The sequence below is a fragment of the Macaca thibetana genome, chromosome 11, assembly GCF_024542745.1.
Source record: "Macaca thibetana thibetana isolate TM-01 chromosome 11, ASM2454274v1, whole genome shotgun sequence".
In the NCBI taxonomy this organism is placed as follows: Eukaryota; Metazoa; Chordata; class Mammalia; order Primates; family Cercopithecidae; genus Macaca; species Macaca thibetana.
Window position 1 is genome coordinate 123287666 of NC_065588.1, and position 72089 is coordinate 123359754.

Here is a 72089-nt window from a genome sequence, read left to right on the forward strand (position 1 = left end):
TCACAACACTGGTGAGAGTTGGGAGCTCAACATCTCAGGCTGTTCAGGACAAAGACTTTTATGTCCATGGATTCCAAATAGCTTTCCCCATGGTAGAATGAATTCAAAGTCCAATAAAGGAGTGGATTCTGTTGAATCATCCTATAATATTTAAGGGATTACTCTGCACCAGCTTGCCTCCATGAACCATGTGAGCCTGGCTCGATGATCAATTGCCTGGCTTCTCTTTGGAGGTATTCACTAGAGTGTAAGTTTTAAAATTCAACTTTTCTTGGCTGTGGGCAGCATTAGCATGCTTCTGCCAAGTGTTTTCAATGTAGTTCTTTACACAAATATTCTTCAACAAAACTTTGGAAACTGTGAATCCTATAGACCTTTTCTTTCTCTTTTTCCTTTGAAGAATTTCCTGTGCAAACCCTGAACACTTAAGCTTGTTATTTCAGTGTTTGTGTCAATGGCACATAATTAAAAATGCTTCTATGAGCAGCAGGCTCTGTGTTAGCAGTGATCCAAAGGATCCAAAGGATGCAAGAAGCACATTGGCACCATATGTCAGGCTTTACCAAGGCAAACAGGTCTTGATCCCTTTTGTGGCAACCATTTAATGAATTAGGAGTGCCTAGATCGTTTTCTAAGCTAACATGTGCATGTGCTGATGATGTCTTTTAATCTCCAGAAGTCAGGGACAAAATGATAAAAAATAAAGAAGCTCATGAGATGTGTCAGTAGCTGGTCAAGATGGAATAACATGGACTAAATGTAACCATTTACTTGCAATAACTAAAAAAAAGGCTAAAATAAAATAAAACAACTGCTTTTAGTCGTTGGGCATTAGATGGTGCAGTATATTAATGCCTATGATAAGGAAAGCAAATTAATTGAGTCCTATCATTAATCCAGCTTATTTCCTGGAGAACATTACCAAGGCACACCACAGAGAGGGGAATCCAAGCAGCGCTCAGTAGTTTTCAGATTTGAGAAGACAGACATGGAAATCCAAAGAGACCAAGGCCGCTGGAGCTCATAGGATACCGTAGACAAAAGAGGTGGGTTTTGTTTGTTTGTTTCTGTTTTTGTTTTACAGGGAGAGAAGAGACATTTCTCATTCCCACAGAGAGTTCTTTTCAAGTCTTCAGCTAAGTGCTAATCAATGAATGAATACAGAGAAACGGTCCGAGCTGTGGGAAGGACGGAAGGGTGAGAGGGAAAGAGTGGATGAAGAAGAGGTTGGTCAATAAGTACAAATATACAATTAGAAATAATATGATCTGGTATTTAGTACAGTACGGTGACTATAGTTTACAATAATTTCTTGTGTAGTTCAAAATAGCTAGAAAAATTTGAATATTCCTAAAGTAAGGAAAGAAATTGTTAGAGGTAATAGACATCCTAATTATCCTGACTGGATCATTACACATTGTATGCATATATCAAAATATCACATGTACCCCCCAAATATGCTCAGCTATTATGTATCAATTGAAAACTGGGAATGACAGTTCATATCTTACAGAGTTAGTATAAGAACTTAAATAAAATAACGGTGACTAGTATATTAAAAATGAGAGAGATACAGGGGAAAATATTATTCTCACACAGTGTCAGAAATGGTTTGTGTTTCCACCATGAAAATGGAGAAACTGAATACTACGTGGGGCATCAGGTTGAGTATTAAGAAGGATAGTGCATTCGTAGTGGGGCCAAATTGACACTAAGCTAAAGTAAGCCTAGGTCCTTAATAACAAAGCTTAAAAACAAGTATTAAAAAGGCCAAATTGTCTCATAGAAAAGTGCATGAATATTTATGCAATAAGAAAATCCCACAACATCAATGTGACCTTTACACGGTCTGGCAGAAAGAATGACACCAATGATGGAACAAGCAGGAAAAGGTACTAAAACAGTTATCATTAATAGAGCTCATATGTTTGAGAAGGTAATGGTTCAGCAGATACATGAAAGGAATTTTTAAAAGACACAAAACAAACCTTTAGAGAAGAATATTACAATGACTAACAAGAAAATGACATGGGCTGGGCTTAACAGCACAATAGCTATTACAAAATCAAAGATTAGTAAACTTGAGGACATAGCAATAAGAAGTATCTCAAATGAAGCACAAAAAAAAATAGCTGTGAAAAATAAAGAAGCAGAGAATAAAATCAACAATATTAGATTAACAATTCATCCCATGCTGAAAAGTCCTAAAAAGGGGAATAATATTGCTACATTCAGGGCAGTGGTCACGCTGAAGAAACATTCTTTGAAAAAAATAAACCCTACTTGAAAGATCTTCATAATCAACAAATGGACCAACAACAGCTTTGGTGATTCTGAAACCCTGGAAAAAAACCCTCATTACTACATCTAACTCAAATACTGCCCTAAATTTTTGGTAAATTCTACAATGTTATTCACTTTAGGGAATAACCATTTGCTGCTGAAAAGATAAGGAAAGTAATGAGGTTAAGAAGTGGCATGCAGGAGTCTTTCATGTATCTGTGACATTGTTTCTTTACCTTGATAGGCTATACGTAGACCTGCTTTTATATTCTCTCACCCCTTTTCATTCTGGCTCATTGAATTCTGATTTTGTATTTTGTAGGCACTAAACTCTTGCCCTCAAGGAAGTAAGCCTCCCTCCTTTGTCCAATCCTCAAATTTAAACTGGTCATGATTATATCTTTCTAATTGGTTAAGAGACTGGCAGGTCACCCAGTTCCAGCAAACGAGATGCAAGGGAAAGCTTGCGGGGGCTTCTGGGCAATATTTTATTTCTGGATAACATGTGCCTTGGTAGCAAAGAGTCCTTTATCCATCTGCTTAGATCAGTATCCTGTAGCCACGAGGCAACAAGTTCAACCTCACAAAGGAAAAATTCTTAATATGGCAGAATGCAAAGACAGGAAGTGACATCACTGAGCTACTGAACCATTTGGGAGCCACCAATCTCCGGACTTCCTGTTGTATGAGACAATGGGATGCCATCCTTCCATATTCCACAGTCAGTCAGACTACCGAGGGAAAGCTGACAGAGAAATTTGTTAGTAGAAAATGGCAGCTATCTTAATGATCCTTGATGGTCAAGTGTAGAATTGCATGATAGGGAAGAATCCCTAAGCACCACAGACGCAAGGGAAGTTTGTGTATACTGACCATCTCCTTCTTGCTGGTCTCCATCTAGTGCTTTGAAAAAGATTGGATGCAGAGCAGGACACTTGAGAGATCCCCATCACAACCCTACTTGATGGTTCAAGTAACAAGGTTTGAATGTGGGACACTAGAGTAGGTACCTGGAATAGATAATCTGGTCTTCAAGACTTGCATAGGGGCAGATAGTAATGAGATGCTGCGAGTAACAGACACACAACACACACCAAGCTTTTAATCTTCTTTTATATAAAGCAAAATTCACTTGCCACGAGAAGAGGGGCCAGAAACTTGCCCATGAATGGTTTCTAATGCTGCTTTGACGGGAAGGCTGGAATGGTACATAACTTCCCGTGGCTACATATATTAGTGATTCTCACACTGTTACCAAGACATACCTAAGACTGGGTAATTTATAAAGAAAAGAAGTTTAATTAGCTCACAGTTTTGTGGACTACACAGGCCTCTGCTTCTGGGGAGGCCTCAGGAAACTTACAATCACAGTGGAATGCAAAGCAGAAGCAGGCATGTTTCCACATGACCGATAGAAAAGAAAGAGAGGCAGAAGGGGAAGGTGCCACATCCTTTTTTTTTTTTTTTTTTTGAGGCAGAGTCTCGCTCTGTCACCAAGGCTGGAGTGCAGTGGTGCGATCTCGGTTCACTGCAAGCTCCACCTCCTGGGTTCACACCATTCTCCTGCCTCAGCCTCCCAAGCAGCTGGGACTACGAGAGTCCACCACCAGGCCCAGCTAATTTTTTGTATTTTTTAGTAGAGATGGGGTTTCACCATGTTAGCCAGGATGGTCTCAATCCCCTGACCTCATGATCTGCCCACCTTGGCCTCTCAAAGTGCTGGGATTACAGGCGTGAGTCACCGCGCCCAGCTGTCACTCACTTTTTTCCCACCAGATCTTCTGAGAACTGTATCACAGACAGCACTAGGGGAATGGTGCTAAATGATTAGAAATCACCTCCATGATTGAATCACCTCCTACCAGGACCCTCCTCCAACATTGAGGATTGCAATTCGATGTGAAATATGGGTGTGGACACAGAGCCAAACCGTATCACTACCGATTAAACTTCAACACAGCACAGCTGCCTATAGAGCAGGGTTTGCTTGTTGCTCTGAAGGCCATTTGGGATGTGCATATGCAACTTCTTGCCTTCTAATTTTGTCATAAAATTCTTTTCAGCAACAGCAGTTTACTTTTTTATAATAGTATTTCCATAACTGTTATTTCAGAGAGACTATTAAAAACAGGTATACTGTAAACACAATAGAGGAGAAAAATAAAAATAAAAATAAAATTTCCCTAAGCACCATAAAGAAAAAAGTGATTAGTGTTTTTTTCCCCTTGGCATTACTAATAATTATTGGCTCAAGAAATGGAGTGTTTTAAGTCAATGGATTCCCCAGCATGTGGGTATAATGAGAGAAATGAAAAACGATGACAACCTGGGACTAAGTATCTGATTTCCAAGGCAGAATAAAAGCTCAACAAAGGCATGTGCCTGTCTATCCGGTTGTGTAAAGAGAGAATGAATGAGAAGCTAAGGAGCTTATGTCAAATAAAGTCTTTAGCTTCTGATGTGGATGTTGGATTCTCTGAACACCTGGCTTGTGGCTGATGACTGCTCTACTCATCTACCTGATTGGGTAGCTTGTCAAATGAAAAATAGCAATAATAATAACAAGGGTAGAAGAGAGCAGAGTCATGCTTGGGAATCAATCTAGTAAAAATTGGGATTGTGTAGATAATAATAGTGATGATTAAAAACCAATGCATTACGGAGTGCCCAAAATGTGCCAACTCTAAGATGGTTGTTCTAAGCAATATTTTGGGGGAATTAACTCTCATTGCTCCCCAACAATTTTGTAAATTATTTTTTGACATTATCATCATTTTGCAGGTGTGGAAATGAGTGAACTAAGAGTTTAGGTGCACAGTTTACATCATACAGTGATGATGGGAGTGGTTGGAACTCAAACCCACCTCCTGTGGCCCAGTTCTCATACTGTAAGCATTTTCATTTCTCTGCCAGTAAATATCTTTTCCAGCAGAGCAGAGACTTATTTCTGAGCTCATGAACTTGCATTGTCTTGTGTCCCCTGCTAGATCTAGGTGTTTTTTTGTTTTGTTTTGTTTTTTGAGACAGAGTCTTGCTTGGTCACTCAGGCTGGAGTGCAGTGGCACAATCTCAGCTGACTGCAACCTCTGCCTCCTGGTTTCAAGGGACTCTTGTGCCTCGGTCTCCTGAGTAGCTGGGACCACGGGTGCGTACCACTACACCTGGCAAATTTTTAAATTTTTAGTAGAGATGGGATTTTGCCATGTTGATCAGGCTGGTCTCAAATTCCTGGCCTCAAGTGATCCACCTGCCTCTGCCTCCCAAAATCCTGGGATTATAGGCAAGAGTCACTGCATCCAGCCAAGGTCTAGTTCTAATGCCAATGCTTTGCCTGTGACATTGATTCCCAAAACCAAGGTAGAAAATAAGCATTTGATTATTTTATCTAAACTATTTCTCAAGAGTTTGAGTGAGGATTTAATCCCTGCTTCCCTAGTCTTAGAAGACAATGAAATCCTCCCTTGAGATTGTTCTTTTTTTTTTTTTTTCATCATGCCCCAGAACAGTATTTCTCTAGCTTTTCCTGGCAACTCTGATGTTCCGCAACAAATAAACTTGATATTCTGTTTGGATTTCTCAGGACTGTGGTTGAAAATCAGGAAAGCTCACTCTAATCTAGTTTAAGCCATACTGGGCAATTTATTTTGTCATGAAGCCATGCTATGCACAAATTGATCTGCCAAGAGAACAGACTCCCTTGGATTCTGGGACTTCAACATCACCAGACAGCATTCTTCTTATTTCTCCTGATCTTTCTTCCCTCTTTGTTTCTATAATTTGATTCCATTCTCTGCACTGCAGACATGTTCTTTCTAAGCCACATGAAAGGTGAGTACAGGAAGTCCTGAACTCATACTGTAGCAGTACAGTCTATCAGGGAGGAAGAAGGGGTCATTCCTATCAGCCCTAGATGGGAAAATCCCAAGGAAGAACTCAGGAACCTCTGCCTAGACTATGTGTTCATCCTTCCACAAACACTGCAGCTAGGAGGATGGCTGCATGACCACCCCCGTCTTGGGCCTGAGACTGGTCAATGCACAGGGCTTGTCACTGAGGGACAGAGCACAGGAGTGGCCCTGAATCAAATGAGCCATGCTCCACTGCCAAGCAGCAAAATGAAATGACTAACAGGAAGGTTTAGTTATCTCCTGTGGTAAACAAAGTAAGAACCGACTCCCCTAAAGACGTATGTATCCCAATACCCAAAACTTGTGAATGTGTTACATTACATGGCAAAGAGATATCAAGGTTGAAGATGGGATTCATGTTGCTAATCAGTTGACTTTAAAATCAGGGGATTATCCTGGATTCCGGGCTGACCTGACCTGATGTGGTCAAAGGGTCTTTAAGAGTGAGGAGCAGCTACTCAGGGGGCTGAGGTGGGAGAATACCTTGAGCCCAGGGAGTGCAGCTGTCTGCGTAATAAGATATTGGCTGCACTTGGCTACTCATAAAGTGTGGACTGGGACATTTAGACACATTCACAGTTCACGCATGTCTGACTTCAAGGAATCTAGTGGCCTTGTTGAAGAAGGCAGCTCTAAGGAGCAAAATTCGTATCACGGCCATGTGATGCCTCTGCAGACTTAAGGCTTGGGCCCAAGAGATTTTGGGAATCAGGTTTTTCCAAGGTCATTTGTGAGATGGGTGAGTAGGCAAACCTTCTAAATTCTCTGAGCCTTTACTTATCAGTGAAATGAGAGTAAACATACAAGCCAGTTTCACATCACAGGATTGTAGTGAACGAAAACAAACTAACGTCGTCAATGTGACCTAAGTTGACAGGAAAAGCTCAGTGAAAACATAAATAAAAACAATATTTTTCTTCAAACATAACCCTCACTTTCTGTATATTACCCATGGAAGATAAGGAACCTTACTGTCTAATTTTGGAGTCGAACCATTGGCTGTACTTGGTGTTGGACAGTGAATAAAAATATTTAAAAATATTTAAAATTCCGTTTTTGGCACAACATGTAAAATTACTAGAGTCTTGTGTTCTATTATTTCTTATACAACTATGGAAAATATTTTCTAGCTAATGTATACAGAGTAATATTTTGGAGATTGATCAATAGATACTCTTAATGAAACTAAATTGTTAATATAAAGTGTTAGTCCAACAAGTTAGTTGCCTAACATTCATTTTCTCCATAGCTGCTTTAATGATGGTACATTTCTCTCTAGAACTAAATTTCAAGTGAATATTGAATTGGTTAGACTGATGCCTTTAGGCCATTAAAATTTTAAAATTCCTTTTTCCATTGTGCTTTCCTAGGGTACCTAGGAAAGTTTTCAGAGTCTACTCGTTATCATTCCATAAATATCTATGTCAAACTCGAAGGTAATGAAGTAGGGAGAGACAGCTAAGCACCAGCATTTAAACTGTTTTATTACACTTGCTCCATTCCTTTTTTTTTTTTCTTTTGAGACAGAATCTCACTCTGTCACCCAGGTGCGATCTTGGCTCACTACAGCCTCCACCTCCCAGGTTCAAGCAATTATCCTGCCTCAGCCCCCCAAGTAGCTGGGATTACAGGAGCCTGCCACCACATCTGGCTAATTTTTGTATTTTAGGTAGAGATGGGATTTCACCATGTTGTCCAGGCTAGTCTCGATCTCCTGATCTCAGGTGATCGACCTGCCTTGGCCTCCCAAAGTGCTGGTATTACAGGAATGAGCCACCACACCCGTCTTACACTTACTCCATTTTATCAGCATATATATTAATTTTTTAATGTGATGATTCATGCACTTTGAATGCTCAGCAACAAGATGTGCATTCTTATTGAAATTTTAAATTATTACTAATAAGCTAATTCATGCCCTTTTATAAATGTATGAAATTATTACAGTTTGAATCAAAGAAATAAAATGCAGTAAGCTGTTCTCCTTAGAAATCTTTCTATTGGCAGGTGAAATCAAACAATTACGAAATGCTTTAATAAACCATTTCAGCAAATCCTACTTTTGGCAGTAAATTAGGAACATATTTTGGTATAAACATCAATGGTGTTATAAAGTTGTTATTAAAAATAAAACATCCTTGCCATTAAAATGATTTGTTTTCCTATACAGTATATATACACATATATATGTGTATACATATATACATATTTCCTATACATATTTCAAAGTTGGTTGTTTTTGTTTGGTTATACCGTATGGAGCAGAGACACAGGTTTTCACTTTTGTTTTTGAATATCCTCTTTCCCTCTCTTAGCTCCCTCTTGGATAAGGGACGGGGATTTTCCTGGGTGACTGGTCATCAACACAGAGCTGGGCGTGTGGCTCTTGGCTGACTTACCTAAAGATACAAGAGAGTGGTTTCCTAGGATATCCTTCAAGTTCCTAAAGATGAGTGACTCCCAGAAACTCTTGAGATTTAGGTTGGTGAGGGTGTGTTAGTCCGATTTTATGCTACTACTGATAAAGACATACTCAAGACTGTGTAATTGTTTTTTTCTTTTTGAGATGGAGTCTCACTCTGTCAGCCAGGCTGGAGGGCATTGACACAATCTCAGCTCACTGCAACCTCTGCCTCCCGAGTTCAAGCGATTCTCCTGCCTTAGCCTCCGGAAGAGCTGGGACTACAGGCGCCCGCCACCACACCTGGCTAATTTTTGTATTTTTAGTAGAGAGAGGGTTTCACCATATTGGCCAGGCTGGTCTGAAACTCCTAACCTTGTGATCTGCCCACCTCGGCCCCCCAAAGTGCTGGGATTATAGGCGTGAGCCACCGCACCCAGCCAAGACTGGCTAATTTATAAAGAAAAAGAGGTTTAATGGATTCACAGTTCCATGTGTCTGGGGAGGCCTCACAATCATGGTCAAGTCAAAAGGCACTTCTTACATGGCAGCAGACAAGAGAAAATAAGAACTAAGCAAAAGGAGTTACAAAAAGCCATCAGATCTCATGAGACTTATTTACTACCAGGAGAACAGTGTGGGGGAGACCACCCCCATGTTTCAATTATCTCCCACCAGCTCCCTCCCACAACACATGGGAATTATGGGAGCTACAGGTCAAGATGAGATTTGGGTGGGGACACAGTCAAACCATATCAGAGGATAACTTGTCCCTCTCAGTTTTCATATCCCGCAAGGAAGATCAGCATCAAGTACTTGCAGCTGAGATGGAAATTCTTGAAGCTTCTCTCTGCTTTTTGTTCAGTCTGTCCTGTGCTTTACAGCAATGCCCCATGACATGGAAAAAGTTTCTTCTCAGATGTTTTTTATATACCCATCACAGGTCCAAATGCCATTTCCTTGCAGCAAGTTTATCTGTGCAGTTGACAGGCTTCTGTTAGACCATGGCAAAAGGATTCTATTTTTCCACTTTTACCAAAGCAGGCAGTTTTTGACACTTAGAAATTCCATTTCAGGTACTACAAGTAAGTACCAAATTGCTACCTATTCACTATAATTATTGCCAGTTCTAAAATGCTCCCACATCTTTAGAGTTTTAGCAGATCATTTAAAAAGAGTATCAGCAGCATTATGTCTTTGAAGCAGAATGGAATTATAATGCATCCTTTTGCCAAATACCTCAGGCTAGGAGTGTATTGCCTTATCTGCCTTTTTTTCTATCTGTTCTGGTATAAATAATATTATTGTGAGTGGTGGTCTAATTAGTTGCCCTTTAAAATAATTTGGATGTATTTCCTAATCTTCAAAATATTTTAAGAAGGGACAAAATAAAATTCAGTCATAGAATGTGAAATAAGTCAATGTGTACTTCCTAATTCCATGTACTTATTAATATGTATTGTTCTTCACATCAGTGGGATAGAGATCATCACTAATGACCGTCTGATGCATGTCAAGAACTGTTTAAGTTTACAGAGCACTAGAGGTTATTTTTCTAATTCTGTATATTGAAATAATTTTTGGCATCAACATTTATGTGAATAAATTTTTCAAGTATGAAATATATTTATCATAACACAAACTTTTGGTTCTTTTTGAATTTTTGTATGTTGATGTTTCAATGTCACCTTTAAGGTTCAATGAGATGGTTACTGTCTCATTATTACATGAAGTGGTTGGTCTGTCTTGAGTTCAGATGATGCTTTGTGGTTGTGGAGGGTGAAAGCCAAGGGCTTTTGATTAAGTTAAACATGATGATTAGTGACCTTGTTTGAAGACCAAGAGGAAGAGTGTCCTTGCCATGAGTAAAGGAAATGCTGAGGTCAAATTTGAACCAAGTAGCAATGAATACCAAAGACACGGCAATGATATCAAGGGCATAAATTGATACTGTAAAGACCACTTCAGTGATTCCATAGCGAGTGAAGGAAACCAGGAGAGAGCGGTTCAGGAATGATTTCAACAGGGTCACCTGTTGGTCATGTTGAAAGAGGAAAGTACCAACAAAAGCATAAGCCCCCAGTCTCCCATGGAAGAAAATAATAAATGACTCAAAAATGGTGGTCCAGACAGCTTCACAAGCTTCCCCACTCAAGAGAAGTCACTGGAGCCCAGTAATCCTAGTGACCTCAAGGGGGCTAACGGAGTTCGAGATAGGCATGTATGCCCTGCTCTGCGTCTCCTTCTTGGCCATTCTGGTCTTCTTGATCAACTGCATGGCGTTTTCCTGGAAACACAGACACAAAAGGTTTGCTGTGAGTGAGCAGGGCAATGTCCCCCATTCTCACGACTGGGTCTGGCTTGGGAATGAAGTGAGACTTTTGGAGAACCCTGTTGGCATTACACTCCCATCGGAGGAGTGCACAACCATGATAGACAGGGGCCTGCAGTTCAAGGAGAGAAATTTCCTTCTGAACAGCAGTTCCCAGAAGACTTCTCATAGCCAACTATTTAGACTTTCTGACTACGTCTATGAGAAAGAAATTAAAAATGAACCTATGAATTCTTCAGGCCCAAAGAGGAAGAGAGTCAAGTTCACTTCCTACACCACCATCCTGCCAGAGGACAGCGGACCATACACAAATTCCATCCTGTTTGACAGCGATAACATCAAGTGGGTCTGCGAAGATATGGGGCTGGGGTACTTGCAGATTTAAAATGTTTTCATATGGGCCTGGTATGGTGGTTCATGCCTGTAATCCCAACACTTTGGGAGACCGAGGTGGGAGGATCCTTTGAGCCCAGGAGTTTGAGACCAGCCTGGGCAATATAGTAAGACTCCGTTTCTACAAAAAACTAAAACAATTTTTTAATTTTTTGAATCACCAAGTCAGGTGTGGTGGCCTAAACCTGTATTCCAAGCTACTCAGGAGGTTAAGACGGGAGAATTGCTTGAGCCTGGGAAGCAGAAATTGCAGTGAGTTATGATCACACCAGTGCACTCCAGCCTGGGTGACAGAGGGAGACCCTGTCTCAAAACCAAACAAACAAACGAACAAAACTTTCTTATGTTTGAATTCTACTACACGCTTTCTGTTTTTCAGAGAGTTGGAGCTGTGAGTTTGGTCACCAATAGAGGGTAATCTAGCACAGAATAATTTGTCAGGGGATTATTAATTAGATCTCTGGTGTCAGAGGCCTGCAAATCAAATGCAAATATGTAATAAGCCAGGGTGTGCTTTTAACACAGCCCACATAGGCATTGCTGAAGTATTAGGAATGGTTTTATATATGACCTGGTACTGGCTCAGTGCTAATTCATAGAAATAAATTCAGCCAAAGGCCTTGATACCCATCTCATGACAAACAGCTGTTTGCAATGAGAAAGAATTTGACAGATGTTTAATTCTTTGATACCGGTAAGGTACAGTGGACAGTTATTGCCCTTGGTGTGAGACTAGGCTTGTGTGAAATTGATGCCCTTATACTGAAAGAATACACTGAGACTATAAAGACCACCTCCGTGATCCCACAGAGCATTAAGGAAACTAGGAGAGAGTGGTTCAGGAATGATTCCAACATGGCGCACCTGTTGGCCAAGAGGAACGTACCACAAATAGCACAACCCCCAGTCTCCCGTGGAAGGAAATAAGAATGTAGCTGCCTTATTTGTAACAAACACTGCTCATTGTTTTCACAGACATTTATAACAACATCTGCTTGTTGTGGGTTTTACTGTTGTTCGCTTTTTTTGTTTTTTGTTCTTGTGGTTTTTTTCTGTTGTTTTTGACTTCTAGAGGTCTTTTTAAAACATGTAAAAATATTTTTTATTTGTAAAAATATTATGTTTTATTTGAGACATACTTTGTTTACACAGAAGTTTAATTCATTGAGATTAGCCATGGCTTTTTTAATTTTATTTTTTACTTATTTTTTAAATTTTAAAATTTTATTGTTTTATTTTTGTTTAACTTTTGTCTTAGGTTTTGGGATACTTGTGAAGGTTTTTTACATAGGTAAACATAGGTCATGGGGTTTGATGTACATATTATTTCATCACCCAGGTATTAAGCCCAGTACCCAATAGTTATTTTTTCTTGTATTTTTTCTTCAGACAGAGTCTCACTGTGTTGCACAGGTTGGACTGTAGTGGCACATCTCAGTTCCTTGCAACCTCCGCCTCCCGAGTTCAAGCTTCTCCTGCCTCAGGCTCCTGAATAACTTGGATTACAGGTGTGTGCCACCACACCCAGCTAATTTTTTTGTATTTTTAGTAGAAATGAGGTTTCACCATGTTGGCCAGGCTGGTCTTGAACTTCTGAACTCGGGTGATCCACCTACGTTAGCCTCCCAATGTGTGGGATTACAGGCCTCAGCCAGCGTGCTGGCCCCAATATTTACCTTTTCTACTCCTCTCCTTCCTCCTATTATCGTCCCTGAAGTAGACCCCAGTGTCTGTTATTTCCTTCTTTGTGTTCATAAATTCTTATGATTTAGCTCCCACTTATAAGTGAGCACATGTGATATTTAGTTTTCTGTTCCTGCCTTAGTTTGCTAAGAATGATAGTCTCTAGCTCCAAGAGATTAGCCATTTTATTTTAATTAATGGAATCCATATTGAATTTCAGGTTTTCTCTACTTTTCCATACTGTACTGCCTATTAATAGAAACTAATCAACTTATCCTCACTTTGTTTCCTTCCTTTTCTCATTGACATCTTATGTTGGCAATGCATGAGAGATCTTACTTACCAATATTAACAACCAGTGAGAAAGGGTCAATTTTCAACATGAATTTTGCAAAGGTGGGGGAATATCTGTGAATCACATGCAATTCTTGTATTTTGTTATCTGGTGGCTGAACATTCATTGGAAAAGTATGAAAATAAAAAATCTAAAAGAAAACACCTGTTTTCATATGAGTATTTTCTGAAAAACATATTTTGCCACCCAGGCTCAAATATAAAACCAGCATTAATAAGTACAAAAAGAAAACCCCTAGGAAACAGCTGCAGATTAAAACTGTCATTTAAAAAAATAAAAAGAAAAATAAGAAATGAACAAAATTCTGTTTCAACTTAGCAGTGAGAAAATCCATCTTTTCAGTGACTAGAAAAGCATTCACATCCATAATCCTAGCAAAGTTGAAACTTTCATGGGATGTGTACTGAGATTGAAAATCAACAAGTATGCTCAATCAAGTCATGAAAATGAGTGGATCAGGAAAAATATGAATGAGCTCTGAAGCTCAAGCTCAAGAGGCAGTTGTCAAGAACACAGGGACTGGAAAAATAATTGTCAAAGAAAAAAGAAATTACTCAAATCTCAAATAGCTTTTAAAATAGAAATTATTGTTGAAATAATAGTATTATATTGTTGATATTAAGCAAATACAATACTAAGCAAATCAAGATTTTTAGAATAAGAAAATGAGACAGTATTTTAATTTATTAAGACGAGATGGCTAAAAGAGCAGATATTGGGCTAGTAAGACCTCAGTGTGGGCTCTATCAAGCCATTGGCATATTTAATAAATAGACCTGGAAGGACATAGAGGAATTACCTTGGACATTTTCATGACCACAAAGGGCTGATGATTGAGCTATTCAAAACAGAAATGTTCAGGTCATCTATTGTATTGTTATTTTTAAAATATAACTTTTATTTCAAGTTCAGAGGTACATGTGCAGGTTTGTTACTAGGTAACCTTGTGTCATGGGAGTTCGTTGTGCAGATTATTTTGTCAGTCAGGTATTAAACCTACTGTAACCCATTAGTTATTTTTCCTAATCCTCTCCCTCCTCCCACCCTCCAGCCTCCGACAGGACCCAGTGTGATTGTTCCCTTCTATGGGTCCATGTGTTCTCAGCATTTAGCTCCCACTTACAAATGAGACAGCGGAAGTTGCTTATCAGCTTATTGAGCTTTTGGGTCTCGACTGTAGGGTTTTGGAGATATAGGATCATGTCATCTGCAAATAAGGATTGTTTGACTTGCTCTCTTCTTATTTGGATGCCCTTTCTTTCTTTCTCTTGCCTGATTGCTCTGGCCCGGACTTCCAATACTATGTTGAATAGGAGTCATCCATCCTCAATGATGCTGAGAAATCCCTGCCTCACTTTTACCCAGTGGTTCATGTGACCTTGTTTTTCCAAACACAGCCCCAGGCAGAGACTTGGGAAGATCCCCTGGATTGTCAGAAGTTAAGAAGGGAGACAGCCTGTGCAGGATGGATCTCTGAGCAACAAAATGAGATTTGCTTCCCACCTTTGTGCCCCAAATCACTAGAATTTATTACCTTGTCAAGAGGTCTTTGTATAATATATACATTATATTTTACACATTCTGTCTTTATTTTCAGTAGAGCAAGGAAAACTAGAGGACTCTTAGGTACATGTGTTCAGCCAGATGTCTATGTATATGAACGCCACAACCTAAACCCACATTCCCCTCGGAACTCATCAAATTGATGACCAAGAAGTTCTCCTAGCATCTCTTGCTAATAGGAATAAAGAGTGTGAGCAACGTACAAATCACAGGTTTAATGGGCTTGACTGTTAAACACAGGCATTCAGCTGATTCTTTGTTAAAATGGAGGTGAAGAATTGAGTCTGCTGATGCTTGAAAATTCTTGAAATTTGTCTAGAGAATGAAGCATTTGCTGAAAAAAAAAAAAAAAAGTTTGCAAAGCAATTGCTAACGCCTAGTAGAAAGTTCCTCAGCTAGCCAAAGAAAACCACTGCTTTCTTCTTTATCTTTTCTTTTTTTATTGTTGCTATTATTGTTTTTAATTGGGTTATTTGTTTCTGCCACTGCTGCTTTTCAAAGGATTTGGTGGAGAAGTAGCTGAAAACCCACCTCAATACCAAGCCACACAGGTAAGCTCACCGGCATGTTCACCGAAACATAATTAGAAAACTAGGCTTGTGGCCGGGCGCGGTGGCTCAAGCCTGTAATCCCAGCACTCTGGGAGGCCGAGGCGGGCGGATCACGAGGTCAGGAGATCGAGACCATCCTGGCGAACACGGTGAAACCCCGTCTCTACTAAAAATACAAAAAACTAGCCGGGCGTGGTGGCGGCGCCTGTAGTCCCAGCTACTCGGGAGGCTGGGGCAGGAGAATGGCGGGAACCCGGGAGGCGGAGCTTGCAGTGAGCTGAGATCGCACCACTGCACTCCAGCCCGGGCGACAGAGCGAGACTCCGTCTCAAAAAAAAAAAAAAAAAAAAAAGAAAACTAGGCTTGTGCATTTTGAAAGGCATTTTCCATTTTCTTCGCATCTGTATCCTCAACAGAAAAGGGTTTTTGTTTTCTTTTTTACTTTGTGCGACCTGAATTGCATCAGGGAATGAGTCTCCTTCACCACTCGGTATCTCCGTTCACAGATCCTGGGTGTGACTTCGTTTTGTGGGAGTATTTTCATGGACGAGAGACAGGACATGTCCTTCCTCATGAGCACTGGGATTAAAACAACCTGGAAAGCAGGGTGTTTCCCAGGGTGTGGAGCTTGGCGTGCTGAAGCCAACTCAGGGTACTGCATGCAAAGGTGGTTTCTCAATGAAGTGGTTAAGGCACTTCTGCCCTGAAAAATGGCTTCAGGAAGAAAACAGGGGTCACCTCTATTTGTCTGCTCCTACTAAGCTCAAAGTAAAAACACAAATAGAAGAGTTGAATGCCCACTGACAAATTAAACTGTTAAACAAACCCATAACTTTACATTTCAATGTACTATACAGCAAGTGAAGGAACATTTTGGTGGGAAGCGATAAGGCCTTCAACTAATCTTACATTTGGCGTGGATATTCATCAGACTAACAGAAAGTCATCGAAGTTTCATCCGCTCTCTTTCCCTGATCACTGGGCAGCACAGGTTATAGCCACTCTTATTTTCTAGCTGACTGCTTTTCAACAAACACGCCTGCGATATGTAAACTGAAGCGGGGGTTGGGAAAGAACATAGATGATTAACTTCTGGAAATTCAGTTCCCTGGACATCTGTGGAAGTCTGTGCAGCATGCTGATACTCACATTTCTACCCCACGGTTTTGGGAAGTAAGAGAGGAATCCGTGCATCCAGGCTTTCAGAGATCATTATGCTGGGCTTCTGCTCCTAGATTTCCAGCTGCTGAAAACAAGAAAAAGTAAATATCTGTGTAATTTGACATTTAGATTTATAAACATGCATTAACTTTTTTCCACACATGCTCTTTTTGCAGAAATTGAAAGTAATGTAAACAATTTTAAAAGGTATTTAATCGGCCGGGTGCAGTGGCTCACACCTGTAATCCCAGCACTTTGCGAGGCTGAGGAGGGCCGATTGCCTGAGGTTGGGAGTTCGAGACCAGCCTGGCCAGCATGGTGAAATCCTATCTCTACTAAAAATGCAAAAATTATCTGGGCGTGGTGGCACACCCCTGTAATCCCAGCTACTCGGGAAGCTGAGGCAGGAGAATCGCTTGAACCTGGGAGGGGGAGGTTACAGTGAGCTGAGATTGTGCCAATGTACTACAGTTCTAAAAGACCAAGACTCCGTCTCAAAAAAAAAAGTTTAATCTGAAAAGGCATAAAGAAGTTGAATCTCTAAAAAATTAACTTTCCTTTTTCCTACAAACCTGAGTAAAAGTTTTTTTCCAGATGTCCCCATTTGATGATAAGAGAAGCAGGACAAATATTTCTTACTTTCTAATCAGCAGAGCAAACTACCTAAAAACTTAGCATTTTAGTAGCTGAGGCCTTGGCTCCCATTTTGCTCTTTTGCATTAATAGCTTGATTATGTATATGTGTAAGGGCAAGAGTTTTGTATGGGGCCAAGAGTGAAAGATGCTACTGGGCCAGACATGCAGAGTTCTGGAGACATAAGAAAGACTCAAGACAACTGAGGAGTTGCTTGGATCCCTGAAGATTGCTGCAGATGTTTCAGGATTAGGGGGCGAGTTATTTACTAAACTTTTTACAAGCCATCCTGTTGGCTACCACGCACTTCACGAAACTGTCAGCTTTGCCATTTTGGCAAATGCCATCCTTTGTCATTGGTATGGAAAGGGAAGTCTTAGTTGGATGTGTCTTAATGATCAATGGCTCCCCCTTTTCCAAACATCACAATCATCATATAATAATAGACATACAACTTAAAAATTGTCTTTGTGAAACTCATCTGTGAAACTGCATGCTTTTATGAATCTAAAAAGCTGGCAGAAAATGATCCTGAAAGGCTGGGCATGGTGGCTCACTCCTGTAATCCCAGCACTTTGGGAGGCCGAGGTGGGCAGACCACGAGGTCAGGAGTTCGAGACCAGCCTGGCCAATATGATGAAACCCCGTCTCTTCTAAAAATACAAAAATCAGCCTGGTGTGGTGGCGGGCCCCTGTAATCCCAGGTACTCGGGAGGCTGAGCAGAAGAATCACTTGAACCTGGGAGGCGGAGGTTGCAGTGAGCTGAGATTGCACCACTGCACTCCTGCCTGGGTGACAGAATGAAACTCTGTCTCAAATATATATATATTAATTAAATATATATATTATTTATTATTATAAATAATTATAAAAATAAATTATTTTATTAATAATTATTTCTTAATATAAATAATCATATATATTTAAATATATATATATACACACACACACACACACACACACACACACACAAAGTTATGGCTGGGGGTGGTGGCTCATGTCTGTAATCTCAGCACTTTGGGAGGCCAAAGTGGGCACATCACTTGAGGTCAGGAGTTCGAGACCAGCCTGGCTAGCATGGTGAAATACGATCTCTACTAAAAAAAAAAAAATACAAAAATTAGCAGGTGTGGTGGCACACACCTGTAGTCCCTGCTACTTGAGAGGCTGAGGCACGAAGATCTCTCGAACCCAGGAAGCAGAGGTTGCAGTGAGCTAAGATCACACCACTGTACTCCAGCCTGGGTGACAGAGTGAGACCCTGTCTCCTAAAAACAAACAATCTAAATTTACATAATTATTTATGTAAACATAATTTAGGTAATTTAGGGGAAACTTGTTCCCCCTAGAATATAGAAAACCTGAGCCACAGATCCCAGCATTTTCTCTCCAGATCTCACTATGCATGTATGCCGTGTAGTAAATGCAGTTCCAATAAAAGAAGAAAAAGTGGAATTTGAAAATGAAAAATGGCATTCATGAAAAAAAGTATACCTTTATTTTGACTTTTGTTTGCAAAATGCAAATACTACATATCAGATTTTTAAAATTCACATCGTTAATATGCATCAATGATCTCTTTATGAATTTGTAAAATTTAGATAAGTTATGGTGCCATGTTTGCTGTGTTTATTTTTTAGAATTTTTTAATGGAGGAAAATTTGGAGAAGGACATGACCTGAGCCTATGTTTCATGGGGTGCCCTTACTTGACACAATCAGGACACTATCACTTTCCAGATGGAAAATAACGATCCAAACACTTTAATGTCCATTAGGGAAATTATCCTCCCAGTCCAAGAAAGCAATCATGTTATTAATTCATAATACTGGGCGATCTTCATGTTCTACGAGATGTCTTCAAAACGTCATTGCTACAGTAGGTCATTTTTTTACACGATTTTTAAAAATTTTATTTCAAAATGTGGGCTTATTTCCTTAGGTCCTACAAAGGATGAAACTATAGAAAAACCTTTTTACATATCTGCATTGTCTGTAGGAATAAACCACTTTGCAAATAGTGAGATGGATGCTATGTCTTAATTTGTTGTCCATGTGATGACGACTTTTTACTCCTTTAGATGGTTTAATTCACTCTTTATATGATGCAATTCTCTTTGCTGCTTTCTTTGCACAAAGATACTGTGAAAATATAGGGAAAGAGGTAATTCACAGCTTTCACTTTTCATTGTTACACTTGGAACTGAAGTGACCCATTACTTGATTTTGAGAGACACTATAGACCCAAGTGTTAAAATTAAAAGAATAAAGCTTCTAAGAGAAAACGGAAGATAAAACTCTTTGCTATCTTGGGTTTAGGAAAGATTTCTTAATCAGATCTCAAAGTTGCTAACAATAAATTAATAAAATAATTGAGCTTATAAACATTTTTAAAAATTCTTTTCCTGATCCTGGAGAGAATTGACTTAAGAGTCTGACACCTTTTACAGTGTGATAAGAAACATTTACAATTTATCCTCTCTGAGCCTGCTACCTGGAGGCTTCATCTGCATGATAAGAATCTTGGTCTCCACAACCCTTTATCTGAGCCTAGACCTTCTCTTCTATGGATATCTGGTCTTTAGACAACCTCTTTCAACCAACTGCCAATCAGACAATCTTTGAATCCGCCTACGACCTGGAAGCTTCCACTCTGAGTTGTCCCGCCTTTCTGGACCACTGATGTCTTCTGTCTCCCTGGAATGTATAAAGCCAAGCCGTGGCCTGACCACCATGGGCACTTGTTCTCAGGACCTCCTGAGGCCGTGTCACGGCACGTCCTTAACCTTGGCAAAATAAACTTCTAAATTGATTGAGTCTTGTCTCAGATACTTTTTGGTTTACAACGTGAAATATATTATGCCTCCACTGCACTCATTATCATGGGAAAACACCTCAAAAAAAATAAATAAATAAAAACAAACCAACAACAGACAGTAAAGACCTTTGTACCGTCCATTATTTTTCTGCCCTAGTATTTGTGGCCGGATCAAAAACAAACCAGACAAGGACTCTGAGGGAGGGAGATTTCTCTGACACCTGTAGGTAGGATCAGGCTTCCAGGGCTGCAGAGGGAAGAGTTTCAATAAGAGGAGGAAAAAGCAGTGATAATGACCTTCATGAGTCCTCTACTGCCGACTGTCTGGGCTGCAGTCCCCTGGCACATTTCCTTGCAGAGAAAGGATAGCAGGAGTGGGCTTCCTGATTTCCTGATTTGCTGATTTCTCTGAGGCCAGCAGGTGCCTGGAGTGGCCTTTGCACCCCCTGCTGGTCGTTCTGGCTGCACACAGTCTCATGCCTTGTGAGTGTGAAACCAGGTGCTGTCTCGTTCCCCAGGTTGAATGCGAGAGAATGCTTGGGTAGAACTTTGTTACCCAATGAAGCCTCCTGGCTCTCTAGTCCCTGGTAGCCTGTCCTGGTTGCCGGGTGCTTGTTTGCATTCCAAGCTCCACATTCCCCAGGGTCCAGTGTGGTCTTGTGTCTAAGCTGGTGTCTGGCCACCAGAGGCAGGCATGCAGGGCCTTGGCTACTGTACTAGGTCTGCTGATGGCCACAAGCCTTTACTCCCAGCTCTGCGTTAGCAGTGGGGGTGTCTGAAGGCTCAGGGGATACACAAGTCCTCCTGGTTCCTGGGGAGGTGATGGTAAGTAATCCTTCTTAATAGTCTTTAAAAAATACATAATTTGCTGGGTGCGGTGGCTCATGCCTGTGATCCCAGCACTTTGGGAGGCTGAGGTGGGCAGATCACGAGGTCAGGAGATCGAGACCATCCTGTATAACAAGGTGAAACCCAGTCTCTACTAAAAATACCAAAAATTAGCTGGGCGTGGTGGCAGGCACCTGTAGTCCCAGTTACTCGGGAGGCTGAGGCAGGAGAATGGCATGAACCCGGGAGGCGGAGCTTGCAGTGAGCCGAGATTGTGCCACTGCACTCCAGCCTGGGCAACAGAGCGAGACTCTGTCTCAAAACAAACAAACAAACAAACAAACATAGTTTAACACGGACAAAGCAAGTAATCAAAAGACTATCTGGCAAAGTGAAAAATGTTGTAAAATTCTTAACACATTTGACTAGATTATAAACCCAGGAAATTCTTGAGCTTCCTTCAAGATAGGCCAGCTCTTTGAGTGAGTTAGAAACACTGGGCTTGTCATCAGTTAGTACTAATATGAACAGGTCTATCTCTTTGTATAATGATAAAAGGGGCCTTGTTGAAAATAAGCCACAGGTGAGCCCCCTCTGTCCGTGGTGAAGTGTGTATATGGGTCACTTTCAAAGTTAGATATGGTTTCTGTAAGATGAAGCCCGGCCATTCTAAGTCACTTGAGTGAAAACAGCTTACCAGCCTGGCAGAAAAATAATTCACAACCTAAGAAAGCACTTTCTGGTCTTTAAAAACACTGAAAATTTCTTTTACAAGAAATTGAAGGCTGGAAAGAAAGGGAGAAGGACTTGAATAGACAGAAGGAAATTATTGGAACTCTCATGGATACAAAACACAAACCCTAAATGACAGATTTAGTTTAAGTGTCTGATGGAAACGTTTCTGACTATCACGTATCTACCAGCCAATAGAAAATAATGTAGAAGGTGGAAATCTGAAATTAAATATAAAGAGTGAATTATAAAATGAAGACCACATTGTCCATTAGGCAAAGTTCCTTTTGAGAAACCTTTTCATGCTTTTAAACACTTTCTCCTAGAGGAAAAAACTAGAAGACAGATAGTAAACCAAAAAAAAAAAAAAAAAAGAAAAAGAAAAATCTAACAAATACATTTCTTAGAACTCAAATTGAAAATATCCTATGGAAGGAAGAATCTTTCCATTTAGAAAATGTTCACGCAGGAAGTGAGAAAGCTTCTATAGAAACTTGAAATACCACCTGAACTTTATCAATGACAGATACATCAGGTATGGATTTACCATTTAACATTGGCGAAGAAACAGTCTAAAGTAAAAGGAAGCATCAGCCAGTCCCCTTGTAAGCTGGGGACCTAAGAAAAAAGAACAAAGGAATGGAATCAGAATTAGAAAGAAGCACTTTGATTTTATCAAAACCATTTTATCTCCCCTAAGGAAAAAGCTTGTGATAACTAATTAGCAGCTCTGGTCACTGCAGAAATCCCAACGCCTTGAGAAAAAAAAATGCACAGGAGAAACACAAGTTAGACGGAGCTGAATTAAAGGTGAGCTTTTGGCAGGGCGCTGTGGCTCACGCCTGTAATCCTAGCACTCTGAGAGGCCGAGGTGGGCGGATCACCCGAGGTCAGGAGTTCAAGACCAGCCTGGTCAATTTGGTGAAACCCCGTCTCTACTAAAAAAAAAAAAAAAAAATACAAAAATTAGCCGGGCATGGGGGCGGGTGCCTGTAATCCCAGCTACTTGGGAGGCTGAGATGGGACAATCTGTTGAACCTGAGAGGCGGAGGTTGCCGGTGCACTCCAGCCGGGGTGGCTGAGTGAGAGAGACTCCATCTAAAAAAAAAAAAAAAAAAAAAAAAAGCGAGCTTTTATGAAGTGGTCCTCATATCCCTGCAATCCCCAGTACAGCTCTGGGAGAGCCTTCAGAGGACACGGTGATCCACCGATAACCAGATCCGGGAGAAGGAAAGAGAACTAGCAACAGATGATCACCAAGTTGGAAAACTGTTTTTTCCTCCCATCTCCTATGCCAACAGTATCACCTTTTATAAAAATCTTTTGTGCTTTCTCTCTGTAGCAAGAGGAAAGCAGGGAAAAAGATATTTAAGAGTAGGTCTTAGTGTACACATTCTGCATAACCTAAGGATTTGGGAGCCCTTCACTCTCACGCCTGAATTCATCCAGTTTCAACAAATCAAAACAAGGAGGCAGTTCAGGGCCAATCTAACTGCTGTTATTTGTGAAGTAAAGGGCATACCTAACTTCCAAACCCTCCATGCTGTGCTTCAGAACTCTTAGAAAAAACCCAGTAATTGTACAGGCCATCCCTTCCAGCGATGGCTGGGGCCTCACTCCTCCTTCAGACTGGGGTTTCTGGGTGCTGGCATAATCCGCGACCCACACTGTGCCTGTACAAGCAGGGCTAACTAACAAAGGGCGGTGTGAACAGCTTTACGATGAATGTCATAGTAGGATGATTTTATGTACCAATAACTAAATCCCAACCATTCTGGCTTAAAAACACACAGACAAAGTTTCCAATAAGAAATGGAAATAAGGCCAGGTGCGGTGGCTCACGCCTGTAATTCCAGCATTTTGGGAGGCTGAGGCCGGCGGATCACCTGAGGTTGGGAGTTTGAAACCGGCCTGACCAACATGGTGAAATCCCGTCTCTACTAAAAATATAAAATTAGCCGGGCATGGTGGTGGATGCTTGTAATCCCAGCTACTCAGGAGGCTGAGGCAGGAGAATCGCTTGAACCTGGGAGGCAGAGGTTGTGGTGAGCCAAGACGCAGCCACTGCACTCGAGTCTGGGCAACAAGAGCGAAACTCCTTCTCAAAAACAAACAAACAAACAAACAAACAAAAAAATGGAAATAAAATTTATCTGGAAAATTTCTTTAGATTAGTTGACTGTTGCTATATTTTTGAGCCAGGCCCTCAATGTCCTAAACAGTCTCCTAAGGAATTTTCCTTCTTTTCCCAAATATTCAATCTCTCTGTGTCTCTCGCTCTCGTGTATTGGCCGTATTCTCTTTCCATTTGGTAACGAATGTGCAGTGCCATGCTTTTATTCTACCAGTTTAGCAAATCATACTCAGACCCCACACAAACACAGGTGAAGTGGAGCTTCCTCCTCCTAACCACAGTGGTCACTTCAGAACAAGGCACGTAATTGAATGCCTGCAATAAGAACCCTCCACAAAAATTCCCTCCACAGGAACCATTAGGGACCACATTCTTCTCTTGGAGGACTCTTCGTTACATGTGTTCAGTCACATATGCATTTCTGAGGCCATCATTATAGGAAGGGACAGGACACATTCTGATGATCAAGCCAATTCTAAAGGATTTCCACATGAAAGGAGAGTGGTCAAATGACAGCTCCTCAAAGGACAACATGGAATGCAGTTACTAGAAAAAAGGAGAAGCAAGGATGGACAGGCAGAATAACCAGGCGGGTGAGGGGGTGGGTAAACAGACTAGACAGAGGTGACTGTGTGGTGCCTCAAAAACTGTCCCGAGAACGGGACAGAATGGAAACTGTATCACATGGAGCCACAGTGCTGGCCCAATGCCACTGCAAAAATCTGGATTTTCACCTCAGCAAACTACACAGATGGAAAGTCTCCTTCTGACCAAGATGAAGTAATCAAGACTAGATTCATGATCTCACCTGGAAAAAAAACCAAAATTATATAAAATAATGGTCTTCAAGACATTAGGCATCAGACAATGTAGGACAGTGATTCCCTAAGAGATGGGAAATGATCAGGGTGGACCCTATGGCTGCCCCCGTCCATTGCCTAGAGAGACTTTTGCGTACGTTGCACAGAGCGAGGACCCAGCTGAAGCCTGGTGAACTTCCTCAGCTGCTGCCGTGGAGTAGGGATTCTGGGGGGACAATGGCAGCTGACATTTGCAAGCAGAGTTAACAAAGATGAGGAAAGTTGCACCTAGAAGAAACTCTTGGGCTATACAGAAAGCTCAGGTGAAGTCCTCAGCCGGATTCTGATCCACACATGCACGTGAGGTTAGCCAAGGAGGAACCACCTCAATGGGAGGGAGGGAAAAGCACTCAGAGCTCACAAAAGTACTCAGAGCTCACAATCCCCACCAGCCAGAATGGGAAGGTCACTGAAGCATTTGTAAGTCCTCCAAAGCACAAGGCTTTCTTGTGAATGGCGCAAGATGAAATTTCTTCCACCCAGGACTGAAGGTAAGCCCACCCCAGTCTCCAGTCCTCCTGACCCAGGCCCATAATAGGGTCCCTCTCACCAGTCTGATGGACCCAGATGTTTCCCGTGCTGGTTGTTATTTTGGGCTTGAGTTTAAACTCTGCTCACACACCCTGATACTATATATAAAGACATAAAAGCAAACAAACAAAAACAGCAGGAGAATTTGGGGCCTGTCTCTGGCATCTGGTGAGGTAGCCACAACTAGTTTTGTGCCCCAGCACACTCCAGGAAGCCTCAAAATCATGACGGTAACATCAACTTATTTGGTGAGTGTCCCCACGCACAATGCATCAGATGGTCTGCTAAGTGTTTTACGAGCATGATGCTCCATAACTCTCCCTACACGGCCCAGCTAAATGCAAAAAGCTGCATAACCCTTTCTTATTGAGACAGTGGGGAAGTAAGGATTTGAAATCATCTCTGTATCTGGCTATACTGTCTCTATGTGACAAAAGATGGAAACACAAAAGCTCAATGAACTATAGACAGCAGCCAAAATGTGTATGAATAACCCAAGGTTGCTCAGGGGACAGATTTGTATATCTAGAATCCAAAGGATAACCATTAAATAAAAAAAATGCAGGCCATTTACAAGGGAATTGTCACATTGCCTCCACCCTTTCGCAGACCAATTTCCCCCAAATAGCTGTTTTGTGGTCAAATTAAAAATGGAACTATGGGTGGCACGGTGGCTCATGCCTGTAATCCCAGCACTTTGGAAGACCAAGGTGGGTGGATCCCCTGAGGTAGGGGGTCCAAGACCAGCCCGACCAACATGGAGAAATCCTGTCTCTACTAAAAATACAAAATTAGCCGGGCGTGGTGGTGCACGCCTGTAATCCCAGCTACTCCAGAGGCTGAGGCTGGAGAATCGCTTGAACCTGGGAGGTGGAGGTTGTGGTGAGCCGAGATCACTCCAGCCTGGGCAACAAGAGCAAAACTCCATCTCAAACAAAAGAAAAAAAGAAAAAGGAACTATGTTATTTTTTTAGGTTTCGTTAAGGAAACTGAGGCCCAGGAAGTTGGAATGGCCCCACTGAAGGCACACAGTAAATCATTGCCAGCCCTGGATGCTAAGAACTCCTCTCCCAGCGGTTTTATTGATGAAACAGTCTTGTTAGCACTCTTGGCAGTACTAATGACTGGGCTTTTCCTCTCCTGTTATTATTCCAACCTAATTTCTATGAGAAGCATCTGTTGTTGAACATGGCACCGTAGGCATAACCGTGATTAATTGGTTTTTATTAATTCCATTCAAAAAATTATGAAGTTTGGTTTTCCTTTAGAAAAATGAAAGCTGCATGCATATGTTACTCTTATGTTAACAATAAGGAAATAAAATGGCTAATCAACATAAGCACAATAACTTTGAAAACTGAGACCTCTGTGGAAAGAGGTGAGGTAAGTTTCAGGGACAAGTTCCGCTTACAGGAGCGAGACACACAGCTTTTGGCAAAGCACAGCAGGCAAAGGAGGCAGCTATAACATTAGACAAGCAATGAAACAGCGTTTGAGCAAATTCTTCGTAGATAAATTGAGCTACCACGTCAGTTGGAATTGGAATGCCTGAGAATGCCCCACACAAGGGGCATCTGTACCAATACAAGAGAGTAATGTAGTCCCTGCCACTGAATAGGAACCTGTTTGCACCCAAGACCCTACACCCCTGCAGAAGAGAATCTCCCTGCCACTAAGGACAGAGTCAGTGAGGCTGAGAAATCCCTGCCTCCCTTTTACCCAGTGGTTCATGTGACCTTGTTTTTCCAAACACAGCCCCAGGCAGAGACTCGGGAGGAGCCTGTGGATTGTCAGAAATTAAGGAGGGAGACAGGCTGAGCAGGATGGATCACTGAGCAATAAAATAAGATTTGCTTCCACCTTTGTGCCCCAAATCCCAAGAATTTATTACCTTTTCAAGAGGTCTCTATATAATATACACATGATATTTTATACGCTGTCATTATTTTCAGTAGAGCAAGCAGGGAAAAATGAACCTTTCGGGACCAGGTTCCCTGTCTGTGGTTTACATGTCCTCTAAGCATGCAAAAGTAGCATGGCCCCGGACCCCCAGCCCAGGGTCCAGCCAGCTGCCACCAATCCCTGGCCTTTCCCTGCCTCAAGACACTTGGGACTCGCCAGCCGTTTTATATTCCATTTACTGTCTAACCTTTTCCCTAAATGAGTTCCTTGGCTGGAGGATTTTTCTCAACCTGGACATCTGTAACTCCGATATTTTCTAGCTCAGATTCTTCCAGCGATTCAGGCTTTTGCTGAGCGTGACTATTCAGTAGGGCCTCTGGGATCAATTGCATCATTGGTGCTAATTCCTTAAGCCTTCCTTGTGTGTATACCATGTTCCAGTGTTCCCCTGAGTTGCGATGATAACAGAGATGTCAGATTGACTTTACAGTTAGCGCTGCATCTTAGAGAACCTAAAAGAAGCTGGGCACAAATGTCTAGGCTGTCTTTGGAGAGTTCTATTGATATAAACATAATTTAGGACCTCTGGGATCAGTGAGCTTCAAATTCCTGCCAACAAAACAGCAGAATGAATTTATTCATCCCTTGGATTTCTGTTCAGTCATGTCACCTGGGTTGCAATAGAATGAGGTGCAAGGGGCAGAGTGCCTGTGCTAAGGTAGGTTTAAAGGGCCTTGAATGTTCCACTGTCTGTCACAAACCTCTGCCATTCCTGTGCAACAACACGCCTGGGCTGATCGGTTCTAAGACAAAAGTGACAGCCATACAGAGCACAACCCCTTGAAGACAAGGTACCCCAGCCAGGTCCGGCATAGATCAGCCAGTCCCCAGGTAATCCACAAATGTCTGAGCCACAAATGATGACTGCTTGGGCTCTGAGGTGCTGTGGTTGGTTGCAGAACCATCACGGCCACAGTTAACAAATGCACATGGATTTAAACTGGTCCCTATTTGTCTTCTACACAGCACCTCTCAATGCCTGAAACACCCTTGTTATTTATGTATTTATGTACTTCAAGGTTAGAGGTTCTTCCTATTTTATTCTCCACTGTATCTCTGAGAAGTAAAGCAATGTTTGTAACATAGGAGTTTCTAAATAGACATCTGTGAATACATGAATGAATCTAATTCTCACATTAGCCCCCTGAGGTATTATAGAAACTTCCCTCATTCCTATTTTAGAGATATAGAAACAGAGGCACGGAGCTATGACAAAATTGTTCATTATCACATAGCCCGTGAGGGACTTGGGACTTCAGCCAACGGGTATGTTTACATCAGTAGAACTCTCCAAAGTCAGCCTAGACATTTGTGCCCAGCTTCTTTTAGGTTCTCTAAGATGCAGCTCTAACTGTAAAGTCAATCTGACATCTCTGTCATCATTGCAACTCAGAGGAACATTGTTTGTGGTTTCCCAGCAACCACTTTCTAGCTGACCCCCTCCCCACCCACATACACACAGCTCTCCCTTCTCATGGAAGCTGCAATTTGTTCAGTCTGTGTTAAAGGTTTTCACCAATGAATCCAGTGGGAAAGGTAAGAGAATTCACAGGAAGAAATAAATATTGTATGGGAGCCTTTTCGGAAAGCAAGAGAGAGAGTGAGAGGATGGCTCTCCCAGGCTGCCTGATAGTTGAGTTTATATAATAGGTATCTACGCAAGTGCTCTCTTAGTGTTTATTGTACACTTGCTCTGTGACAGCCATCACTGTACCTGCAGAGGTTATAGAATACATAGGATGATGTGTCTTCTGTCCTTGAGGAGCTTATATACATATAAATAAATAAATAAGTATAAATGAATATATATATTATATATATGTTATATATTATATATATATATATATATATTTTTTTTTTTGAGATGGAGTCTCACTGTGTCGCCAGGCTGGAGTGCAGTGGTGCGATCTCAGGTCACTGCAGCCTCTGCCTCTTGGGTTCAAGCGATTTTCCTGCCTCAGCTTCCTGAGCAGCTGGGATTACAGGCACGCACCGCCATGCCCAGCTAATTTGTGGATTTGTAGTAGAGACAGGGGATTCACCATGTTGACCAGGATGGTCTCGATCTCCTGACCTCGTGATCGACCCACCTCGGCCTCCCAAAGTGCTAGAATTACAGGCGTGAGCCACCGTGCCTGGCCGAGAAGCTTATATTTTTGTAGAGGGAAAAAATTTTTTTCTTAAGTCACAGGTAAATGAATATGGCAGGGCAGACAGAAAAACAGGGTATTGAGAAAGGTATCCAGGGAATGTACATTTGAAGTCAGTGGTCAGGAACAGGGTTTACTGTTTCAACGTAATGGTCCACAGACCCTTTTGGATAAGCTGCCACTGGAGGAAAGACTTGAGAGAGACGGGGAGTAAGTAAGTCACGTGGCTATACAGAGAAAAATACTGCTTCAGTCTTGATGGCAAAAGCAGTCAGAATTACCCTTGGGCATCCCTTAAGATACTTGAAAGTACAGGACAAGGGAATCTCTCCGCATGTCCAGGGCAGCCAATTTCCCTCCAGTGTTGAGGCTGAATGGCTGATCTTCAGCTGATCTCCAAAGGGAGAGGGTGCCTGGCACTCCAAGGCCAGGTAGTGTGAAAATACGAGGATCATGTCCAGGGTGATGTGACGCTCAGACTCAGAGACAGCACGGGACCCAGACAGAGGGGACAACAGGATCATTACGTGCGTTCTGGGTTCATTCTGGGGCATTCGATGTGCTGTTCAGTGTGGACAGCACATTTGAACCATTTAGATGGCCTTTCTTTATTATTTCCTTTGTCCTTTCTCTCTTTCTCTTTTTTTTTCTTGTTTCTTCTCTCTTTCATGCATATAAATATCCTAATTTATCTAACCTCCAAGAAACCTATGCTACTTGTAACCAAAGAATGAAGGCATAGATTTATGTTTGCAAAAGTCGAAACTATAATCAATGGGTAGAAGCATTAGGGAAAAGACTTCATACCAAGAGCTACCCCAAAGAGAACTGGATTACCCTGGAAAATGAGCTCTGTCTCCGGCAGGACACAGGGGAGCTGAATGATCCTCTGTTATGGGATCAGCCAGGGAACTTGGCTGCAAATAACAGTAACAGTATTGATGTGACTTAAACAGAAATGAATTTATTGAAAATTAATGGGTAGTTCCCCAAATCCACTAACAGCCAAGAGGAAGCCAGCTGGAATTGCTGGAGGCTGGGCAGACCACGTAGCGGAGGAGCAATGTGGTTGTGAACTGGATGCTGGAGCTGCCACTGGTTCTGTCCTCGTGTCCCTGCTGCTGGATGCAAATGTCAGGGCAGGAATTCAGTGGGCCACGTCTAGCTCTCCTTCCCGTGCCTGAGCTGGCAGAAAGCAGGAAGAAGATTTGTGGTCTCATTTGACATCTTCAAACGGATCTAAAACTCAGCCCTTATCAGGAGTCACACAGTGGGGACCGCCCAGCAAACGAAAGGCTGATTGGATGCGAGGCCATCTTCCCCTCCAAAATGGGTCAAATGTCCCCCAAAGCAACAGTTATTCTGGATAGTGTGATTTACAGAACTAGATAATCTTGAAAAGTCCTTCTATGTCTAACATTTTATAAGTAACAAGTGTGTTAAAATAAGAACCCATGGGAGAAATATATATAAACTTTCCAATTTTCAGAGATAAATTCTACTGCTGTATGACACATTTATGACTTCTGAGCTTTTACTGTAATTGACTAGGTTCCTCTGGTTTCAGCCATTCTACCAGTCTAGTACCCACCAGATACTTACTTAAGTTAGCATCCTACAGCTATATGTAAAAGAGATCTTCTCAAGTCAGCAGAGCTTAAAAGGACAATTTATTATGAGAAGCAAGATGTCCCATGGAATACAAAAGTTAAGTTGGAATGGGGTCTCCGTAACAGGGAAACAAAAAGCTCTGAGGCTTTATTTTTCTGAGATTTATTTTTCTCTGCCCCCCTGCATTTCCCCCTCTTTCTGTAGATCTAGTTTCTCTTCATGGCAGGCAAAAAATGATGTCTTTCATTTCCACGTTGGAATGTTATGGTCTGGCCGGGTCACGCCTTTCTTTTGGGAGCTGCTTTATTTTGTGTTGATTACATATTGATGATATCAACCATAGCATATGTTTTCATGACATATTGATGATATCAGCCATAGCATATGTTTTCCCAATCTTGTGAACAAAAACACGGCCCATATGAGGAGGTATTTGGCTGACGTTGAGGCGCCTTGTCTAGGACGTGGTATCTCCCAGGACATGCCATTTAGGTTTCAAGACACAATTAAACTTGACATCCGATTACAGTCACTGTTGGTTACAAACACAATTTTACAATAATTAACTGCCAAATTGCACCACCAAATTCAGTTAGGTAACATAAATTTCACCTTGTTATATACAATGATGAATTATGAAGGGCAGTGGGAATCTTTAAAATCAATTTTCATACTTCCAATAGTAGGTTATTCTTTCCTGAAAGAAACACACACACACACACACACACACACACACACACACAGAGCATCCTCTAATCAATGAAATACATTGCTTGAGAAGGAAGAGTGAGTTTATAATTTTATCACATACACATCACCCCACAATAATTCATTTATATACATTACATTTTTATCGCAATGCATGAGGTTTGTAATTTTGATGGAAGAATTTTAACGAATTGAGAACTTTGGAAAAGTTCTAGCGGCCCAGTTTTCAGGATTTTCATTAGTTAGTTTGCTTGTTTGTTTCAGAGTGAGAGTTTTGACCAGGAGCAGACACTGAGGAGAGCAAAGATCACCTGGTACTCATCAAGCAGGACTTCTAGAGGCAAAGCTCCTTACCTGTGGAATTCAGAAGTAATTAGACTTCCCTATTATCCAAAGCAGGCATCTGGTACCAGCCTTCTTTCCCCAAAATGTATAAGTAACTAGAATTTCTACACGCTCCACAATGCATATGCGTCAGACCTCATTTTGCAACCCTTGATGACATCAAGGCACCAGAATGTCTACAAATGTAATCAGCTATCATGACCTACATGGCTAATATGGTCCAAACTTACCCTTAAGCTCCTGCTTTAAGGTCCATACACACCCCTAAGGAACATCCACTGTGGTGGGCTCAGTTTTCTCTTGCTGAGGCTCCCGCTGAGCTCCTCTGCAGTGTTCTTTCTTTCTAATAAAACTTCCCTTTTCATTCAGTCTATCATTGATGGGCATTTAGATTGATTCCATGTCTTTGCTATTGTGAATAGTACTGCAATGAACATATGCACGCATGTATGTTTATATTTGAATTATTTATATTCCTTTGAGTATACACCCAGTAATGGGATTGCTGAGTCAAATGGTATTTCTGTCTTTAGGTCTTTGAGGAATTGCCACCATGGAATACTATGTAGTCATAAAAAAGAAAGATAGCATGTACTTTGCAGGGACATGGATGGAGCTGGAGGCCATTATCCTTAGCAAACTAACGAACCTGTGTAACAAACCTGCACTTGTACTCCAGAACTTAAAATAAAAGTTTAAAAAAACCCTTTCCTTTTCAAACCTATACTGTTGTTGGTAAATTCTTCTTACTACCCGTGAGTAAATCACTTTTTGTTGCCAGAGATCTGACACCTTGCTCAGCAGGCACCTACCCTTTTTATTCCCCATATACCTGTCTAAGCAGGAATTGATGACTTAATAAATTTGAAGGAAGATTTTAGCAGAATGAGAATTTGATCAGAGCCTAGTGACTCTAACTAACAGACCTATCAGTAGATAGTCAAGGTTCTCCAGAGAAACAGAAGCAGTAGGACATGGGGCAGGGAAAAAGAGAGAGAGAAAGAAAGAGAAAGTGAGAGAAAGGTTCCAAGGAATTGGCTCACGTGCTAGGGACTAGCTAAGCAAATCTGAAATCTGTAGGGCAGGCTGCCAGAAAGGGCAGGCAAGAAACTCTAAGGGCCGGGAGCTGTGGTCCTGTGGTTCTTCCAGGCTGTGGCCCACAGGTGGAATTTCTTCTTCTCAGGGAAACCTCTTTCTAGTCTGGCAGTGAATAATGGCTAAATGGATTTTGTGGCTAAGGCTGCACAGGGGTATAGAAAAAGTTCAGCAGATATTATTAAAAGGCATTTAATCTCTAGGCAACTCAGCTGGATGAAATGCAATGAAAGAGTCGCTGCTTTTATCAGGAGAGATACATGAGGCACCTTTACCTAATAAACACCGTTTGTTATATTGAAGCTTTAGGGCTGAAGCTGATGAGTTGAAACTCTTTAAGAACAAAAATCTCTTTTGAAAATAATGCTGCACATACATTTAGGCATTTTTTTTTTCTCCTTTGGGATCTGAAGAAAATTTCCTACTTACTCTGCCCACCCCGCCAACCTTTCTTTGGCTTTTGTGATGTTTTATTCTGTAAAATCCACCCACAGAATGAGGACCACCTGTAAAGGTCATCAAAAGTTGTTTATTCAGATCTTACCAATAAGGGACTTAGCACGCTTTTCGTTTTGGCAGAGACTCCCAGGGGTTTTAAAAGAGTTTTATGGAAGCCAAGGAGTCTTAAGTTTTAAGACACTCCCGGATTGGTGAGTATCCTTCGGGGATGAAGTTTTCTCCCAGAGTGTGCTGAAGCAGGGGAGGTTTTTGATGGCTTTGGGATACACTGGCTTACCTTTGATTGATGTGGCTTCTGTTGGTATATACAGGGGGTCTTTAAAGGCTGGGTGGAATCATCTGTGTTTTTCTATTGCAACTGGTAGAATACTGGTCCTTGGTTTCGAGGTCCAGGTCTTGCATAAACAATTCCACAGATTGTATCCTAATATCAGCTAGTGTTGAAGAGAGGGGAGTTGTGCTGCCAAAAATTAATAAAAGGATGTATATTCTACAGTATTTGAAATGAACCCTCTTTGTTTTGATGTATCGGATCTGTTAGTTACCCTTAAAAATAAACATCTATTTGTCTCTTATATAACTATCTGCTATTTGCCTATTATCTATCTATACATTAACCCTACAGGAATAATTTAGGGATTTGGAGAAAATAACATATTACAGCACTGGACTCTGTTACATGATGAGAGAGCAGATATCACTGTAAAGGAAGAATCTTTATTACCACGGATATTTTATTATCTGTGCTAAATAATCTCTGCAGAAAATGATATCAAACAGTTTTGAATCAATACCAAGTGAACAAACTACCGAATTTACAAAATAATGAAGTCAATATATAGATATATTCATGTTACTTATACCTTCCTGACACTTCAATAAGTGACTTATATAAAGGTTTCTAAATAAATGGCATGGTGTAGAAACCACTATGGTGATGTCAGCAGCAAAAACAACATTGTAATAGCTAATATTGATAAGCATCAATTTGGTGGCAAGTAGTCCTACAAAAATGTTCCAATGTAATTCTCACACTTAATACAGATAACACAATAAAAAGTAAACATATTTATTAGGCCATATGTCAGCGGTTCTCACTGAAGGTCCATTTCTACCCTAAAAGGATATTTGGCATTGTCTGAAGACAATTTTTGTTGGCACAATGGGAGAGACGCTACTGGCCTCTAGTGGGTAGAGCCCAGGGATGCTGTTAACACGCTACAATGCACAGCACAGCTCTCCCCGACAAAGAATTAGCTGGCCCTAAATGTCAGTAGTGCTGTGGCTAAGGACTCCGGCCTTGCATTCTCCCCTTTGATCTTCTCATCCACCCCATGGGGTAGGGGATATGATTGTAGGAGAGGCATCAAGTCCACCAAACTCTTTCTCTCTTCTTGAACCTCCACCTAGTCAACATCTCCTACTGATAAAACTGATTTCTGGTCAGTGGGAAGTGGGTGAAAGTGTTGTTGTCACCTCTGTTTTGGGTTTACAAAACCTCCTGCTCAGCTCTTCCTATTCTGTCCCTTACTCCCTCCATTGGATGGCCACAGATGATCCAGTGCAGGACCCTGAGAGGCCCACAGGAGAAGAAGAATCCCTACAGTGAGAGAATCCTGGGCCCTTGAGTGACTGCATGGAGAAGAACCCCATCATTGACTCATGTTAGACTGTGACTGAAAAATAAACCTCTTTGTGTTAAGCCACTGAGTTTCGTGGTTACGCGTTGCACAAATTTTCCTATTTTGGCTAACACAATTATTTCTATTTTTCAGATGAGGAAAATTGAGGATTGCAGAGACGATGGTTGATCAGAAGTCTGGTTCAGTGTAATGCTCTTAGCTGATTCTCTGAGCTCTCTCCTCCTTATGTCACCTTGATCCTCATGTCTGCTGCAATTCCAGTCCTCCTTCCAACACACTCTCTTGAAATTCCCTCTCCTGGCACAGGAAAGTTTTGATTTCACTGATGGACTTAGTTTAGGTTATTTGCACCCTTCAATTTGTCTCTGTGGTTAGGGAGATGTTATGCAATGCTACACGCTGGTTGTCTTGGGTTATCACCTTAACCAGTCATAGACATCAGGTGGGAATGACAGTTGATTCAGCTTCAAACTTGATACCAGGGGTCAGCTCTACCCATTCACGCCTGATGGCTTCTGTGCTGTCTGCCCCGAGTTTTTCTTTCCAAGGATATGTATGTGATGGAGGTGACATTGGATGTTTATGCCACAAAGAACCTTGAGAGGGTCATCCGTTACCTAAAGCAATAGGTTCCAGGCTTGCTTGAGAATTTCACACAGCTCAGAGACACTGTGATGCCCAAATGGATGTTTATATTCCGAGCCACTAGGCTAAACATCAGGTTCAGCTACAGGAACTTTACACTCGGACTTGCTCCACCCCTTCTGTGACTGTCATCCAAAGGCATTCATTCTAAGGCAATTATGATTTTGCACTGTGCCTTCCTCAGAAATCTAATGTGTTTGTCACCTACTGGTGAAAGGACATGGCTTCTATTTTAGGTGAAGAAAGAATATTAAGAACTATAAAACTCCCAGTAATTCAGAATGAGGGAGCAGAGACCCAGACCACTTATAGGCACTGCATCTGTTAGTGTTGGATTTATACTCCTGCCCTTAAGTACAACCATAAAATAGTATCTATTGGATAGTTTCATCTAAGTAGGCTTTGCTTGTTCATCTCACCTGAGTGATTTAAAGTCAAAATTGGTGTTAACTCATGGGGGAAGATAAAATGGAGTGGCCAGTAACTGGGGACTTTTACTAGCTTCATTAGATGCCATTTTCTGAAATGATTTACTAGAGCACAGAAGAATTATTTGAATGTGAAACTATAATATTAACAAATATCTTGTAACCTTGCTACACTTGGAATCAGAAAATTAAGATATGCAGTTCTCTTTCCTGGTCAGTCAGGGAGAAATCACTTGCAAAGAATAACTATGTTGAGAAGAAGATCAAATGTTCTCTTTTGGGACTCCTATGGGTGGGGCTGCTCTGTGCAGTTGTTCAGGTTGGTCACTGAATAAGGGCCCTGCGGAGAGAGAGTAAGTCAGGGGTGACATTTAGCCTTCCCACTCTGTGTTAGATTAAGGACAACAACTTTTTGTTTTCCCACAACTTCCACAGAGAGATGAGATCTAAGTTGTATTTCCTCACATGTGGGCCAGGTTTATGATTCATTTACCCATAGACAATGTTTATGAAATAAGCAAGAGTTGAAGCCTCAAATCATACCCAAGCCATCTATGTCCAGAACTTGGCTCTTTACCCGAAGAATATGTTAATTGTGATATCAATTAAAATAATTCCAGAATGTCACCTTTTATCACTCTTACAACAAATACAGAAGGGTCAGGGAATCAAAATTAAGGGCCAAGCAGCGTTAACAGTTATTTATTTATTTATTTATTTATTTATTTATTTATTTCTGGTGGCAGAGGCTCCCATTCTAGAAAACATCATTATCATCTGCATGGGTGACATTTAATATTTTCTGCAACCTCTTGTGACATTTCCTCAGTGCAAAAATAGTGGTGAGTGATTGCTATCTAGAGAACAATAGGACAATTGAACTAGAAATGTCAATCACAGGAAAAGGTCAATTATCAAAATATTCTAAGAACATTTTCTGGACCTTAAGGCAAAAATATTTTTGAGTTCACACCTACTGCACTTATAAGAAAACGATTTACAGTTCATACATACTTGCATTAAGTAACATATTAGAGTAAATTACATCTTAGACATTTGTTTTGCATCTTCTTGATATAATACAGTAGAGTAAATGGCCCATAAAGAAGAAAAGAAGTAACTTTTCAATCATAAGATTTTAAATATGCAAACAATATCATCCATAGCAGAGCATGTATAAAAAGGAGTTAGCTGCATTTTCTTGATGGAAGTTTTCCAAAGCTTTCATAGACAGACTGATTATTCAAAATGGTTAACATTTTGTTCTATTAGATCTTGTAATCTGTGTTTCTGATGATTCTCACTACTTCAGTAATAACATTATCACAAATGTTACAGGGTATGTTGGCAGAAAATAAACCCCAAAGACTTCATGAAACCTTAATAATTTGACTTGAGATTACCCTTTCAATGATGTCAGAATTTGTCCTACTTCTTTGGAGGTTATAGCTTTGGGTATTACTATTTTTAATCATTGTACTCTGTATCAATTAAAGCAAACCTAGCAATAGTAACAGATAAACTTGTACTTTCAGTCAGCCCGCTAAAGTGTCTTTAGAGTCCAGTTGGCTGCTGGAATATGAGAGGCTCTGCTCCACAGTCACTTAGGGATCCAGGCTTCTCCCTTCCAGTGACTGTGGGAAGCCCCTAAGATCTCAAAAGCATTGTCTGGCTTCCTTGCGCCTTGGGCCAACAGATGAAGAAAGACTATTAGAAAGATTACATGGGAGGATATTAGGGACACACCTGAAACTGCCACATAGGAATGTGCCAGACAGTTCATTAGCAGGGACCAAATCATACATCACATACTCTGCTCGCTGCAATAGAGGCCAGGAAATTTACCTGTATGTCCAGGAAGAAAGGGATTCAGAGATAGTGGACATACAGCAAGCCCTAACATACACTCATTATATTTTGATAGCCCCCTTTAATTGTGAATCCAGCTTCCAAACATAGAATACAAACACCAAAAGCTGTATTTTTTAACCTCATTGTCACAGTTGGGAAAGAATGAGACTTGAGCTCTGCCAATTAGACGCTTTTGCGTGAGATTTTGATATGGAAGCTACATTAGGAAATAACTGTGACACAGGGCATCAACATTGTGAAAGACAGTCACAAATGTGGTAGCATGATTCCTGGATCAAAAGTGGTGGTGGCATCTTCTCAAGTGTTAGAGCCATTATGACTTCTCCTACTTCGAGGCTCCTCCCATCAATGGCTCCTCCCATCCATGTCTCCTCCCATTTCATAGTCCCTCTCCTTCAGGGCTCCTCCCACATATGACCCCTCCCACTAATGGCCCCTCCCGTTCCACAGTCCCTCACCTCCCTGGCTCCCTCCATCCTGTGGCTGCTCTGGTTTCCTGGTCTTCCCACTTTTCATTTCTCTTTACCATGCTGGCTGACTGTTGAAGTGTCTCTTGGAGTTGTTTCTGGAATCGCAAGCAAACCTCTGCTACCTTTGCTTTGACAATGCATGAGCTTCCTAGCATTTCTTAATATGCCCTTTCCTGCTAAAATTAACAAGAGTGGATCTTGTTTTCTGAAGTTAAAGATGCTGAATGTGATAGCCCTTTGTTTTGGAAAAACAGAAAAACAAAGACAAAAAAACATACAATCTTTAATTCTGAGGTTTCACTCTGGCTTCCCTTGACAAGCAAGAGAGTTCTGTTTAAACCACACAATATACTACTGCTAACATTTACAAATTATAGGATTTTATCTCTAAACTATATCTGATTTTTTTAGTAAGTGGAAAGATTTGATGTATTCAAGAATAGATATAGGGAAATCTTCACTCATTAATGCAGCCAACATTTTCTGAATGCTTATGATTTACTAAATCTTTGTAAAAGACAGAAAACAACTTCTAGGGTATTTTCTTTTGGTCAGGTTTTATTATCTGCTGAGACCAGTTCGGTCAGGGAGACCTTAACCCAGTGGCACTAGAGGAATTAAAGACACACAGAAATATAGAGGTGTGAAGGGGAAAATCAAGGGTCTCACAGCCTTCAGAGCTGAGAGCCTCGAACAGAGATTTACCCACATGTTTATTAACAGCAAGCCAGTCATTAGCATTGTTTCTATAGATACTAGATTAACTAACAGTATCCCTTATGGGATGGACAAAAATAAAGGGATGGGTTGGGCTAGTTAACTGCAGCAGGGGCATGTCCTTAAGGCACAGATTGCTCATGCTATTGTTTGTGGTTTAAGAACGCCTTTAAGCGGTTTTCTGTCATGGGTGGGCCAGGTGTTCCTTGCCCTCATTTGGCAAACCCATAGCCTTCCAGTGTGGGCATTATCACCATCATGAGCATGTCACAGTACTGCAGAGATTTTGTTTATGGCCAGTTTTGGGACTAGTTTATGGCCAGATTTTGGGGACCTATTCCCAACAATTATCTGATACAGGCATGAGTGTTTACTCTTCGTGTGAGATAATCAATAATGTCTTGATGGAAACAGGTATCAATTCGGGGATTCCTGAGCCTTAAAGACCAAATAGGTTTCCCAAAGAGAGACTCTGGTTTGGAAACACAGATGCATCATTGCCCTTTCTGAAACTGAATCAGCAGCATTCAGATTTGTGCATTTCACTTTTGGTCATTTTCAGTGGGCTATTTTATAGAGCTCCATGAAATGACTTGATAGTAATTGAATTTCTCTTGTCCTTTGAAATAATCAGAGTCTCAATAATCTTAACCACTGGGGGATGGGGTAGGAGGATCACTGGGTACCAGAAGTTCCAGGTGACAGGAGCCCCATTTTCCTCTTTAGAAGGGGTATCTCCTGGTGTTAAGGGAATGTGTTTGCATGTTCTCACTCATAAGTGGGAGTTGAACGATGAGAACACATGGACACAGGGAGGGAAACATCACACACCAGGGCCTGTGGGGGTGGGGAGCAAGAGGAGGGAGAGCATTAGGACAAATACCTAATGCATGCAGGGCTTAAAACCTAGATGACAGGTTGATAGGTGCAGCAAACCATCATGGCAAATGGATACCTATGTAACAAACCTGCACGTTCTGCATATGTATCTCAGAACTTAAAGTACAAAACAAAAAAATGTATGACTCAGAGCAAAAATAAAAGTAGTAAAGTTAAAAAAAAAAAAAGAAAATTCAGATATATCAGCTTTCAAAGTACACAGGCTCTGGGTCTTGCCATTTGGCATAAAATAGAGTTTTTCAATCTCAACACTATTGACATTTTGGGCGGCATAATTCTTTCTCGTGGGTGGTTGTTCTGTGCATCATAAAATGTTTACAGTTATCCCTGCCCAATACCCACTAGATGTAAGAAGCACTCCCTTCCCAGTTATGACAACCAAAACGACTCCAGACCATCCCCGATTCTCCTGGGAGGAAAGCTGCCCCCTCACTGAGGGCCACTGCTTTAGGAACTGAGGGAGTTTTGTTTTGTTGGAGTGAGACTATTTTGATGACGATCTTATAGAGCTGAGAAATCACATACTCTTCAATTATTTGGAGGCATTTTGCCTATAAAGATGAATCTGTTGTTTTTAAAGTGTCCCTATACTTTGCAAATTCACTTGAAACAATAGACTGAACACTTAGAATGATCACTCAGTCCAAGTAATCATTCAAACATAATTTATTAACTTGTTTTAAACTCTAGTCCAAGTAATCATTCAAACATAATTTATTAACTTGTTTTAAACTCTAGTCCAAGTAATCATTCAAATGTAATTTATTAACTTGCTTTAAACTCTATATAGTTTACAAAATGTTTTCGTGTAAATAATCAAAACTTCATGTCAATTATTTACTAAAACAGTAATAGTAGACCTTTTGTCCCTCAACTCCTAGTCCTCATAACTGTTAACATAACACCATATTTGGCACTATCGGCATTTTTACATTGACGTCCCCCATTTGGTAGCATTCTAGTAGAGCAGGCTGGGAAGCTGCCATCACCTCTGTATTGATTATGAGGAAACTGAGGCCAGAGGGGTTATGAGTGTAAAGTGCCAGTCCCAGAGCGAGAACAAAGAATGAAAGTCATGCGATCCCTGATCAAAGGCAGTCCCAATACACCATGCTGGCTTTTCACACACTCTCCCAGCTCCCACACTTCAGGGGCAGAAGGAGGATTTGTTTTACATCTTTTCCTCTCTCTTTCCTACAGGCTGACCTAGTTTCTGTGATGGATCTTGCAGAGGGAGAAAGGAAAAGGAGACACAGAAAATATCATGGGATTTATGGTCCTAGTTTCAAGTCCCCACTCTTTCCCATTCAGTGGCATCATCTTGGCATGACAGATCTGAGTTTCTCTTTCATCATCTGTAAAAAGAGTCCGATTCATGTGGTTGTTTGTGAGAATTTGAAGGCAATCAATCTGGTAGATTTTACATGTTTAAAAAAAAAAAAGATAAATTTCACATTAAAATTAAAAATTGTATACAAATTAAAAAGTACACTGAGTAAGCAATTGATAAAAGATGAACTGCAAATGTCCAATAGTTATTTTTTAATATTTAAGCTCAGTAATCGACAAAATAGAAATTATTAATGGTTTGACATCAAATTTTATCACCTTTAAGATGCTAAAGTTGAATCCAGTACGTATTCTTTCTCCTTTTTCTTCCATCAGTTGATTACAGAGGATGAAGCCCAAGAAATGAAGTAGCCACATTATGGAAAAGGCCTGGATTCCTGCATGACTGCATGGAGCAGAAACTCCCATCCACGCTTACTGAGCCATAATGTAACAAGAATCAAAACCTTCTTGATTTAAGCCAATGAGATAATACAGACCTCTGTGACTGAGTAATGTTACATGGTTTCAATGTCCAAAGTGGCATTTTTTATTCAGAATCCCAATAATGTTGAAGATGTCCTAAAGCAATCTCTCAGTAGCCAGGCTGAACCTCAGTAGAATTCTCTTTCACCTGTCAACGTGATAAAGTTTTCAAATTAGTTATAAAATTTATAAATTCTAGAAATTTTATTAAAAATCTGAACTTCTAGTGTTCTGAAAAAAAAAATGGTACTGTTGGGCTCATATTCCTCTCTTATGAAAGGACTGAAGGAGATTAATAGGTAGTCCCTAAAACACTAAATTTCCCATCTGGTCCACCAGGCCACCCTCACTCACTGGTGTTACCTTCTTTCCCTTGTGACTGTGTGACATCCGCCACAGACTGATGGTGAATAACTACCGATTCAGGATTTTCCTTCCACACTAGCAACTTGAGAAACGTTACTGGTATATCAAAATATTATTGTACCTTTTAGAAGATGTCCATGTTTGTCAAGTTTAGGAAATATGGATTTCATTCTTTATTCATCTCTTTCGCATGTCTGCATATCTGAACACTGGCTTGTTCAAAAGCAATGAATGACTCCACTGTTCAAATTATTTTTTCAAGAGATGTTTCACTGAAATACAGGCCTATAGCACTTCTTCCCTTTTTCTCCCATGTGCCAAGATAGAAAAAACAAACAAATCAACAAAAAACTATCCAGGGCCAGTATCTAACAAATGGATCATTTGTATTAAGGTTATAAATATTCTCTGTCTCTCATCCAATGAAACCTCTATTAAGGGTTCTCTTGAAGCATGAAATCTATCTCATTATTAACTGTTTTTAGAAATGATTTCCCTAGGGTGTCAACTTAGAACAATTTTCCTTATCAAAACCTACTTCTTTTTATCATTCAACAATCCAATTACTTTCTTTTCACACTAATGATCTTTTAAAGGTTGTGTTTTCCGTTCAGAGATAGCAGTGTAATCCACAGTGTATTTTATTTCATGGGTGGCATCCTTTGGGGGCAGAAGGATAAGATTTCTAAGGAAATTTTCAGGCTCTTTATATAGGCTCTCCTGGTTTCTCAGATTGGCTATTTAATTAAAACCTACATTTGGCCAGGCTAGATGGCTCATGCCTGTAATCCCAGCACTTTGGGAGGCCAAGGTGGGTGGATCGCTTGAGCTCAGGAGTTCGAGACCAGCCTAGGCGTGGCGAAACCCCATCTCTACTAAAATTTCAAAAATTAGCTGGGCATTGGTGGTACGTGCATGTAATCCCATCTACTCAGGAGGCTGAGGCAGGAGAATTGTGTGAACCCAGGAGGTGAAGGTTGCAGTGGGCTGAGATTGTGCCACTGCACTCCACTCTAGGTGACAGAGTGAGGCTCCATCTCAAAACAAAACAAACAAACAAAACCTATATTTCATTCTCCCTCTTACCCCGGCCATTATTTAACTCCTGCCTTCCTTCTTTACTTTCTTCAAACCTTTTTTCAATAGCTTATGGTGTTTCCTAAGAACTACATTGTCCTATGGTAAACAATATGTGGTTCTAACTGTATAAAATTTTAAAATTAGGTCTCTTTCTTTAGCAAGTGAAAAAAAATCACATTATTTCTAGATAGAAGACAGGGAATTTATTGGTTTACAACACAAGCATCCAAGGTACATTTGAGTTTCAGCTGCGGCTGTATTCAGGGGCTCAGAAGGACATGGTTTATCTTTTATCATCTCTAAGTTTAGTCTTCTTTTGTGCCAAATCCAAGTCACACTTCTTTTGTGAAGGTAATAAGGGCCACCTGTAGTTCCTCTAATTTTAAGTCTAGCAAAAATGAAAGTTATTATTACCCCCAGAGGTCCTAGACATCTGGGGTGTGCAGAAGAGAGTTAACATAACTGCCCTAGACTACTGTCCTTGGAACGGCCTGTTGACAAGGTTGGCGCTTGGTTGCCATCTTGGAACTTGGATTTCAAGAGAGTTCCCACCGTTTCCTAATAAGAATGGCTCAGTGCATCAAGATTATTTATGCAGACAATGTGGTTTATGGTGACCTCCTGTGTTTTGGGGCGAAGTCTAGAATTTTGGTATGTGCCAGGCAGAGACTGCCAATGTGACCAGCTCTCAATAGAAACTCCAGGTGCTGATTCTCTGATGAGCTTCTCTGAAAGACAACGTTTCAGACATGCTGAGACACGTTACAGAAGGAACTGAGTGCTTCCCGTCGGCTTCACTGGAGGAGGACTCTGAAAGTTTGTACCTCGCTTCCTCCTGACTTCATCTCATGCACATTTTCCTTTTGCTAATTATGCTTTGCGTTTTCAATAATAAGTCATAGTCAGGGGTTGATTCTATGCTGAGTCCTGTGAATTATCTTTATCAATTATTGAACCTGGTAGTGGTCCTGGGGACCCTGCCACACTGGGATTCACTCTAATTGCAAACAGATCCTGGGCAGGTCTCACAGGCTCTACATTCCTTAGGCCCTCAGATGACGGCCTGTGCCCCCAGAGTAGGAAATGTGCATAGTTTCACATCAGCTGGGCACTTTGATAGGTTATTGATGTGTAATTGTCCTCAGGCTGATGCAGGTGGCATGGTGAGATGTTGCTGGGCATGAGGTCCAGGAAAAGTGGTTGGCTGAGGGCAGTGGTTGCAAATATGTCAGGTGATCAATTATGTTTTAAGGTATGTTCGGGTGCTTAGGTTGGGGAAATCAGAATCTTGGTAAATTCCACTTGGCATGTGCTTATAACGGACAGGACCTCATCCTGGACAGAAAGAGTCCCGTCTTCATTAACCCTGAGGACATGAGATTGTCAATAAACTTCCCCCACCAAACACACGTACCTGGATATCTTCTGAAATATGTGTATATTGTGTGAGGCCCTGACAATGCTCCGAGATTATGTCAGGACGTTACTCTCCCCAGGCCATCAACCTTCTATTCTGAGGTGTCCACAATCACATGTGCATTCATGAACACATTTATATGGCCAGACATGAGGGAAACCCCCAAAGGGATTCTGTGCACTGATTGGCTAGGCCTGAGTCACATGGTCCCCATGAAGCCTGGGGTGATGTCACCCTCCAGAGCACGTGGCCTGAGACTGGAGTGGGCGTCTGATTTATCTAAACATATTCAAGGGGCTGTGAGATTACAAAGGAGGATGGGAGATGAGGTGTCAAAATCATAATGCATGTTGACTTGTATGGAGCCCATCTTTTATCTATGTAGATAGTAAATGAATAACTGTAATACCAATCTTATAAATGTTGCAATTAAAGATTCTAAATCATTTATTGGCCAGCAGCACTGGCTCATGCCTGTAATCCCAGCACTTTGGAAGGCCAAGGCAGGCAGATCACCTGAGGTCATGAGTTTGAGACTAGCCTGGCCAACTTGGTGAAACACTGTCTCTACTAAAAATACAAAAATTAGCAGGGTGTGGTGGAGCATGCCTGTAATCCTAGCTACTTGGGAGGCTGAGGCAGGAGAATCACTTGAACCCGGGAGGCAGAGGTTGAAGGGAACCGAGATCGCGCCACTGCACTCCAGCCTGGGTGACAGAGCACAACTCCATCTCAAAAAAAAAAAAATCTAAATCATTTACGAAAATGGCAGAGGGAGCAATTTCTCTGTGACATCAAGGAAAGCTTCCCAAAAAGGAACGGATGAGTTGAGTCTGGATGGATGACCAGGAGTGACCAGGGAAGGGAGGGGAAGCCTGTGGGAAAAGGCATTTCTTTCAGATGTTTGCACTGAGCTTGGAGAGACAGAAAACATAATGGGAAGTGGATTAAACAGCAATACCAATGGTGTTCATGAGAACAAGTCAGGGGAAGGGGATTTACTGGAACTTTTAGTTGCTCAGCTATGTCCTTAGGCATTTAAGGTCTTTCTTTTTATTCTATTTTTATCAGTCTATGGCTGCATTTTCAGGTTTTCTCCCCATGGATGCAAGAGGCTGCTGCAGCTCCAGACAGAAGCACATCTCACATACCACAAAGGAGGGGGGTGGGTGAAGACAAAATTTTCACACCGCATCTTTCTTTTTATCAGAGAATTCCCCCCTGCCCCCCACCCCCAGAAGGTTCTGGCAGACATCTTACATCTCATTCACCAAAAGCTAGGTCAGCATGGCTACCTGTGACTGCTAGAGAGGCTGAGAAAACAAACTTCTGTGATTTTCTTAAGAATGCATAGATGCATGCCACTATGCCCAGCTGATTATTCTATTGTTATTATTTTTAGTAGAGATGAGGTCTCACTATGTTGCCCAGGCTGGTCTCAAACTCCTGAGCTCAAAGCTGTCCTCCTGCCTTGGACTCCCAATGTGTGTCTGCTTGTTTTATTTTTTGTTTGGTGTCATTTATGTTGAAGGGTGTCCTCGTGTGTGGTGGTCTTTGTTGCTCGTCCATATCAGAAAGTGGGAACTGCGCAGTGGAGTCTGTGGCTAGTTGCTGGGGCTGATCCCTGTGGGGCGGTCTGCTGGGCTGTTTCATTCCAGAGGCCCTCATGCCGGTTGCTTTAGGCATTTCTTCTTGCCTTGGTCAATATCTTCAGAGAAGGAGCATCCGGTCTCCTGCGAGGAGGGTGTTGATCTGCCCTCACCACCCTGGAGCACGGCTGAGGAAAGGCTGTGCATCCCAGTGTTCAGCGCACCCTGGCATCTGCTCAGTATGGACGCTCATTTCCAACCATACTGGAGGCTTTCTCTTTCGCAGTCTGCAGAGAAGAATCCAACATCAGTGAAGGCAGTATCTGTTCTGTGCAGGAAACGTGCGAGGGGAGAAGAAAAGGCACACACGCAATACCTTTAAGGGTAAACAGACTTTATCCCAAGTATATGGCAATACAGATACAGTAAGCAAATCATAGAATAAGCAAATGATATAATACATTACACTGGGAAGGGGAGAAGGGAAAAGATGTACGTATTTACACTCACCAGCCTTTGGAGGATTCACCACCAGACCGGGAAGCAACAGCTTGTGTTCCAGAGTCGGCCACTCATCCCTGCACAGCCCAGCCGAGGAGAGGTCTCATGAAGCTTTGGCGTGGTCTGGGACCTGAGCTCTTTTTGTAACGAGTTGTTTGGCATGAGGCCCAGTCACCAGGGCCCTTCGCGACTTGGCTCAAGGAACACAAAAAGTCAACTCGTTTTTGCTGTTGTCTATTGTTTTGAATAACTAACGTATAGGAATAGATTGAAATAGAGATTCCTCTGAAACGCTGGACGAACACCTCAAGGGGCTCACACAACCTGTTCCGGGCCTTGGTGACCATTGTGTCCATGTTCAATTGAGCTCATGTTCAATTTTTGCCTTTTCCTCCACAGTATCCAGGTGCATGGAACTGGGGAGGGGGCCGAATTCTGTGGAATAAATGTGATTGCTGTGTGACTCCCGCTCCCTCCCCATTGGTATAGGATTTAACTGGCTGGGGCCCTCACTGTTTGCCAACTTCCGTTTCTTGTTTGTTTTTTATTACATCCTCTCCTTTTCCCTTTGTCTGTTGGGTTTATGACTTACAAACAGAATCAATATTTGTATTTTAGTGGTGTTTGGGAAGGAGTGGGGGGGTACAATTTGACATCTTTACTAAATGCTGATTAACCGATCTTTTTTACAATTTCATTTGGATAATTTAATGTTATGTAGACCACAGTGTAATGGGCTATGAAATGTAAGCTTTTAATTTATTTCATCCCATATGACTATCAATTTCTTGATTATTCCATTGTGATGCTTTCTCAGCTTTTAGTGTCTTCTAACTACCAGTAAACAGACAAAAATTCAGCACCAAGGGTCCAAGAAGACAAAATCAGCTCCTTTTCTTTCTTTGTTTTTTCCCTGGTAGGTATAGTTTGTTTGTAAATCAAGCTTTTATGGAAGTAAAGGGGGAAAAAACAAGAACATAAAAACCTGTTAACATTCTTTTTTTTTTGCCTTAACCTCCTAGGATGCATGATTCTTTGTACCCTCAATGTCTTGACCCTAAAAAAAAAATCCATTTTAACCAGGACATCTACATAACTTTGCTCCCTGAAGTCCTATGGAGCAGAGGCAAAAGGTCAAAATATTTTCATAATGTACATTTTTTCTTATGAAAACATATTTCTTGAAGGGATTTTATGCCAAGTAATAATTAGACCTAATCTCTAGGTCTTCATATGTTAACCCTGAACCATGATTAATGATTCTGTAAAAAATAAGTGATGTTTGCATTTTCTATACACCATCCACCCAGCAGAGGAATGAGAGAGTGCTTTCAACATTTAGTTAACCCTATGAGTGAGCGAATTATTTGACTTTTAAAGTTAAAATAACTGCTGTACATCTTGATTCTCATCACATTTTTTCTCTTTATTACTATTTTTATCCTGTTACCTGTCACTCGTATCACAGAAAATGATGCATCCTTTATAAGAAATAACAAGTTGTTGCAATTAGCAAGATTCATGTTAAAGGATTAAAGAAGTATATGCTTTTTATTGACAAAATTGAAAAGTATATAGGAAAAATCTTCCTTTCTTTCTGCCTCCCTCCTTTCCTCTCTTCCTCCCTCTTTCTCGTTCCCTTTCTTTTTTCCTTCCTTCATACACATTAGTATTTCTTTATGAACAAAGAGGAAGAAGAGAGAAATGTCCTCAGAGGGGAAATGTGTTCAGTGATCTGTAGTTAATTCACTCATGCATATTATAAACCAGCCACTATTTTAATTTTGTATCCTGTATTTGAAATTCCTAATCATACTTTGTTTCACTCCATCTGCTTTGCCCTTCCCCTAAAGCTTTATTTTCCTTTACTAAGAGTCACCTTTTATAATTTACTGGGAACTCACAGCTTTAATTTTAAGATGATTACTCTCTACTTCTCTGATGACAAGAGTCAAGAGACGCTGATGTAATTGCAAAGGAGAGGAATTCCACCTTCCTGCAGGAGCTGGCCTAACAATTCTCAGAAAACCAGAGGAGGCAACCTCTTGAGAACTCCAGCCTCTGGGAACTGGCACAGGTCCTGACACTGGGGAGGGTCAGAGTGTTACAGGAAAGGGGTCGTGATCCAGACCCCCAGAGAGGGTTCCTGGATCTCGCGCAGGAAATAATTCAGGGAGAGTCCATGGAGAAAAGTGAAAACAATTTCATTAGGAAAGAAAAGGAACAAAACAACGGCCACTCCACAGACAGAGGAGCCCTGAGGGCTGCTAAATGCCCATTTTCATGGTTATTTCTTGATGATATGCTAAACAAGAGTTGGATTATTCACATCTCCCTTTTTTAGACCATATATGGTAACTTCCTGATGTTGCCATGGCATTTATTTGTGAACTGTCATGGTGCTGGTGGGATTGTAGCAGTGAGGACGACCAAGGTCATGCTCATCGCCATCTTGGTTTTGGTGGGTTTCCGCTGGCTTCTTTTTTTTTTTTTTGAGACAAGTCTCGCTCTGTCACCCAGGCTGGAGTGCAGTGGTGTGATCTGCGCTTAGCTCTGCCTCCCGGGTTCACGCCATTCTCCTGCCTCAGCCTCACGAGTAACTGGGACTATAGGCGCCCACCACCACGCCTGGCTAATTTTTTGTACTTTTTTTTTTTTTTTTTTTTGTAGTAGAGACAGGGTTTCACTGTAGCCAGGGTGGTCTCGAACTCCTGACCTCGTGATCTGCCCGCCTCAGCCTCCCAAAGTGCTGGGATTACAGGTGTGAGCCACCGTGCCCGGCCTCCAATGGCTTCTTTATTGCAACTTGTTTCATCAGCAAGGTCTTTGTGACCTGTATCTTGTGACAACCTCCTATCTCATCCTGTGACTTAGAATGCCTTCACCTCCTGGGAATGCAGCATAGTAGGTCTCAGCCTCATTTGACCCAGTTCCTGTTTAAGATGGAGTTGCTCAGGTTCAAATGTCTGACGAATGCACTCCCCACGTGGATGCTCAGAGTCTCATGGAGAGAGTTGTCAGCCCTGCTCACTCTTCTCGATTTTTGGAGCCATACAAAATGATACAGAATGTTAGGTGGTATTTTACCATCTGCAGTAGAGTGAGGGGGAACTCGTTCTACCCTTTACCTGCATTAAGTTTATAATTTAATAGCATTTTTCCGAATTTCAACTTTGGTATTTAACTCGATCAGGCCGAAAAGTTTCTTCCAAAGCTTCCAAATAGTACATTAATAGTTCTGGTTTTAGAAAGCCGTTTAGCGACTTCAGATTCTGGAAGGCATTTCTCCGCACAGCTCTGAATAAAGTTACCAATGCCTCCTTATTGGAAATCTATTTCTGTAAATGAGACCTTCAGTGACCAAAATGAGTTTTTTCATTTTGAAGTATGCGCTGACAAGACATTAGACCCTTGTGCCACCCTTCCAAATGCATGCCCGCTGGGCCCAGGTGAGCTTCAGGAACATCAGGAATGACCTTGGGTGTCAAGAACTGATGACTGGGTTAACCCTTCTTGGTGTGGTAGCTTTTATCCTTGCAGTTGTGTCTCCTAAAATCTATCCTACAAATGAACTTGGGGTCATGGGTTAGTTCTGCTCACCCCCTCTCTGAATCTTATTTCTGACTTACTGAGTAGCCCCTACTGAACTGGTGACTCCTGCTCAATATCTTCATACACCTGAGTCACTGACCACATCAGATGGAGAAAGAAATCCTGGGTTAAACAACAAACAACTTGTTGTTGTTGAGACAGGGTCTTGTTCTGTTGCCCAGGCTGGAGTGCAGTGGTGTGATCATGATTCACTTCAGCCTCCACCTCCCTGGCTTAAGGAATCCTCCTGCCTCAGCCTCCTGAATAGCTGGGACTGCAGGCACACACCACCATGCCTGGCTATCGTTTTTATTTTATTTTTTTGGTAGAGATGGGGTCTTCCTATGTTGTCTAGGCTGGACTTGAACTCCTGGGCTCAAGGGATCCTCCTACCTCAGCCTCCCAAAGTGCTGAGAATACAGGTGTGAGACACACTGGCCCTGAATAATTTTTTTTTTTTTTTTGAGAGTCTCACTCTGTTGCCCAGGCTGGAGTGCAATGGCACGATCTCGGCTCACTGCAACCTCCGGCTCCTGGGTTCAAGCAATTCCCTGCCTCAGCCTCCTGAGTAGCCCAGCTAATTTTTGTATTTTTAGTAGAGACAGGGTTTCACCATCTTGGCCTGAGTAACTTTTATGTGTAATGCTTGACAACAAATAAGGCAAAACAGATATCAGATCACAGCTCGGAAAACCCATGTATCTGATGTTGTTAACAACATGTGATTCTAATATACACCAAATATGCATGTTACTGGAAAGGTCCTGATCCAGACTCCAAGAGAAGGTTCTTGAATCTCACGCAAGAAAGAATTCGGGGTGAATCCACAGAGTAGAGCGAAGGCAGGTTTATTAGGAAAGTGAAGAAATGAAAGAATGGCTACTTCACAGACAGAGCAGCCCCAGGGGCTGCTGGTTGCCCATTTTGAGTGGCTATTTCTTGATTACATGCTAAACAAGGAGTGGATTATTCGTGAATTTTCCAGGAAAGGGGTAGTCAATTCCTGGAACTGAGAGTTCCTCACCTTTTTATACCATATAGGGTAACTTCCTGATGTTGCCATTGCATTTGTAAACTGTCATAGCTCTGGTGGGAGTGTCTAATGCATTCTAATTAGCATATAATGAGCAGTGAGGACCACCAGAGCTCACCCTTGTTGCCATCTTGGTTTTGGTGGAATTTGGTTGACTTCTTTACTGCATCCTTTTATCCGCAAGGTCTTTGTGACCTGTCTCTGTGCTGACCTGTGATCTCATCCTGTGACTTAGAATGCCTTCACCTCTGGGAATGCAGCCCAGTAGGTCTCGGCCTCTTTTTACCCCGCCCCTATTCAACATGGGAGTTGCACTGCTTCCAACGCCTCTGACACATATATACTTTAAGCAACAAAACTTGAATACAACCATATTTTGGAGTATCCTTAATGTGTTGTGCTTTCTTGTCCTTTAAGCAGAAGATGAGGAATGTATGATAATGTATCTGAGTGCTCGTGTGACTCTGTGTGTGGGTGTCTGTGTGTGCATGACTCTGTGTGTGTATGTGTCTGTGTGTGTGACTGTGTGTCTTGTGTCTATATGTCTATGTGTGCCTGTGTGTCTGTGTGCATGTGTCTGTGTGTATGTTTGTGGGTATGTGACTGTGTGTGTGTGAGACTGTGTGTGTGCATCTGTGTGCATGTGTGTGTCTGTGTGTGTGACTGTGTCTTTGTGTGTGACTGTGTATGTGCATGTGTCTGTGTATATGACTGTGTGTGTCTATGTGTGTGCATGTGTGTGTGTGTGTGACTGTGTCTGTGTGTGTGCATCTGAGTCTGTGTGTGTGCATCACTGTGTGTCTGTGTGTGTACATACCTGTGTGTGTTCGTATGTGGGACTCTGTGTCTGTATGTGTGACTGTGTGTCTGTGTGTGTGTGTCTGTGTGTGTGTATCACTGTGTGTGCATGTGTGTGTGTGTTTGTGCGTCTGAATATCATCACCATGAGCACTGGCTGTTTGTCGGGTACCAGCATGGGATGCAGCGAGGCCTCTGAAGCTGCCTGACTCATCCCGTTTGTTGCTTTATATACTGCTGTCAGACAAGCACGTTTCTGGGGTTTTTCTCTTGGTGTTTTAATGTCCAATCTTATTGATGCATGCTGTCACTTTTTGTCGCTCTCAGTGTGCTTTTTCATAACAGGTTTCACATGTGCAAATTTGCTTTTTATAAACAACCTTTGAGGAAGAAATCTTTGTTTTCTATGCTGTTAAGTTCCATGAGGGAAGAAAGGACCTCGTTTCTTTTGGTCTCCTTGCACCTGGCACATGGGGAGACTGAAAGGAGAGCTCATTAAATATTCACCGAGGGAATAACCAATTCTATTTCAATTGAACATAAAGGAAGAAAAAGTGTCTCAGAATCCAAATGGCTTAACATTGCCTAATACAGAAACTCGGTGGGTCTACATTGGCTTCTAACAGGCTTAAAAATCTCTTGGTTCTTGGTTGTGTCAATGGTAGACGTACTTTCTTGGCAGAAATTCTCTTATTTTTCCCCAAGACCTCCTTGGCCACTTCTTCTTGGAAATCCTCCTTTCCCTCTCCATGTGGTTCTAGAGAGCTCTTTTGTGATTACCCTTTGAGATGTCTTCATTCAGGGATTTCATCTGAATTTTGCTGTGTACTCAGTGTGGGGGAGAGACCCTTCAAGAAATACGACCACTCATTGCCTTTTGCATGTTTTTTTCGACTACACTTGACTTTAATTACCTTACTCTTATTTATATTCTTTGAGTGCTCTCCTGTCTCATTTGCAGCTGTTTACGCCCATTTAAATCTCTTCACATCAACAAAGCCACTTATTTTGTCCCGGTAATTTACTGGTCCAGATGTTAGTTACTGCCTATAGGATTTTTTTGCCAGTTAATTCAAGATCTACCATTTTTCTCTGTCTACGCTGTGCATCATTTCTTCTACAAAAGAAACACTGAAGATTCCTCCCCCTTTTAGACTATACAGGGCAACTTCCTGAGGTTGCCGTGGCACCTGTGAGCAGTCATGGCGCTGGTGGAAGTGTTTCTTAGCACGCTAATGTAATATAGTTAGTGTACAACGAGCAGTGAGAACAGTCAGAGGTTAGGTTTGTTGCCATCTTGATTTTGGTGGGACTTGGCCAGCTTCTTTACTGCAGCCTGTTTTATCAGCAAGGTCTTTATGATCTGTATCTCGTGCTGTCTTCCTATCTCATCCTGTGACTGAGGATGCCCAGCCGCCTGGGAATGCATCCTAGTAAGCCTCAGTCTTATTTTACCTAGTACCTATTCAAGATGGAGTGGCACTTGTTCAAATGCCTCAGACAGTTCTTCAAAAGCACATCACCATTCATCTTATGAGAAGCTCACTTCAAAAAATAGTGAATGTCAAATCATCCACAAAGTTATTGTTTTAAAACATTATTTATTCTCATCAATTACAGTTTTCTAAACTCTTGTTAAAGGAAATAATTTGCATTGGGTTGTGAATGATATTGTTTGCTTCTGTTTGTTTTATTGTCTTAATTTTTGAGAACAAAGGTGTCAGATGACAGATATGGAAAGAGGTTCTTAAAATTATATTTCCTCTGCATCTCATTCTTTGTAAACTGACATTTCTAAGACCCAAGATAGACTTAACGCTAAGATGAGAATAATTAAGCAGGATCTTTTCACATATTGGATAGTAAAAGTGGCAGAAAGAGACATGCATGTCAGGAGTGGGCGATTGGGGGGGTGCTGAAGGCAAGGAACGACAAGCTTGAAATGCTCTTCACCTCCAGAGAGGATCACTTAGCTCTGAGTGAGGTTGGAAAAGGGGATAATGGGCTTATTCATGTTAAGAGAGAAGATATTTTATGTCAGACTTCACTGCTTGCATTTTTATTTGCACCTTCTTCTCTTTTTAATTGGCTCCCCCTGTTACATTTCTTTTCTGATTTTGAGCTTCTGACATCATGTGCACACATGCCGTATCTATCCTGGATGTGATAAATGTTCTGAAGAAAAATATATGTGCAAAGGTCACAAAATTTGTCCTGATTCAGATACTTAGGAAATTCATAAACTTGGGCAAGTTACAGGGCCTCAGTTTTCATGCCTGGAAAGTGACTATGATCCCTCCGTGGTGTACTTACAACATGGCAGGGATTTAGGGAGAGTCAAATGAGTTATTGAATGTGACAAAACATGTATGGATACCATATAAATAGGAGATGAATATCATATAAATGGGAGGGAGGATTGTTACATAGCTATATCCTCTAAGCTGTAATCTCTGGGACAATGCTTTTACTAATGTGCTCAGAAAATCCCTGGAGGTCTCAGGCAATCATCCGAAGGGCCTCTATGATCACAACATTTTACAAAATAATGCTAAGATACTGGTGCCTTTTTCACTCAAAAATCTCTTAGGTGTGTACAGGGCAGTTTTTACTGATGTGTGGCGATGTCACTGCTGTGAAGATTCATGGGCTGTGTGCCTGTGTGTTCTTGTGTTTCTTAAAATGTTCCAAGGCTGAAAATTTAGAAAAAAAAAAAGTGTACATTTTCAGAAAATAATTGTTTGTTTTTAGTGCTTCTCCTGACTCTCTACTATTTATCTTCAGCTTTATCTGCGGAATGTTGGAACCTCATTATCATTCAATAAGACATTATTTTGAAGACACAGTTTTCCTTGAGCCTGTGAAAAAACACAAGAGATACCCTATTATCTAGCTTTCAAATGATACTTGCTTTTCAAAAACTGATACAGTTTTATTTTTTCCAAATCTGCAATTTTACCATTCAATAGGATTTTATTCTAAAATAATCCGAATATTACTTAAAATATGATTTTCTTTGTTTAAAGATGGTTAGAACTTCAAAAGTGAGATCTGAAGACTGGCTTTCTCAAGCTAAAACAGCACTAACTACATAAAAATGCTGAAAAAATTAAAAATGACTGCTGAGATAGTTGTCTATCTCATGAAAGGGAGAAATCTGCTCAAAAGAATCTAGAGGCTATGAAATAGAGGAGAAAGGGAGGGAGAAGGTGACATTTGTTAAAGGATTTAAAGACCATCCTGGCCAACACAGTGAAACCCCGTCTTTGCTAAAAATACAAAAATTAGCCAGGTATGGTGGTGGGCACCTATAATTCCAGCTACTCAGGAAGCTGAGGCAGGAGAATTGCTTGAACCCAGGAGCAGGAGGCTGTAGTGAGCTGAAATCGCGCCACTGCACTCTAGCCTGGGCGATAGATTGAGACTCCATCTCAAACAAAAAAACAAAAAAATTAAGAAGGAATACAAAATTATAGCTAGCTTGGAGAAATAAGTTCTACTGTTCTGTATCACTGTAGCATGAATATAGTTAACAATAATGATTATACAGTTTCCCTAGATCAGCTGGGCTTGGAGGGGGGTGCCCCCTTTGAGAAGGGAGGCACAGGGTTTGGGTGAGGGGTGGAAGCCCTCAGAAGTGCCTGGCTTTTTTGGCAACTGAGGGCCCAATGACTAACTACGTTTACATGACTTGAGTGTTGAACCTTGATTAACGTCTGTACGTCGCCTTTCCTCGTTCTAACCCTGAGCCCTGGGGAAGCAGGAAAATGTGGCCGTCCTCTTCCACAGCTTTTTCTCCAAGTAAACTACTGAAATCAAACTGCATTTCACATGTGTTTACACATATTGTTCAAGCTTGTTATGTCATTTTCCCAGTCCTTAAAGACACGACGTTTAATACAACAACTTTACCTTAAAAAAAAAAAAATTATAGAGTTTCGAATGGTTAGAAGGAGGATGTTAAACATTCCCCAAAAAATGAATGATAAGTGTTTGAGAAAATGAATATGCTGGTCATTGTGATCTGATCACTCTGCGTTGTGTGTATATATAGAAACATTCTTAGATACCCCATTAAAATGTATAATTATTATTTGTCAATTAAAAAAATAAAATAAAATTTTAAATCTAGGTGGAAGTTTAAATTGTAAATAAAACAGGAAAAAAATGTATATTCCCCTTAACTTAATAAGTGTTAATTTCTTGTGTCGTATTCAAGAGAACATCTCAAATAATAATATGGTATAAGACAGACTTCAGTATCATTTTGTGATTAATCTTTTCGAGTTGAAAGAAGGCATTGAATACTTTTGGTGAAGTTATTACTGAAATAACTTTTGCACCAATATGTGCACTAATGTGTGCTTGTTAAAGTCACAACTTTTTGTTGCTGCTTTTCAAATTAGAAGGGAAAAACAAACATGATGTTTCTGAAGGGTAAATTATGATGTGGTATCGACAGTAGGCAAGGGAATGTCACAGCTCTGCTGGGTTGGCATGGCTGGATTTCTCCCAGGTGAAACTCTAGTAAAAGAAAGGACAGAACCTCCACTTTCCCATGATACAGTATCCCACTGACAGAAAGACTTAGCTGTCAACATGAAGACTGAGTTAATATCTCATATGCGGCATCATACGTTTGCTTTGAAAATGGATGAGGATGAGTTGTGGAACCAGGAGTGATGGTAGGACCAGCCTTTAGAAAGTTCCTTCCACTCGGCTGGGCACGGTGGCTCATGCCTGTAATCCCAGCAGTTTGGGTGGATCATCTGAGGTCAGGAGTTTGAGACCATCCTGGCCAATATGGTGAAACCCCGTCTCTACTAAAAATACAAAAAAATTATCTGGACTTGACGGTGGGCACCTGTAATCCCAGCTACTTGGGAGGCTGAGGCTGGGGAATCACTTGAACCCGGGAGGCGGAGGTTGCAGTGAGCTGAGATCGCACCACTGTTACCCAGCCTGGGGAACAAGAACGAAACTCCATCTCAAAAAAAAAAAAAAAAAAAAAAAAAAAAAAAAAAAAAAAAAGAAAGAAAGTTCCTTCCACTCTTTGATGAGTATTGGTCAAAAGGAGTACCACCAAAACTCTAACTAAAGGATGCATTATGTCTCCAGAAAAATCTCGAGGAAAAGTCATGCGAGCAATAGTCATAGCTATTGGATTGGGCTCTAAAGGAAAGGGTGGAGAGATTCAGCCAGTTAGTACAACAGTTAGAGATGAAGTTCTTCTCCCAGAATACAGAGGCATCAACGTCGTTCTCGATGGCAAAGATTCTTTCTTCTTAGAGATAATTACATACTTGGAAAGTATCTAGACTGAAATAAATCACTATTGAAATGGCATCCACACGAAGCTGCCCACTCCACTGAAGTTCTGAAATCTCTCATCAGTGAAATAATTTCCAGCTCCCTCTTTTATAATAAACTCATAATTCATAAAAAACGAAAGAAGTAAAAAGATAAAAATGGATGAATCCCTAAGTTCACCTGGGCTTGCTATTTTTATCTGGCATGAGCACTAAGTAGCCATCAAAGATCGCCTTTTATGTGATGAAAATGAAGTGGTACTCTAACAGAGAAATGTTGGAAAACGTTTTACTCATGGTTTATTCTGGGGCAAGTGCGCCGATCCTTGCCCTGATGGAGGAAAACGGCAGGGGGCGATACCGCCGGTACCTTAGCATAGATCAAGGCAGTGGGATGAAAAGGCTCTGGTGATCACTGTGAGATTCCCTGACATCACGACTAAATCTTCTGATAAAGGAAAGATTATCAATTTTATTAAATCTCAGCACTTGAGCATAGATCGCTAAGTATTTTGTGTCAGGACATAAGAAGATTGTATAAAGCATAAAGCACTTCTTTTGCCTATTGGAGTATAGTGTTTATCATAAAAAATGAATTCTCTTATTATTTGAGTTCTTAGCTTAAAAAACACTCATGAAACTCCTTTTTTTGTATGAAAGACAAACTGACAGATAAACTGTGAGTTATTCAGATTTTGGAATTTGGCAGACATTTTCTCAAATATGAATCAAGCTTGTCACTTCAAGGGCAGGGGGAAACTGATGACATTTGTTACCCGAGATAAAATTTGAACTTTCAAGTAACAATAATAATTTTTGAAACTTTGTATCTATCATCACAAGCTTAATATGTTTTCAATACTCAAAACTGCTAATGAGATCACTGATGACATGAATAAATATGATTTTAAAAAATATATTGTGAAAAAGGAAAGATCTGAAGAAACAGTGAACTAATCTCTTTCAAACTATTAATGCATCATGTTACAAAATCCAACACAGCTAAAAGAACTATTCAATATGCAAGATATACCAATGGATTTTAATATAGCAGAGTAGGAATTGTATATTGATATAGTTTCAAATTCCATAATACACCTAATAATTTTTTAAATCCCACTTGTTGATTTTGGGTATAGTATCAAAGAAAAATATCTACATTTATCTGAATAGATTTTTTGAATTACTATTTTTCCATCGGAGGAGGGGTTTATATTTTTAATATACTTCAATCAAAACAACCTGTCATAACACAGTAAATGAAGAAGCAGATCTGAGAATTCAGCTGTCTTCTCTAAGACATTGAAGATAGTTGCAAAAAATGTAACATCCCCATAAATTTTGGTTTGGGGAGTATAGTCATTTTCACAAAAAATATTTGTATTAACCTATGATATATTTATATTGTCTCAAATGAATGCATGAATATTTTTTAAAAGCTTACTCTTAATGATTAATATAGTAAATGCAAATCCAAGTATAATTCACAGAAACAAAAGACCTTCAGTGTCATCAACAATTTTTAAGATCACTTTATAGTGATTCTGAGACCAAGAAGATTAATACATGATGCTCTAAAAATGATAAACTACATTTTATCAACAGCTTTTGCAGACTATCTAGCATAGAGTATTTATTGAGTGAAAGAAATGTATATCTTCAGGCCTATGTCACACAAACTATGCAAACGTCTACAGTGCAGCATTCTCTCTCTCTCTCTTTCTCACTTAAGGTAATGCTGACAGCTCTAACAAACAAATCCAAAGATATGTAACAGCTCAAACTTGATAAAAGTTTATTTCTTTTATATCTATGACTTCTAATACCAAAGCAATTGTTCTTGATCACATACGGCCCTCCTCTAAGTGGTCATGAGAAACTCAGCCCTTTGTGTTTTGTGATTCCACAACCTTCTCCATGTGGCTTCCACGGTGACCATATTTGTCTGAGTCAAGCCCGGAGAAAGACAACGATTAACTAGAGAAGATAAGCTGTATTTGAAGCGTTCTGCTTCAGTGTGATACATATCATTTCTGCTCATCTTATTGTGCTAAAGTGGCCTGGGACACCATGTCTAAGGGACAACACTAGATAAGGGAATATGGGAATCCAGTTTTAGTGGCAGGTACATTTAGAGAATTTAGAGAGACAGTATATAAATGAATTGAGATCTCTAGATTTTGGCTCATGTTTAAAATACTCTGTTTCATGTGCTGTGCAGTTGATGGTAGGAATTGTGTGTGCAGTGTTGAGCTAAAAGTCTTATTTCTTTTTTTTTTTTTTTTGTAAAGCTTAAAAAAAAAGCAATTAGCCAGTATGTCTGTATTTTGGTACAAAATGTCTCCCGTGCCTTTTTTATCTTCACTGAAATCTTTTCGAGTACTTCCCTTTCTTCAGTCCGGGAACCTACGGAGCACTCACCAAAACTGTGATCACAGGATGTTAATTAACTTTGGGGGGGACTAATTGCTATATGGATTACTGGAGAAGAAAAATTATCGAGTTTTGAAGGCATGGATTCCACATATACTTAAGAACACCCAGGCAAATTTTAGTACTCGATAGACAATATTTTTTTTTTTTTTTAGTTTTTGATTTTGAAATTTATGATGCATTTAATGAGATTCTTAGCACGCAGATTAAAAACAGTTTATTCTAATATAAACAGAAGATAATTTATTGGACGCACACTAGGGACTCATTGAATTACCAGGTAGCTGGACTTTGACCCATCAATGGGCAACCCACGGCAGTCCCGGAAGGCAGGGAACAGGAACGTCCCCAGCAGTCTCTTGTCAGGAGCCTTCTGGAAAAATGAAAGGGACTTTGAGAGAATGGGACTTGGAACCTCATCAAGCAATTTGTCTTTCCACTCAGACAAATGGTTTAGTTAGGGATTTTTAACCCACCTTTTAAACACTGGAGAGTAGGAGCTGTCTTAAATTCTCTAATGCACGCAAATAAATTGGGGTGCTCTTAAGAAGAGAAAGAGGTACTAAAAAAGACAAGAAGAAATATAAACAGAAATATCTTCTCTGTCTTGCATTATCTTATCTTATCCTTAAATCTAAGCACATAGTTCTCTTGCCCATGAATATATCAAATCCAAATTATTTTGGTCTTCCTCTGACAGCTCATTAATACTATTGGCAGTGCACACCATTAGGAAACATATTTCTACGTCTCAATGGTGCTTCAAAGCGTGGCAAAAGAATTATGTTGTCAATATCATTAATTTACAGTTGTTTTTTCACCATGACCTAAATTCAAGACAAATTCAAGATTGAGTCAATTGCTAGAAGAAGCTCCAGGTTTCCATTGCATTCATATTTTCAATGGTGATACATCTGAACTTACTAAAAGCCCCCAAATCTCAGTTTTATGTTTTATTCTTTTGGTATTCTCATTTCCAATGTGAATATTCTGTGAGACTAACTGACCCTAGATAAAGAGGAAGAATGGTAGGGATAAACATTTTCAATAAATTCAACCGAAAACTTTTCCTTTCTTTTTATTCCCCCCGCCACATTTAGCTAAAAGTCTGAGCTAGAAAAATGTGTGTAACGTTCAGTAGGTTTGATTTTATAATAAAGGACAAACGCTGATAAATATCGTATTGTTTGTACTTCTCATTATTAGGAATTGTTTAACTATACATTAGCATACCTATCCAGATGGATTCTCAATTTCTCACTTTGAAAAAAATAGACAGTTTCCTTCTAATTAAACTGTCCAGTCATCTTAAGCCTCCAGTAAAATTGAGTGTGGGCTCATCTATATTGCTGTGGTGCAAGAGCCATAGAGTGTTTGCATAGTTTCTACAAAATGGGCTCCAGGTTTAGCGTGATTCATATTTCCCAGACTCTTTGTTGAATGTGGATTGCACTCATTCTACATGTCAGTTTATGTCCTTAATGTGCACAGTGAGATGTTGAGGTTTAACATGTTAACGGCATATACGATCTTATCACATCAAAATTATTTGAGATGCTTTTAGGTTTCTGTGTGTGTATGCCTGTGTAAACACATATATACATACACAAACGTATTATGTATTAATTAAAATATAATATATATGTTCACTACATGTATCTGTATTGAATCTGACTCTTCAATCTCATATTCTTCTATAGGCTATTTCTTCCCCCATAATTCATTTATCATTACCTGGATCTTGGAAAATTAAATTGACCTCCTTTATGCCCCTCTAACAAAGATAACTAACTCCGATATACTTTACATTTGACTCCAGATTTTTTGCAGGCTTTTAGCAGATTCATTTTGGATTGACTAGTTGTTATTGTAATTGAGTAGTATAATTAATTATTTAACATGGTGAAAAGAACGAGAGATGTGATTTCTAGGAAAACTTCCTTGGATACATTGGGAAGTCTGGATAAATATAAATTGCTGGAAGGAAACACTGTAAAATTGGGAGTAAAGAAAACAGCATTCAATTTTGGAAACAAATGATAAAAGGCTCTATGGACTCTCTTTCCTGGTTGTTTCTCAAGTGTCTTTAGGTTTTGCTCCAGTTTACTTGAAGCTGATTATTACAGCAGATGAGTGATAGATATATTTTATGCAAGAAAGAAGATGGAAAACTCCAACCAGCATGCCAGGCCAGAGAAAAACTTCTGTGCCTTGTCATGGTTTGGGTCGCTGATATAAAATCTGAGTTAAAATCTTGCTGGAGGTTGGTGATTTGGGAGGTGTTTCCAGGAGCATCACGGAGAGTGGGTTTAAGAGAGGAAAGAGCAGGATACAGAGGGGAAGACGCCATGTGGTTGTTTTTTGTGCTTGTGAACACTGGGAAACTGGGATTTTTAGTGGCCATATGGAACACATGTCAGAATTTCCCAATGGACGGCTGGAAGCATTTATCCACCAACATCCATTCCCCATTCATTTAGGAATGCCTCCTCCCGGGCATTATCTCCCCGTACTTCCAGATGGCACCTGTGCACAGGCTGGCAGGCCTTTGCTGTGGCGTCCTCACGTGGGATGCTGGCAATGTGATACGGCCTCCTTGAGTGATTGCTACAGTCTTACAGGAAAGGAGAGGGAAATCGGTGACATTTATACAGTTTAAATTAAAATAAAATGCCTGAGGTAAATAGGTATCACTTTTTGTCAGTCCTCATTTTAATTAACATTCATAGTTATAGTGTGACTAGGAGGGTCTTCCCTTCTAAACAAGTTGTATGCAGGTTTACAAAAGCTTGAGAATATGGTCCCTCATGTGTTGAGACTTGGGACTCACTGCTGAACACGTGCTCTTTCCTTCAGTCAATAGAAGCTGCATGCTCTTCTCACTGGTGTGTGTTTCCCACATCTTTGTCTTTGCTAAGTCCCCTACACCTGGAACCTCCACATGAGCCCTCACATGCTGCTAAAGCTTTCTACCTTCCCAAACGCCTTATCCAACATCACCTCCCGAAGTCTTCCCTGCAGAACACCAGTGTCTGTCTCCATCCAAACCCTTAAAACACTGTGCTCATGTCTCTCGTGGTACTGAGCACGTTCTTCCTCCATCCCCTCATGCCCGTGCATACCCTGTGGATCATGAAGTTCTCACCAAAGAGGCCCACATTTTATTTGTTATTGCATGCCTATGGTTCTTGGTGACCCCAGGATGCTGAATATATTTGTAACCTTTTATTAAATCTGCTGTAGCTATCAGGAAATTCAAGCTGACAAAAAGTCATAGTCCTTATGAAATACCAGAAAAAAAATAAACCCCAAAATGTAACTTTATAGTAATTTATGAGTGGAAATTCACATATCGTATGATTAACTATTTTAAAGTAAAAGACTCAGTGGGGTTTATATATTCATAATATTGTGAAACTACCCTTTCTATCTAGTTCCAAAACAGTTTCCTCTTTCCAAAGTAAACCATTTACCCATTAAGTAATTTATTTCAATTCCTCCCATGCTCCAACTCTTAAAAGCCTCCATCTCCTTTCTGTCTCTATGGATTTATCTGCCTGGATGTTTCATATAAATAGAATTGTACATTATGTTACCATTTGTTTCTGGCTCCCTCCACTTGGTATCATCTTTTCAAGGTTTATCCATGTTGCTATCTATCCCAATAGCTCACTCCTTTTCAAGGCTCAGTAATATTCCATTGTATGGATGTAACACGATGTGCTTATTCATTCATCCACTGATGGACATTTGGGTTGTTTCCAGGTTTCTTTCTATTGTTACTTCTATAAGTATAAAGCACATGCACCTACTTAAGGACTTGTTTTTAATTCCTCTGGATACACAACTAGCAGTAGACTTAATGGATTATATGTTAATTGTATGTTTATATGTAAAAGTTAAAGCTATGAAAGTTTTGGAAGGAAGCACAACTGTAAATCTTCATGATCTTAGAATAGGCAGTGATTTAAAGACTTGACACCAAAAACACAAGAAACCAAATAAATACATAAATTGGACTTAATCAAAAACACTTTTCTGTATCAAAAAAAAAACCAGTCAAGAAGGTGAAAAGATAAGCTACAGAATATTTGCAGGTTTTATATCAGATAAGGTCTAGTATCCAGAATATGGAAATAACTCTTATAAATTAAAATTAAAAATATCAGTTACCCAATTAAAAGTGGTCAGTGACTTGAATAAATATTTATTCAAATAAAACATACAAATGGCCAATAAGCACCTAAAAAGAAGTTCAATACCATCAATCATTAGGGAAATCCAAGTCAAAACCACAATGAGATACCACTTCACAGTTACTAAGATGGTTATAAAAATTAATAAAATAATGAATAAACAAATAAATAAATAACACTTGTTAATGAGAATGTTAGAAATAGGAACCTTGTAATTTGCTTGTTTTACTGTATACTAGCCTAGCAATTGTGGAGAAGAGTGTGTCAGTTCCTCAAATGTTAAAACAGGATTTTATGTACATACCATTGTATTAGGTGGGTGCAAAAGGAATTACAGTTTTCTTTCAATCAAATCTTTCAATCAAACTGAAAACTTGGTGTGTTTATCTTCAAATTATGCAATATGATTTTTTTGTAGCTTTCTGTCACTCTGATTTACACCCATTATTATTTTACCATTACTAAAAATAATGGTAAAAAGCGGCAACTACTTTTGCTTCACCCTAATATTTCTTGCTATATACCCAAGAGAAGTGAAAACATATGTAAAACTTGTCTATGAATACTCATGACAGCATTATTCAGAACAGTCAAAAGTGGAGACAAGCCAACTGTCTGACAACTGAAGAATGCATAAGCCAAATGTTGTACATCCATACAATGGAATATTACTAAGCCATGAAAAAGAAATGAAGTACATGAAGGACATAATACTTGAATGAACTTTGGAAATATTACACTCAGTGAAATAAATCTGTCAAGGCTGGGCATGGTGGTGGCTCACAGCTGTAATCCCAGCACTTTGGGAGGCCAAGGCAGGTGGATCATGAGGTCAAGAGATTGAGACCATCCTGGCCAACATGGGGAAACCCTGTCTCCACTAAAAACACACACACAGAAAAAAAATTAGATGGGCATGGTGGCACGTGCCTGTAGTCCCAGCTACTCAGGAGGCTGAGGCAGGAGAATTGCTTGAACCTGGGAGGTGGAGGTTGTGGTGAGCCGAGATTGTGCCATTGCACTCCAGCCTGGGAAACAGAGCGAGACTGTCTCAAAAAAAAAAAAAAAAAAAAAGAGAGAAATCAGTCAAATGACCACATATATTAGTTTCCTTTTGTAATGTATTATCACAAATGTCATGGTTTAAACAACACAAAATTATTCTCTTTCGTTTCTAAAATTCAGAATTCAGTTTTAAGGAGCTAAAATCAAACATTTGTCAGGATCCGTTATTTTTCAAGGATCCGGAGGCAGACTCTGTGGCTTGCCTCTCCCAGTTTCCAGAGGCTGTGGGCAATCCCAGGCTTGTGGCCACATTGCTCTAATCCCTGCTTCCTTCATCCCACCTTCTTCCTCTTTGACTTTGACCCTCTTGCCTCCCTTTTATAAGGTACCTTATGATTGCACAGGATGTGCCTGGATGATCTAGGATCATCTCCTTAGCTCAAGATACTTAATCACAACTACAAAATCTCTTCTTGTTATGTAAAGTAACATATGTATGTACAAATTCCAGAGATTCAGCTGTGGGCATCTCTGGGGTCCATTATTCTTCTATCACGTTGCACATTATATGATTTTTTTTTTCTTTTTTTGAGACAAGGTCTCGCTTTGTCACCGAGGCTGGAGTGCAGTGGCAGGGTCATGGCTCACCACAACCTCTGCTTCCTGGGTTCAAGTGATCCTCCCACCTCTGCCTCCTGAGTAGCTTGGACTATAGGCATTCACCACCACAACTGGCTATTTTTTTTTTTTTTTTTTTTGGTAGAGACATGGCCTTACTATACTGCCCAGCATGGTGTCAAGCTCCTGGGCTCAAGCTATCCTCTTGCCTCAGCCTCCCAGAGTACTTGGATTACAGGTGTGAGCCATCACACCTGGTCTATGATTCTATGTATATGAAAAGTCCAGAATACGTAAGTCCAGAGGCAGAATGAAGCTTAGTGGTTGCCAGGGCCTGGGAGGAGGGAGTAATGGGCAGTGAATGATAATGATAATACAGGATATCTTTTCTGAGCAAAAAAATGTTGTAAAATTGATTGTGGGGAAGGTTACATGAGTCTGTGAATACACTTACAAACGCTGAATTGTCAATTGTGTAGCATATTAATTATATTTCAATAAAGCTGTTTAAAAATACATGTGCAAATATTATGTTCTGATTTTGATCGGAATGTTTTCCACTTCTCCAATCATGCAAACTGCTCGTTTAGTTTAGTGTTGGGTAATAATATGTATAAAAGTTTGGATGTATTTTAAGTAGATAATTACAATATGATGTTGATTCATCTAAAATAATTTTAAAGCATAATATGAATGATAAGCTGCTATTTTTAATTCTATAAGCCCATATTACAAGTTGGCACTAAAATCTATATCCAGGAAGAGTAAGGTGCTAGCACATTTAATCACTTTTAAATGATTCTAAAACAGTTTTGTCATTCAGAGATCCTCCAATAAAGGTTACTCCAATAAAGCCAACCTTAATAATAATAGTAGTTATTATAACATTATTATTATTAACAGTATTATTTGCATAATTTTATATTATTTTACTAATAACGGTAGTCACCACATTTTTTTTTTTTTTTGAGACAGAGTCTTGCTTTGTCACCCAGGCTAGAGTGCAGTAGCATGACCTTGGCTCACTGCAACGTCCGCCTCCAGAGTTCAAGCAATTCTCCTGCCTCAGCCTCCCGAGTAGCTGGGATTACAGGCATGCACCACCATGCCCAGCTAAGTTTTGTATTTTTAGTAGAGATGGGTTTTCACCACATTTGCCAGGCTGGTCTCAAACTCCTGACGTCAAGTGATCTGCCCACCTCAGCCTCCCAAAGTGCTGGGATTACAGGCTTGAGCCACTGCGCCTGGCCAAGTAGTTGCCATTAATTGAACAATATCTATGTTCAGTCCAGAACTTAGTGCTAACTACTTTACACATATTATCTAATTGATCCACTCAACTGGCCCAGGAAATAGATTCTATTATTAATCCCAAATTACAGAAAATGAAATGGAGACTTGTAGAATGTAACTTACTCAAGATCACAAGGAGCAGCCCTGGGGGTGAAATTCAGGCTTCCCTGAATTTCTGATTCTGAAGCCATGCTCTCCATCTCTAAGGCAATGTTGCGCAGGCTCTCTCATGAGGTGTGTAGATGTGGCTCAGATGCCTGGACGGCCAGTTTCCTTTCCCTACATCCAAGGGAGCCTGGGAGGAAGGCTTTTGGTTTTGTCTCCAAGTGAAGCTTTCTCACCATAACAAATCCACTGGGATCCTGGAAAAAAACAAGGCTGACAATTATTAAACAGCTTTAAAACTCACGTTCTATTAGCCAACTGTAAACTCTGTACTGTGTTGTGAACTCACATTTTCACTATAGCCATGATGTTGTGACTGGCAATCTCATGGTGCAATATTTTCATATTATGAAAAACATCCATTTGTAAAATGTAGACACTAAATACATCCGTTTCCCTCATCTTGTGTTTGCACTTCCCCTTGAATAGCGCCTTTGACTTTCTTAGGTGTATGGTAGTCCCAGTTCTGTAAGTTCTGCGAATATAAATTATGACAGATGGAGTGGGGTGAATCTGGAAATACAGTGTGAGGCAGGAGAATCGCTTGTTCACCCCAATAAGATCCATAGTTATGATCATACACAAATACACACACCAAGGAGAACTCACTGAGTCTGGAACCTTTGTCAGTCTCATCCCTGAAATAAAGGTTCCTTTTCCATCCTGAGGCAAGGCTGAGCTCAGGTGACAAAGGAAAATTTCCTTGTCCCCATCAGAGACTGGGAAAGCAGCACAGACCTCTGTCCACACAGGTGAGCCAAGATTACAGGACACTCTCCAGTGAACCGGCATCGGAGTGGCTGAGGGCTGGACTCTCCACGCCGTGGAATTGCACAGGGATGTCACACACTGTGGGACAGGTAAAGACTCAGCTAGAGAGCCCTCATGGACCCCAAATTTAGAAACATCTACCAGACACCAGCCCACAAGCACAGCTCACAATAACCCTCAGCCAATGGCAGACATGATTAATCCTGCCCCGTGATTTCATTGAACATTATAATATCTATAACTCAAACATCAATACACCTTGTGTGCTCCACTTTGATTAGAAAGAGGTCAGTGTCTCTAAAGGAAATGCCAGCTCTTTCAAAATAAGTAAAATATTGACTAAGGCAGTCTTCAAATGCAAGCATTTAGCCCAGGTGAAAGAGAACTCATTGAAACATTGACTTGAGTGGTGGTACTACTTTTATGTTTGTAGAAAAGATATTATTTCTAGGGACTAAATAATTCCTTGAACAGAATATGCAATACCTTCTAGTCATGAAAATTATTATAAATTTTAGTGCTCTTTGATTTAACAGCACATTAAAGCATTTGCTGTCAACTACTATATAGTTCTCAATTTCTGAATAACAATGCTCATTTCCCTGAACTCTAACCTAGTATTTCTATAAACTCAATATTTGACAATCAGCACTCTGTGTTTCAAAGATAGATACTCACTTTATAGCTAATGTTTCCTAAAGGAAAAATAGTTTACATTATCTTAGACTTAAATTTGTGCTTGCGTGTTGTTGTTTTTTTAAAACTAATGAGAAGGTCAAATATTTTAATGATATCCTCACGTGTCTTTTAATTCATATTTTGAAATTCAGGGCCTCACTCTGTTGCCCAGGATGGAGTGTGGTGGCATGATCATAGCTTGATGCAGCCAGGAACTCCTGGTCTCCAGTGATCCTCCCACCTCAACCTCCTGAGTAGCCAGGACTACAGACATACACCACTACACCCCGCTATTTGTTTAATTTCCTTTTTGTAGATACTAGGCTGTGGCTTCCAATGTCTTTAAGAAAGTTCAGTCTTCTCTAGTGTATGTTATGTGCAACCTTTCTCAGAGTTGAAAATATCTTGAATGCTACTGCCTGCGCAGCAAACAGCTTGAATAATCATTGAGATAAAAGCGAAAGACTAGAACTCAATACAAAATATTTGCCCCAAAGTTACACCCAGGAACTCAAAATGTTAAAACAAATCTCCAGTGTTTCTACATTACCTACGTGGATACATTATAATTTGAAACTTTTGAGGAAAACATTATTATTATAAAGCATATACCACAAAGAGTCATAACAATCAAACTGAAAGACTGGTGCGTTTATTTTCAAATTAAGTAATAGGATTTTTTTGTAGCTTTCTGTGACTCTGATTTACATTTCTCTTGCTTCACTAAACTTTGATTTTCTTCCTCCATTGAGCGTTTTTCATTAAGTGTTCTTATCAATAGCACTAGGTTAGAGCTCAGGGAAATTTGCAGTGTCATAATCTGTAATTACAGGGAATTAAACTTCCTTGGCATTCAAACAAAACTTGTCATTTGACAAAGTCAAATACCTGTCACAGTTTTACCAGCATTAATTGTGACTTACAGATCGTTTACGAGAACATAACACAAAAGTAGCTATGGAACTCTTTCCAAAGATGGAGTAAATTTATGACACATTCAGTATTGACCAATTATTTATAAAGTCTATTAAATTTGTCAGTGCTAACGGTAGGAAAAGATTTATTAAAATAACGAATGTAAAATGCAATGAAATAGCTTAAGTCTCCTTATGAAATATCAATGTCCATGAAATCTGGTAATCATAAACCTGTATTTGCAATTTTGTTTGTGGATACTCTTAATTCAAGTCATTGGTTGATAGGGGTTTAAGCTCTCGTGACCAGGAGCACCCAAAGCACAAAATGAAAAGAGCTTCTGAGAATAATAAACATCAAATTCAGAATAAGGATTCTCTCATAGCAAAATATCACAGTTTGGGAAGAGAGCTCAATAGGTTTGAACTCAACTTGCTTTATTACTGAAATCATTTTGGCCCATCGGTGTTTCTATTTATTCTCATTCCTCAAATGAGATTGTATAAAGGACTCTTTCAGGCTTAGACAAACAATGGGTAATAAGGACACCCATTTTTCAAAATGAGGTGATAGGCAACCACTTGCAAAGGTTGTTAGTGAAAACTATGAGAGCATAGAAAGGTTGATAGAAGAGTCCAGGTGTTTACACATTTCTTTAGAAAGTCATGTGTATTCATCAATACCAGTGTTATCCTACCTAGGGCTAGCTTGGTGGGTTCTTTTCTCATAATCAGCAAAGTGGAGGATGCAGTTGTCTCATGATGTCATCAGCTAGAGGATGACACTGAGATGAGGATTCAAGTGCAAATAATTTCTTTGGTCGGTATTCTCAGAAAACACTGTAGGAAAGTGAAGTAGTGAGAAAGAATAGGGAAGAAGCTTTTAAAAGGAGTGCTATCAAGCTGGTCACCACGGTGGGGCAATCAGTTCTTAGCCTCAGTGAGGAACATTTGGAAGGAGCGTGGAATACACACTCGAGAGTCATCTTCCCTTGACAATAGACAAATGAAACTGACGTATTCATCCACCAATTTGTTTTTCGTTGGCAGGGGAAGGTAAAATGCATTTATGAATTAAATATTAGATTTAGAATGTTGTTTGCATTTCTTTTTATCTTTAATTTTTATGAGTATATAGTAGGTATATATATTTACATGGTACATGAGATATTTTGATACAAGCATACAATGAGTAATGATCATGAGTATAATTGGAATGTTTGTAATACAAAAAAATGATAAATGCTTGAGGTGACGGATACCCCATTCATGTAATGATCATCTACCAATTCTTATCAGGTGCTATTTGAGGACAGCTTTGGGGGGCAGAGATGCTAATTCTCTGGCATGGCTTCCTTGCCTTTTGCAAAGGCAAAATGGGTCCTGTGGCCAAAGAGAGCTTTCCATATAAAGTCATGATTGGAAATTTGCTCTGGCACATGTGGAAATGAAAACCAGCCATGGGGTTATGGTTCTAAAATGGGCAGCATCCGCTATAGGTTTGAGGGAAACACATGTATTGAGTGATGTTCTTTGGAGTTTATGGGGAACCTGGGACTGATTCTAGACCCACTTCTAGAAATGCCTAATGTAAATAACAACTGGACCAAGCCACTCACTCACCGTTTTGTTGAAATAAATGCTTTTCTGCAGATAGAGGTGGGTGGTCCCAGGTGTGCATCTCCTAGAGCCAGCTGTGGAACCAGTGATCAGGACAGTGACCTGCATGCTCTGTAATAGGAGATAAGAATTTATCAGGACAAATAAGAGAACGCTGCCCATCCTGAGGGGGATCCAGTCAGAGGATGACAGTGGGGGACTCTCCCAGGATGTCAGTGAATTGCTTCAGAGAGAAAGTATCTCAAATGAACCTCAACTGGAGGAACTCAAGAGGAGATTACATCTGGACCAGTGAGATAGGACCTTCCTTCTGGTCTTTACTCCTCTCTCCTGGTTCCTACTCTGAGAGAACCAGAAGCAGCCATGAATGCAAATAAGTGGGTAATGTAATAGGAGCCGTGTCCTAGATCAAAATGCTTTCAGAGGAAAGGAAGACAAGAGCTCTTAGGAAAGGGAAAAGAGTGATAACTATGGTCCAGTCTTGCCATGTTTTGAGTAATTAAATTCTGGCTCCAAATTTGCAGATCTTACTCAAATGTAACAAAATACAAAAAGTTAATCAGGAGCAATCTTCTTAGGAGGTTTGTCCTAATATTTTTTGTTTCTAGAAAGGAAACTCTTCTTGGAAGGGAATTAGGGATTTTCTCTCCGTCTCTTCATAATACATCTAATACTTAGTAAGGGTTGCCAGTTCCTCAGTTGTCCAGATGGACCATATCTTAATG

General features: G+C 40.4%; 1 protein-coding gene and 1 pseudogene across 1 annotated transcript; both read left to right on the forward strand.

Moving 5' to 3' along the window:
• Positions 1-6104: 6104 nt before the first annotated feature.
• Positions 6105-33666, forward strand: LOC126931675 (transmembrane protein 132B-like; annotated as a pseudogene).
• A 23378-nt stretch (positions 33667-57044) lies between these two features.
• Positions 57045-57680, forward strand: LOC126930963 (10 kDa heat shock protein, mitochondrial-like). Its single transcript, XM_050748584.1, has 2 exons — positions 57045-57081; positions 57424-57680. The coding sequence occupies exons 1-2, from the start codon at positions 57045-57047 to the stop codon at positions 57678-57680; spliced, it is 294 nt and encodes a 97-aa protein (XP_050604541.1).
• Positions 57681-72089: the final 14409 nt, after the last annotated feature.

Coding starts and splice junctions, on each gene's coding strand:
- LOC126930963 (XM_050748584.1), top strand. CDS start 57,045: ATGGTAGGACCAGCCTTTAGAAAGTTCCTTCCACTCG. Junction 57,082..57,423: donor TAGAAAGTTCCTTCCACTCG/GCTGGGCACGGT, acceptor CTCTTTGATGAG/TATTGGTCAAAAGGAGTACC.